General features: G+C 36.7%; 3 protein-coding genes across 3 annotated transcripts; all 3 read right to left on the bottom strand.

Annotated features, from left to right (window-relative positions):
* Positions 1-25,395: 25,395 nt before the first annotated feature.
* Positions 25,396-31,672, bottom strand: LOC306640239 (tripartite motif-containing protein 51-like; the record flags this gene model as incomplete). The annotated part of the gene is made up of 6 exons (XM_079104347.1): positions 25,396-25,892; positions 27,165-27,268; positions 28,149-28,171; positions 28,795-29,025; positions 30,891-30,986; positions 31,262-31,672. The coding sequence occupies 6 exons, from the start codon at positions 31,670-31,672 to the stop codon at positions 25,396-25,398; spliced, it is 1,362 nt and encodes a 453-aa protein (XP_078960473.1).
* A 14,269-nt stretch (positions 31,673-45,941) lies between these two features.
* Positions 45,942-47,209, bottom strand: LOC306640849 (zinc finger matrin-type protein 2). The gene has a single exon (XM_079105494.1). It carries the CDS (start codon positions 47,198-47,200, stop codon positions 46,601-46,603), a length of 600 nt encoding a protein of 199 aa, XP_078961620.1. The 5' UTR covers positions 47,201-47,209; the 3' UTR covers positions 45,942-46,600.
* Positions 47,210-59,894: 12,685 nt separating this feature from the next.
* On the bottom strand, positions 59,895-67,080 carry LOC306639890 (putative tripartite motif-containing protein 64B; the record flags this gene model as incomplete). Its single annotated transcript, XM_079103569.1, has 7 exons — positions 59,895-60,040; positions 62,014-62,388; positions 63,432-63,529; positions 64,464-64,486; positions 65,199-65,429; positions 66,106-66,201; positions 66,670-67,080. 7 exons carry the CDS (start codon positions 67,078-67,080, stop codon positions 59,895-59,897), a joined length of 1,380 nt encoding a protein of 459 aa, XP_078959695.1.
* Positions 67,081-72,089: the final 5,009 nt, after the last annotated feature.

Genomic DNA, 72,089 nt, shown 5'->3' with positions numbered 1-72,089 from the left:
TGGATTTTATCATGCATTACTTCATATATGTAAATTGGACACCAGTGATGAAAGAAGTGAAATAAAAGTTTATCTATATTCTATACTTCAGAGATAAAATTGAAAGACTAAAATGGAAACAAGAAAGCCAATTGGATAAACCAATAGGTATCCTTAAAGGAAAGACCGGGAATAAACCGATCATAAATAAATGGAGATGAAGAGGTTCAAGATAAATTTTTCTAACATAAAAAAATCAGATAATTGTGATTGGTTACATGTGGAATATTGAAAGGATAAAATCAAGAAAAACACGCACTGTTTGAAAACTGGAGCCTTACTGAGGCTATCAATGGAAGTGGTATTGCTAGTTAGGATAGAAACAATAACAAATTTGGTTTGCAACATGTCATTTCCTAAGTTCCTATAAGGCTCTAAGAAATATGCAGTAGGAAACTGGGTGAATGTGACTGGAGTTCAAGGAAAACACTTGACCTGGACAGGATATTTATCATTTGCCACTTATTCTAGGACTTTGAATAGATAACACAACAAGAGTTTTTAGGGAGAAGATTAAAGCTTTCAGATAAAAACAATACCATGTGTAATCCCTCTATTGATGCATCAGGTTGAGAAGAGTTATTGGTAAAAATTAAGTAAATAGAAGAGAAACAGGACAAGTTTTTAAAAAAAAAAACAGTATTATTTGAGTTTTATAGAAGGAAGAATTTGTAATAACAGAAATTAAAATGAGTATTCAGCAAAGAAAGTTCTTGGTGAGAGACGAACATACTTCAAAAGGTGTTCTTTGTGAAAAAGTGTGGTTCTGGTAAAATGCGGAATGGACGAGAATTGAATGGAATTTGTGAAAGACTGAGTTTTACAAATAAGTATATGAATACCAATGTGGTCAAGAAATATGCTGTATTGGGGATAAAAGTGGTAGCACAAAAACCAAGTGAAGATGTTGTGTTAATGGTGAATATTTAGTTTTGTTTCAAAATGGTAGGAGTACATAAGTCATACTTAAAAATTGAGAGGAATTAAGAGAAAGAGCAAAAGAGAGTGAACTAATGCTAGAAGGCAGTTGTTGAGCAATGTTTCTGAGGACAGTCTGGAAGTCAGAGAAAAAATGGAATGAGCAGCCTTGGACAACAAGAGGCTAGCTGCAATAGGGGCAAGGTTCTGGGGAGCATGTCATGGTTGGCCTTAAAGGAAAAGATTTAGAGAAGGTCTTATCTTATCCTATGAAGAAATATTTACTATTATTTTATGAGGATGAAAAGTGAGTCAGTAGGTAAGATATTTAAAGAGAATGTAGATTAGAGGGATTTAGTAATCAGGCAGTTCTTCTATAACATAAAATTATTAATTGTAAAATCATGCTATTAATTATTAAATCATAGATTAATAATATTAATAAAATGAGAATGTTTGATGGAAAGTAATGGAGGTAAGATTTTGCCTTCTGGTACAAGACAATAAATAAATAAATTGAAAAAAAGGGATAAAAGAATGGAAAAGGAGCCCACCCCCATTTATTTTTAAGCAAATGTGGACAGTGGGTGAATATCACAAGACAAAATGATAGATAACAAGACTTGGACAAAAACAGCCTGAATATATGGTCCAGTGATTCCTTTGTCCCTCAGAGTTATATGAATCTGTGGAGAAAGATGATCTGTGCCAACTACTGAAAGGTGTGCCAGTTGCTCTATGAGGAAAGCCATCATCATTTAGAGTGATTGGAAAAGGAAAGCAAAGAGATTTTTCAAAGACCCAAGCAAAGTGAACACGGAATGTCTCTAAAGGGGAGACTCCTATGAGAGATATATGAGGAACTAAAGGAAATGTTTCATAAAGAAGACATGGAGTTGCTCCAGGTAGCAACTGAGGCAGGGAATCAGTGTGCTGGGAAGTAAAGACCTTGTTCCCTGTGCCTTCCATAATGTGTTGGGAAAGCCTCTTTTTCATGATGTATGAGGGTATTACCTTTCCAGGTTATAACAGAGACAAAGTAAGTTTTTCCTTATTCTGAAGAAGGAAGCAACAACAAAAAATTTGTGGAGGAAGTAGAAGTAATCATCCAGAGAATCTTTTCTTCTAAAAATTCATTTGATTACTGAAAAACAGAAACAGAAATTTCTGAGGGTATTTGGATTTTTGTTGGAAGACGTTTGGATATTTACAAATTTAAAGATTTATGCAATATATTTCCCCTTTCTATTTTCATTTCCTTGATACCAGTTGCTATAGACTTTGGGCTCATCCATCCTTAGGAATTAAGAAATTAAGTCTCTACTCTGAATCTTGTGTTGGACACTAGGTGTTCTCTATTCTCTTTTTAGTATGTTGAAAACTTGTTGAAAAGGTAAGTTCACCCTTATATTCAAGGACTGAGGGCTATAACAGTAATAAATCTGTTGGTGTTGAAGTAGAAACATTATTTATTAAAGTAATATAAACTTTTGTAGTGTGTGTGTGTGTGTGTGTGTGTGTGTGTGTGTGTGTGTGTGTTTGATTTTGGTGTACTGGAATTGAATACAGGGGCACTCTACAACTGAGCTACAGCCCCCTATTCACTGCCCCACCTTTTTTGAGATAAGGTCTTGCTAAATTGCTCAGGTTTGCCTCAAACATTGGATTCTTCTACCTCATCTTCCTGAGTTGCTGGGATTTCAAGCATATGCCACCATATCTATTTCAGGGTATATTTAGTTTCTCCTTTTGAAAAGGTAAAATGTTTTTGTTTTGTAGGCTAACATGGGAATTGGAAAAGGCTGTTGTTTGCAATACCCTTTATGTGTCAGTTTCATGAAGAAAATTATCATTCCTGATGTAAAGTTTATATAAACAAGTTGACACAATGGCTCAAAGTTATACCAGGACTTACATGGGAAAAATAAATATTTTAGACAAGTAGAAGCAGGATGTATTTCATTTTTTATTTTTTATGATACTAGAGATTGCTCCCAGGGCCTTCCACATCCTAGGCAAATGTTCTACCACTGAGTCACATCCCTGGTCCTGTAAGCAGAGTATCAATAAGTAAAAGGGAAGATCCTCAAGTTCTGGCCTTCCACGTGTAGCACAGGACAGAATTCAACTTCACATGGAAAGGTTGTATGGGTCACTGTGGAAGCTGGGTACCAGAAAGCAGGATTCCTGCCCAAGTTAATTTCCTTAATCCCTGAGTGATGGTTACAGACAATGAGCATCTCATTGGGGATAATTTTGGGTCAAAACCCAGAGTGCCCTTCTTAAAAGTCCTTAATTTCAGGCCACTTTGCATATGCTGTGATTGGAAGAAAAGAAACAGATACAGTCATGATTATTGAAACTTTGTGGTAGGATTCAAGTGTTAAGACATGAGTTGGAGTGGGTATCACCTGATTTTTATAAAATGAATTGGCATATGCTGTATCATGGAATTAAATTTATATTTCTAAAACCAATTTTGAGGATATTGATGAACATTTTTAGAGGGACATAAATGTCATAATCTTGATGAAAACTTTGAGTGCAGAAAGAGTAATTTAGTCTTTTTTGCTGGAGTGAATCTGTGCAGATGCACATGTCCCAGACTTTGAACCCAGAGCTCAGGTCCTGGCTAATTACTGGACTGATGGACTTGATTAGCCAATTCTGAGGTAACAGGCAACCCCTTGGCATGATACCTAAAATTTTTTTTCCATTAGAGTTATACAGTGGAAATCTCCCCAATTTGCTCAAACTGTTGAACTATTGTTTCTTTTCTGAGAACATTTATAACCAAGTTTGCCATTGCAGGAAAAATATGTGAAAAAGTAACTAAATGTTTAGAATAACCAAGTTTCTCTTTCTCTCTCTCCCCTCCTTGCCTCCTTTTCCCAGACATACACTCAACAATAGATGAAGATTTTATGGATTGCAGCATGCTGAAATTTAGTTTTAAGCTCTGTAAGAAATATGTGAATATCTATCTACATTTAGTATATTCATCTTTAGTTCAATGTGGCAATTGTTGAATTTTCAGAAGCTTGTGTAATAGTTATCATTAATTTTCTGAGATGGCAAGCTGTTTTTATTGACATTGAATTATTAATAATCCCACAATTGAAATATTTATCAGACAGGAACAGAGTTTGGCAGTGTTCCTGTTTTATATATATTCCAAGACATTGGATATTGGATTTTATTTATTCCAAGTTATTCAGTTTCTTTCACTTAATCTGGCAAGATTTGGTTTTACAAATATGGACTAGTAGCTCTTGAACATCAGTCAATTTCTAGAATTCTTGGCTTCCCTGACTCATATTTCCAGCAACAATATAGTTTATCTACAAACTATGGAAAGCCATGTCCTTCAAAAATTTGTCAAACAATATAATGAATTTTTTTTCCTGCAGTACATATCTCCTGGGATAATAAAATAACTACTAGTCACCTCTCCCTGTTTGAAGACCTAAGATGTTTGCTTGTCAGTACAGATCATTTTGATGTCACCCAGAATCCAATAAGATCTACATGTTTTCTTACATGAGGAAACCAGCTATTCACCTTTTGCCTTTATTACTGGGAGTTAGATGTGGGGGATCATTGGAACTGAGTCATTGGAGTTTGTGACAATTTTTGTACAATGAGGAATGACGTTTGTTAACTCCGAGGGAGTTTTTATACTTCTCTGTGTCAAAGAGGACAATGGGTGCTGTCTCTTTACCTCCTCCTCATTAGTACCTCACTACTTAGAAAGAACTCTAGGTCTCGTGGGGTGTTCCTGGATTCAGAGTTTGGCACAGTAACTTTGTTAGTGTGGCCAATAGTTCCCCCATTTGTAGTCTCCTACCATTTTCCTTCTCTTTGCCCCTCAGACCTTTCCACTGCTTTGGATGCATATGATGGGGACCAGTCAGAAACCTGACCATGTGATTCAGGAATGCATTAAACTGAGGTCAGCTTAATGTCTACTTGGTTGGCTTTAATTTCATCTATTTCTATGCAACATATCATTTATACTATTTTTCTATATTTTTATTGGCATGTTATAATTACACCTAATTGTGGGATTCATTGTTACATATTCATTCATGTACACACCACAACAATATAATTTAGCCCAAATAATTTGCCAGCACCTCTTTTCCTTTTTTTAAATTATTAACATGAAAAGATTTATTAGATATATTTTCAAGCTACAAAAGCAGATAAAAATACCATGTGTAGAATGATTCATTTACATTAAAGTAAAATACTATTTGTATATAAGATTATAAGTACATAGAAAAAGGACTGGAAAGATGGATACTGTTGATACCAGTGAGGAAGCCAGTGGGAAAGAAAGACACAGGCTTTCACATTTTGTTACAGATAGTTATATTTTACTCAGATCTCTCATGATGAGACTATATGCTTATATCCCTTGGTAATAAAAAAGATAAAATAGATAAAAGAAGGAACAGCTTTATGCAAAAATTAAGATAGAGAAAGAAAAGAATCAAAGTGCATTATGTATTACGCATATAAAAATAGGGACCTAGATGAAAGCAAGCCCACTCTTCTAATAAACAGGCTCTGCTTAATCCTGGCTCATGCCTGTCTGCTGATTAGCTCAGCAGGGTAGTTAAAATCATATTCTTGCCTGATTTACCAGACATTGTGTTGTTCCCAAGCACCCTGGAGGGGCAGGGATGCTTGGAATTGGCCTCTAGAGGCAGGGTGGGAGGACCTTGCCTCTGTGGCCAGCACCTCTTTTCTCTCCTCCTCCCTTTCACTGGTCCCTATACTCTACTGCTCTCCCCTCAATTTTCACGAGATTCCCCCAACCACCATCTTTCTTTTCTTTTCTCATCTTCAGCTTCCACACATGAGAAGAAACATGGACCTTGACTTTCCGAGTTTGGATTATTTATCTTAACATAATGTTCTCAAGCTTTATGCATTTTCCTGCAAATTACATAATTTGACTTTTATGCAGGGTGAGAGAAAAGGATCGTCATCTTTTGCATATGGATAACCAGTTTTCCCAAGGCCATGTGTGAAAAAGGCTGGCTTTTGTTCAGTGTGTTTTTGGCACATTTGTTTTTTAAAAGTGTTGGTATTGTTAAGTTCATAAATTCTTTGAAGTTCTTAAAATATTAAAATACAAAATTCCTCTTAGAATATTTATTCTCTAATCTTTATGCTATTTTTTGTCTTTTTATTTGATTTATAAGTCAGCTGAAGTAAAATAATAACTTGTGGGTATATCCAATGAGTTCTCTATCTCTGAGATGTAAACTGTCTGCAGACAGAGAACTCAGTAGAATGACAATGATGCAGATAACAAGACTGAAAATCTGGAAAACTTTCAGAAATTTCAGTGATAATATTTCTACAGACATGACTATGTGTCACTAGAGACACATAGTATAAGAGAGAGCAAAACTCATGTATTGTTTTGAAAAACAGAATAATTGTGAGCCATTGTCTATTGGAGTAAGGTCCCAAATTTACTTAGATTGCAGAAGTTTTCAAAGGTTTTGGTACATTAAAATATCCTTATAACTAAAAATAGCTATACACTTATTATCATAATGACAATACATATGTAATATTGATATGATAATACATGTATTAAATACTGGAAATATTCAACATTATATGAATATTATTAAAATCTTACATATAATGTTGAATATTTCCAGTATTTAATTGAATTGCTAGTTATAGCAGACATTAAATACACTTGGATTAAATATACCTAGAGTTTTAGATGTATGGTTTTGAGTTTGTGATCCTACAACATGTACAATCAGACAAATGAGATATTATACTCCATTTACACATGATTTATCAAAATGCATGAATATATTCTACTTTCACATATAACTAATTTTCACAAATAAAAAATTTAAAAATAAAAAAATTCAGGCCCACACCTTTAATTCCAATGGCTCGGGAGCTTGAGGCTTGAGGAACACAAGTTCAAAGTAAGTCTCAGCAGCTCAGTGAGGCCCTAAGTACCTTAGCAAGATCATATCTCAAAAACCTAAAGAAGACTGTGGATGAGCCTTAGTGATTAGGAGCTCCAAAGAAACTGTGGTGTATATATACAATGGAATATTACTCCACCATAAAGAATGATAAAATTATGGCATTTGCAGGCAAATGGATGAAATTGGAGAATACCATGCTAAGTGAGATAAGCCAATCTCAAAAAACCAAAGGATGAATGATCTCACTGATAAGCAGATGATGACACGTAATGGGGGATGGGAGGGGTTAGTGTTAGTGTTAGGGTTAGGGTTAGGGTTAGGGAGGGGGGCAAGAATGGAGGAAGGAAGGACTGTATAGAGGGAAAAGAGGGGTGGGAAGAGTGAGGGGGAAGGGAAAAATAACAGAATGAATCAAACAACATTATCTTATGTAAATTTATGATTACACAAATGGTATGCCTTGACTCCATGTACAAACAGAGAAACATGTATCCCATTTGTTTACAATAAAAAAAAAAAAAAACTAAAGAAGACTGTGGATGAGTCTTAGTGATTAGGAGCTCCTAGGTTCAAACCATGGCACCAAAAATAAAAACAAAAATAATACAATTCAGTTTGGTCTCTGATTGGATTGCTGAGCGCATAGTACAAAAAGCAAAACAAAAATAACAGGGGTGGTAACCCTGTGAGATGTGGATCTGATCTAAAGGATTATCAGGACTGGGGATATAGCTCAGTTGGTAGAGTGCTTGCAATATATGCATAAGGCCCTTGGTTCAATCCCCAGCACCACAAAAAAAAATCACTTTAAATTATCTTTTGATTAAGTTTTTTTCATTGTTCTATTTAGTTCCATGTGATAATAGAATTCATTAATACATTTTGATAAATCAAACATAAATGTACTGTAATTTCTCATTTTTCTGATAGTATGTGTTGTAGGATCACATTGGTCTTGCAGTCATACATGTACATGAGGTAATAATGTCTGTTTCACTGTACTCTCCTTCCTATCCCTATGCCCCTTGCCCTTCCTTCACTCCCTTCTACCTAATATAACTCTATTCCTTTCTAGCATTCCCCCTTATTGTAAATAAGCATCCACATATCAGAGAAAACATTCAGCTGTTGTTTTTTTGGTTTTGACTTATTTCATTTAGCATGATATTCTTCAACTCCAATTACCAGCAAAGTGCCATAATTTCATTCTTCTTTAAAGTGGAATAATATTTCATTGTATATATATATATATATATATATATATATCACATTTTCTTTATCCACTCATCTGTTGAAGGGCACCTAGTTTGTATCCATATTTTAGCTATTGTGAGTTGAGCTTCTATAAACATTGATGTGGCTGCATCACTGTACTATGCTGATTTTAAGTTTGTTGAGTTTAAACTGAGAACTGGGATAACTGGGTCAAATGGTGGTTCCATTTCAAGTTTCCTAAGGAATCTCTAAACTGCTTTCCATAATGGTTGTACCATTTTGCATTACAACCAGCAATGTATGAGTGTACCTTTTTCCCCACATCCTTGCCAACTTTTACTGTTGCTTGTATTCTTGATAATTCCCATTCTGATTGGAGTGAGATGAATTCTTACAGTAATTTTGATTTGCATTTCTCTAATTGCTAGAGATGTTGAAATCTTTTTCACTTATTTTCTTACTTGATAATCATCCTCCTCCTAGTTCCCCTCCCTTCTACCCTCTTAGGCTCTGTTAACCATGATTCTACTTTCTACCTGTGGGAGGTTGGTGTTTCTAGATGCCACATGTGAGTGCAACGTGTGGTATTTCTATTCCTGTGTCTGGCTTATTTCACTTAACATCGTGTCTTCCAGGCTCATCCATGTTGCTTCAAATAACAGAATTTTACTCTTTTTAGGGTGCAATAATATCCCACTGTGTCTACATACCACTTTTTATTTTTCTGATAATCTATTAATTGATACCTAATTTGATTCATTTTCTTTGACTATTGTGAAGAGTCCTGAATAAATATGGGAGTGCAGGTAAGTCTTTTGACAGCTTTATTTTCTTTTCTTGGAAATTAGAAGAGGGGCATTTTGAGACATTCTGCAAATCCCTTTAATGTCTGACTAAAAAGGCATCTGGATTCACACCTTTGCTTTTCCAACTCAATCTTTTGTGATATTACATGTTACATAATCCTGGAAAACATTCTTGTCCACTCATTAGACAATAAAAGTAGAAATAAATAAAAGACAAATTATTTCTATATATTATAAAATAATTTTTCAACAAAAGTTATTATGAACCTCCAAGTTCTAAGAATGATACTTTGAGGACCCTTGTAAGGTTGGGCATAGTAGCAATGCCTGTAATATCAGCAATTCAGGAGGCTGAGGTAAGAGAATCCACAAGTTCAAAGCCAGCAGCAACTTAAAGAGAATCTCTCTCATAATAACAAATAAAAAGGGCTGTAGATATAGTTCAGCAGAAAGGAGCCCCTGGGTTCAATTCCCAATACCATAAAGAGAAAGAGTATCCTTGTAGTAAGGGTCCAACCCCGGATCACCTTCTAGTTTACTAGTGTGGTAGTTTACTAGTTGGGATATGAAATAGAATAGTCCAAAGGTGGGACTGCCTAGCCCCCTGGATGCAGGACTTGTATCTGGTTCCTTGGTCTCCTAGGCCCTGAAAATCAAGGATGCTGCACAGTACCCATTCAGCCTTCCCAAGATGCTGCAGCTATATGGGTAAAATGGATTGCTTTTTCATCACATTCTTTTCTCTATTAAAGGCAACAAGAAGCTATAGCAGCATGTCTATAGCCTGCACCTCTATCTTAGTGCTTTCTCATTTTATATATATATATATATATATATAACATATATATGTGTGTGTGTGTAAACACACATACTTACATATGCATATGCATATGAATGTATATATGAATATATTTTTAAAAAGTTTTTCCTTGCACATACAATCCAAAAGTACCATGTTTAATGAATATTTGGCTAAATCAAAGATTTTAAACTATGGTCCAGGAATCAGCACCAGCAGTAGCATCCTATAATTTGTTAGAAATTTAAACTCTTTGTTTCCATCACAGATCTACTGAATAAAGATTCCCTGTGGTCAAAGTCCAGAAATCTGTATTCTGCCAAGCTTTGAAGATGATTCTGATGCACCTACTAGTAAGTCATCAACCTTGAGATTCACCTGAGAATTATTCTGTCTCAGATGTCAAAGCATAGGACAGATCCTTTAGCCCCCTGCTGCCTTCTCACCTTCCTGGATCTGGATGTTTTGATCTGACAGAATATCAGCTCTGGTGGAGGGGACAGACAGGATCAGACAGCAGAGGTTTCTCAAGGAGAAGTACCAAATGGAAGGTGAGAACAGTGAGCTCTCTTCACCAGATTTCCTGGCTTATGATTACTGTTAGCTTTTATTTCCCAACAGCTTTTACGGAGTCTTTGGTAAAACATTTAACTTACTCTTATCTCTACTTCACATTTGAAAAGAAGAGGTACTAGAGTTCCTTACATGTGGTCATGAAAAAGTCTGACCTGTGGTCTTCTGGATGGTGGGAGTGGCTATTCACAGAATCCTTCAAAGAAGGAATAAGAACTGCATCTGCCCCCAGAGATTCACCTCCAGGGAACCTTGGCAGATTCTGGGCTTTACTTCTATAATGGAATTGTTTTATTGTCCATTCAAATCTCTATAGCTACTTTCGGATGGCCATCTATTCCAACTTTCCCAGTACAATGAGGCACAAGTGTTTTTGCTATTTGTAAAAAAGAAACCCACATAATGACATTAAATTATTTTAACTTATGATAAATTCTAAGAGAATTAAACAAAAAGTTGTCTAGGGTTGACTGGGATGTTTACTTCCATATGTATTAAGAGGAAGAGAGAGAAGATACAGTATGAAATCAGTTGCACTTGACTCCCATTTAGTTTTTAAATAATTTAAAACATTTTGGTACTGGGCATTAATCCCAAGGCTTCTTTACCACCACTCTAAATCACCAGTCATTTTTATTTATTTCTTTTCCTTTAAGTTAACTTCTTGCTAACTTCCTGAGAAGGCTGCTAAATTGCTGAAGTTAGCCTCTAACTTGCAATCTCCTTCCTAGTGCCTGAGATTATAAGGGGTGCAACACCACATCCTGCATCAGGTGTTTGCATTTCTAAAAGGTTCAGATGCTGCTGGAGCTGGAGCCAGACTTTGAGAACCACAAACCTGAATCATTGATTTGTTCCAATTGTTTAGCTCATCCTATCCAATTGGTTTACCCTGTGTTTTAGAAGCCAGTTTAACATTTCATCACATTTTTCTTTACTATTCTGTATTATTAGTTGGACATTTGAAGCATATTTTTAATAACTTTTTTCTTCTCCTTTCATAAATGTTATTCAGTTAAGACACTATGTCTTATGTGATGCTATAGCAGAGATTATGGAACAGTACACTGTAAACTACCATTATTAAAAACACAGCAGTTGTCCACTCTTTAATAATAACTCAAATAATTGTTAAGTTCCATTGTGTTCTAGACGTTGTGCAGCCTACAGGAAATGTAGCCAGGATATAAGGTATTTTATCTTTTGTACTTTATTCTATTATAAAAGAAAAGAACCAGCTGCCCTGAGTTATGGATAAAGATTTTTTCCTGATCTTGGTAGTTAGGAGGTTTCCCTGTAAAATCGATTTTTTTTCTCTTGAGGATGAATTGATGTGCACTATTTACTAAATGAGGAGGAAGATATTAGACTAACATTTGCATTGTGGAAAACCATGACTGTCCATGATATACAAACTGTAAACCCTGCATTACATCCTTAAACTAGAAATACATATCTCTATGTATTCAGACCTCTAGTAAGCTCACAAAGGAGGTAAGCAAGCACAGACTACACTTTAGATAATGGGCCAAAAGAGATACTCTTAATATAGAATAGTCCAAAATTTGCATTTCACATTCTCTTCATATTTAGTAATAAATGAAGTTACAGTAGAGTAGAAAAACAGTATTATTGATTTTCTTTAACTATTTAGACATGGAGTTCCCAGACATACAATCAAGCGTCTGACTTATCCATGATCATTTGTGGCCAGTGAAAAAGAAAGGCCTGACAGGGAAATTCAAGGAAATGGCAGGGTTTAAGTATACAAGGGGACTCATGGCAACATTCAGAAAATTCACACTTTTACTTACGAAATTAAGGAACACACCAACCTGGCACGAAGACTTCTCTATATATTGGCAAATCACTGGGGGAGAGGTCAAAATTCTATAATGATTACATTCTTTCATGCACAGGAGGAAGAATATTTCCTTAGAAGCAAGCATAGTACCAATAATATTTGTCCAGGAAAACTTACAGACTCCTAAAGCCCAGTCCCAAAAGTCATCCATATCCAGCTCCTAGTAATTTTTTCCAGAAATGAAGATCTGAGCTTCCCATTGAACAAAATAGTTGGATCTGTTAGAATTCAAAGATGCATCTTTTTCTGTTTTCATTCTTAAATTTATTATTTATTGTTTGATAATTTGGTATGATAGTTTGGAGAATGATAATTTAAAAGAAAATAATTTTCACTTTGATTAAAAGTAACTATAAGTAGCTTCTTTTAAATATTAATAGACACAATTTGAAATCATTTCTTTTTCAAGGTTGATTTATCATCCACATGTTATGTCTGCTTATAAATCCTCAATGACATAAGAAATATTACATAAGTGATACTGCTGAGTTGAAGATGTACTAAATATGATCATTTTCACTTTGATCTCAAGTGAGCAAAAGGAAATCTGTGTTGTTTCAAGGTGATCATTGTTGCGTATGTATAAATTTTCTTACAAAATATTTATGTACATTATAAAACAAGAGCTGTAAGAAAACTGTATAAGGATGTGTTTGATACTATTTAAACTGTAAAAACAAACAGCCCATCAAATGAACTAGAAAAAATTATTCTCTTATTTATAATGTTTTATAAAGCTACATTCATTTTTTTTATTTTTAAAGAAGTATGTTCACTTTCATACAAAGATGCATCTTCATGGTCATGTCTAAGTACAAATGTTTGCACATCATCAAAAACCATGATTTTGTGAGAGAAATTTTCACTGTGAAAATAAGAGAATTTTTCAGTCAAAATTCATTATAAAAATAAAGTTATTGGAGGGAAAGGAGGGGTGGGGAAAGACTGATCAATAAAGGTTAAATTATAATTAGGTAGTAGTAAATTCCTGTGTGGTATTGCACAGTAGAACTACTGGAAACCATTATGTACTGTGGATTACAAAAAACTATAAGAAAGTAGTTCACATGTTTTCACAAAAAAGAAATGATAAATATTTGAGGAGATATATATGTGTAATTTGATTTAAACATAACACAATATATGCATGCATTCAAATAACATACAGAGGCCCATAAGTATGTATGATTTCTATGTTTATGTTTCATTTAAAAACAAATTTAAGTTAAAAAGTAAAATTAAATTAAATTATACATATGATAAGAAGTCTAGCATTTCCCTGAGAAGTAGACCAAGACTGCAAAGGCAGTTCTAACTAGAAAGATACCAGATTCAAAAACTACTTGCAAATCTGCAGGGGAAAAAATTTCAAAAACCCATGCATAATGATAAAATTTGTGAAAAATCCATGAATTGTAAAGGGGAGGGAGGCTGTGCCTGTTTTTTCCTGACTATTTTTCATGGCATAGGAATAACTTGTTCCTTAAGACCTTGCATTACTATGAGGGCCTAGCATTAAAGCTTATCCTCATTGCCCTTTCTGCAATAGGGAGACAGAGCCATTTTTAAACCGAAGTAAATAGTGGTAACTTTGCCTGTGCTAGATGCCAGTTGATTTAAACTCAAGCAGAAAACTTAAACACATCTTTGTAAAAGTGGCTTCTACTAATATTTTTCTGCTGTTTACTCCTGATTCCATCTTAAATTATCTCCACCTGTTAGGCTGTCCTTCATGCTTAGATGTACTATGAAGCTCCATATCTTGCCTTATCAGTCACAGCCCTTATTTGGGGGTTCATAAGATATTACTTTTTGCCTTCTGTTATTTTTATGTTTATTTATATATCTTTCTGATTATATACAATTGTAATGCACAATATTGCAAATTCAATTACTAAGAAATTTAAAACACTTTTAAATCACAATCACCATCATTAATTGCCCTTAATCTGAAATTGGAACGGACTGAATAAATTCACTTGTTTTATGTGAATCATTGAAAAATTTACATGCTATATGTTATCTAAGACTGATTTTAAGCCCCAAGAAGGCGCCCCCCCCTTTTTTTTTATCCTGTATTTTTTTTTTTTTTTTGATACAAGGAATTGAACATTAGGGTTCATTAAGTAGCTTCAAACTGCAGTCTCCCTGCCTCAGCCTCCCAAGCTGTTGGGTTTATAGGCATATATCACTGTACCTGACTAAGGAGCCCTTTTTCTAAGTGTCTTTTCTCATAAGTAATTTATTAGAAATGTGAATGGAATTTATTCATTCACTAGCTTTGTTTTAATTTTGTCTATAGAATAGCAGCACAATTGTTTATAAATACCTATTCTATTATCATCTATTCTTTAAATACCTACCCTAGAGAGAACTCTTTTATCTCTTCAGTGAATGATTAATAAAGAGGGAAACAATGGCAATAGAAAACTGCCCTATAGTGCACATTCCCCACAGTCAGTTGGACCAGTGGGCTGACAATCAACATGGCAGAGGTTGAGCCTATGAGTCCTGTGATGGGTCTTATGCTGAGCACTGGTCCCACAGGCTGAGCCACATACCATTGCACTGACTCACCCCTGGAAGGAGGAGAATGCAGTTAATCATTTGGGTGCTAAAGAATTCACCACAGTGCTTGAGGAAAGACACAAGCATTCAACTGAAAATCCTCCCTCCTTGTAAATTACTTCCATGAACATCTTCTAGAACTGTACCATTGTTAGGGTATTTTTCTTTCTTTTCTCTTTGCTTATGTGCATCCAGTGCCCTGACTCTCAGAGGTACTTGCCTCACTCATCTACTACCTGGAAAAAATTAGTCTATGTAGCTAAAGATGTTTATGATTTTGAATCCTAAAAATGCAGGTAACTGCCTTCTAGAAAATTCTGCAAGGCAGAAATAATGTTCAGTAAAACGTAAACATAATTGTATTCACAATTTTTTTCGATCCACAATTTATTGTATGTTAAACTTATGTATATTCATTTATAATGCAGTAGAACTGATATACGTTTCTGATATAAATTTCAAATGCTCTCTAAATATGGAACCAGTGATACCACATGGATAGGTATGACTAAAAAAGCAAATTTTTTCCTCAATACATTTACTTCTGATGAATTGGTTTTATCCTCTCCTCTGCCATTCAATGTTCATTTTCCACATGAGTCTGTGACAAAATCTCTATTTCTTAATTAAGGTCATTTTCAGTATTTACAGATAATTCTTAGTCTTTGCCTTTGTGATCACAATTTAATCTAATCTAATGTATAATGGCTTCACTTTTTCAGAAAACATTTGATCTCTTTCATAACCGTCCTGTTATTCCAGTTAACTCTGAACGCCAAACTTATCTTGCCAATAGGTCTCCTAAATCCTGTAAGGAGAAAAAGAAAACAATTCTTCCGAAATACTAATCACAACCACTCCCATGCCATTTAAGTTGGTTTTTCTTTTGCTTTCTAAAGTATAATCCAAGTAAAACACATAAACATCATCTAAATTTTTCTCATTTTTTAAAATTTTGATTCATTGTACACAAATGGGGTACAACTCTTGTTTCTCTGGTTGTACATGGAGTCACACCATTTGTGTAATCATACATGTACATAGGGTAATGATGTTTGTCTCATTCTGTTATTTTTCCTTCCCCCCCACCCCACTTTTTTCTCTACACAATTCATCCTTCCTCCATTCTTGCCTCCCTCCTATCCCCCATTATGTATCATCATCCACTTATCAGAGAGATCATTTGGCCTTTGGTTTTTTGGGATTGGTTTATCTCATTTAGCATGATATTCTCCAACTGCATTCATTTACCTGTAAATGCCATAATTTTATTCTTTATGGCTGAGTAATATTGCATTGTGTATATATACCACAGTTTCTTTATTCATTCATCAACTGAGGGGCATCTAGTTTGGTTCCGCAATCTGGCTATTGTGAATTGAGTGACTATGAACATTGATGTGGCTGCATCACTATAGTATGCTGATTTTAAGTCCTTTGGGTATAGGCCAAGGAGTGGGATAGCTGGGTCAAATGGTGGTTCCATTCCAAGTTTTCTAAGAATCTTCACACTGCTTTCCAGAGTAACTGCACTAATTTGCAACACCACCAGCAATGTACGAGCCTACCTTTTCCCCCACATCCTCTCCAACACTTATTGTTGCTTTTATTCTTGATAGTAGTCATTCTAATTGGGGTGAGATGGAATCTTACAGCAGTTTTGATTTGCATTTCTCTTATTACTAGAAATGTTAAACAATTTTTCATTTATCTGTTGATTGCTTGTAGATCTTCTTCTTTGAAGTATCTGTTCATTTCCTTAGCCCATTTGTTGATTGGGTTATTTGTATTCTTGGTGTAAAGTTTTTTGAGTTCCTTTTATATTCTGTAGATTAGTGTTCTATCTGAAGTATGTCTGGTAAAGATTTTTCCCCAGCAGAAAATTTCAACCAGAAAACTTCTAGAACTCATAAACGAATTCAGTAAAGTAACAGGATATAAACTCAATGCTCATAAATCTAATACATTTTTATTCATAAGTGATGAATCCTCTGAAAGAGAAATTAGGAAAACTACCCCATCACAATACCTTCAAAAAATAATAAAATACTTGGGAATCAATATAACAAAAGAGGTGAAAGACCTCTACAATGAGAACTAAAGAACAGTAAAGAAAGAAATTAAAGAAACTGTAGAAGATGGAAAAATCTCCCATGTTCTTGGATAGGCAGAATTAATATTGTCAAAATGGCCATACTACCTAAAGTGCTATACAGATTCAATGCAATTCTAATTAAAATCCCAATGACCTACCTCATAGAAATAGAGCAAGAAACCATGAAGTTCATTTGGAAGAATAAGAGACCCAGAGTAGCTAAAGCAAACTTAGCAGGAAGAGTGAAGCAGGGGGTATCATAATACCAGAACTTCAACTACACTACAGAGCAATAGTAACAAAAATGGCATGGTATTGGCACCAAAACAGACAGGTAGATCAATGGTACAGAATAGAGGACACAGACACAAACCCAAATAAATACAATTTTCTCATACTAGACAAAGGTGCCAAAAATATGCAATGGAGAAAAGATAGCCTCTTCAACAAATGGTGCTGGGAAAACTGGAAACCCATATGCAACAGAATGAAACTAAACCCCTATCTCTCACCCTGCACAAAACTCAACTCAGAATGGATCAAGGACCTTGGAATCAGACCAGAGACCCTGCACCTTATGGAAGAAAAAGTAGGTCCAAATCTTCATCATGTTGACTTAGGACCAGAGTTTCTTATCATGACTCCCAAACACAAGAAATCAAAGCAGGAATTAAAAATTGGGATAGATTCAAACTAAAAAGCTTTTTCTCAGCAAAGGAAACTATCAACAATGTGAAGAGAGAGTCTACAGAGTGGGAGAAAATCTTTGCACTAGTCTAAATTTTTGATGCATTTGAAATCCTAAGTGAAAAAAGAAAGACACAGTTTCCACATTACATGTGCACTGCTGTAACCATCAGCTGTTTGCCAAGTGTTCTTTCCAGGGGTTCTCCCTAACAGCTGACATATTCCAAAACAAAGTCAACTCAAGTCCAGGGCAAAGAAAATGACCAATAAATGTTACCTTTCCCCAAATATTCCCATAATGCTCCCCGGAGACAAAAGTAAAATTTCCATGAAAATGTGGCTGTTAGAAACAAGATAAATATGATTCTTAGAAAAGATTATTCTCTGGGGATAATACTCTTACAATTCTGTACAACTTCTTGTTCATGGTTAGAAGTTAGTTGACTACACCTATTTGGGAAATGACCTCCACCACAGGTATAGGAGATGACAAAATACATTTAGTACTGAAGAAACAATGAAAACTGAAGATGTGTTAAAGATGGAGGTTAAAACTAACAAAGTTTTTACCGGGAGCAACTTTTGCCCTGATTTATGGTACATTCCCATCAGTTTCTCATACATGTCTTTTAGCCGTTTCTCATTTTGAATCACTATGGCTTCACTTCTCTTGAGTTGCTCTACAATATTTCCATCTTCCTTTTGCAATCTCTCCAAATGCTGTTGTTACTCCATCCAGAGCACTGGGTGCAGCTTCCTGAACTCAGACCTGATCACGTTTTCCTGAAGACATACTTAGCCCTGCAGGGATGTGAATTTCTTGGGTCACACACTTAGGACAACTTCATCCTCCTCCCTTAACTCTCACCTGTTTCTCTTTGACTCATTTCTCTACCAATCATCTACATCCTAAATTCACATATTCCCACTTCTCAGAATCCACAAATTCTTTTCTCTTTCATTAATTTTCCTCGATTTACAAAAAGAGTAATCTGCTTTTCCTCAAAATGTGTCCATCCAAAAATTTTTAAAAAGTGCTTAGCCATCACAAGTTTCTGAGATTCCTGGATAATTGACTTTAATGAGTAATTTAGTTATATACTCTTTCAAATGTGAAAGAGTACTTTTAAACTATTGAAATTGGTTCTTTGATATCATTATGTGATATTTTTATTTAATATATTGATTTATAATCTCAGATATCCCTATATCTACAACCTGATCACTTAGAACTTGCAGAAATAGTGCATATTACATTCAGGATTAGAAGTCATGAGATAACATTTTCATAAAGTATCTAAGCCTAAGATTTCAAAAGAATTTTTGTCTTCCTGAACTTTACCCTCTTATCTGAGGTCACAGGCTTCACATTGCCCTGCTATATTAAGTGCATTAATCCTGATTTCATTGCATATATCCTTTCAATATCCACTCCCACCCACCAGTCTTTTGTTTTTTGTTTTGTCTCCCCACTCCTGAGCTTTTCAATATGTCCTATTTTCTCCATGAACCCATACTGTCTGACTCCTGTGCTATGTTTTCAGCAGCACAGGTACATTTCCTTTTTTACTGTTCACACCTGCTTTCTAATCACCAGAGCTCATTGTACTGATCAGCAAGAAGTACACTGATGCACAATTATATGCTGTTGAATTTCTACAGTTCATCTCATAAATCAGCTTCTGCATGAAATACCCATGACAGGTCTTTAATACTCTTTCAACTGTCAAAACTCGAAAGGATCTCAGATATAGAAAATTTTGTCTGAGTTCCTCAAAATTATTTCTCCTATTGTCCTACATAGAATTCTCAAGTCACATGATGACTTGGACTCATTTTGCCTTACTTGGGGATAGAACTCTGGACGCAGTGTATGTTAGGCAAATATTCTTTCACTGAGCTACAGCCCCAGCCCTCAGCCCATGTTCTTAAAGGGGAAGTTTGTAGCACAACTGTCTCAAGCTGTTTCCTCAGGAAATAACTCATACTTATACCTTGCATCAGAAATTTTCTGATCTCCTCATTCAGATTTCCCTTATTTTCTTGGATATTTTTCCCATAAAGATTTCATTTGCATCAATAGCTTCTTCAATAAAGGGAAATTATTACATTTTTACATTATAAATGTAAAGCAAATATACATATTTCAGACCCTAACTGATGGAGAGAGGCAAGAGATGTGTGACTGTTTACCCTCCCTAAGTTTCTATTATATAACAGAGTATAGGAATTTTATATAGTTGACTACTTTTCAGATAGGCATCTTGCCTCATCATTTACATCTTTCTTGCTAATTCCATTATATTTTATGCTGCTTATTTGTCTAGTATTACTAAATGTGTTTCCAATATAAAAGCCTCTTTCAGCTAGGCAATATGGTACTTGCCTGTAAATCCCAGTGACTAGGAAGGCTACTACAGGAGGATCAGAAGTTCAAGGCCAGCCTCAGCAATTCAGTGAAGCCATAAGCAACTTAGTGAGACCCTGTCTCAAAAAAAAATACCCAAAACAAAAACATCTTTAATATGTCTTTGGTCACTACTGACCTGAAATGGAGAACTTATGATGTCTTAGCATAATTCTGCTAAATATTATACTAAAATGATATTGACTTTATTAGTCTCCCATTGGTATGCGAACTTCACATACACAGGTATACTTAAATATTTCATTCTTTCTCTATTTCTATGCCTATATAGTTTCTGGTTCCTATTAGGCCCTCAATATACAATGAATTACCATTATCAGGACCCTCATCTTCCCTAAAATCTCTGCCCTCAGAAGCATCATATGCTAGGTACTCCTCAGCAAGCCTCTTCATTGAAACAATGTCTGTGAGCCCTAGGCTCCTCAGAGTTGGAGCAGAGCAAACAGAGCAGGTTCTTGTCCTCTTCACAGATATTTCTCTCCTTGTGGGTCACACACGTGTTCCCAAGACTGACATTTCTGGCACAGGATATCAGATTCTTCAAAAAAACATTGGTCTTGAAGTCTCTCTGCTGTGATGGCTCCCTGCACACAGGTCGACAGACAGGGCTTTGGGCTCGTTCCCAAGAAAGGCAGAGATGGGGCCAACAAAAGCTGTCCCCACAGCCTGTGAGGTTACTGGGTCTATAAGACATTTCAGGTGGATGGAACAGGTGAGTTCTTTCTGAAAGGCTTGTGGAATTTCAGAGTCCATTTTTCTAAGGGAAGAAAATCAGGAGAACTTTTTCATCTTTGAAGAGATGAAGGACTGAACAAATTTTATTCAAGAACTCATGTAATAACAAACATCTGCATAGAGCAGAATAAACTTTTTTTTGTACATGACCAAATAGAAAACTGAATGTAGGGTCATGTTTCTTCCCTTCCTTTTTCTCTTGTCCTGAGAGAGACACAGAATGCCTTGACTGTTTTGTGTCCTAGCCAGCTACATCTCTCCTGGAAACCTTAGCCAAAACTGGGGCCTTGATTCTTTCCACGCACTGATTCAGATGTTTAGGTAGTTGCCTGAAACACTGAAAAGAGAAATGTCCTCATCCCTGAGTCAAGAGTCCTTTAATTCTCCCATAAATCCCATAATCTGGTGCTCTCACCATGGACATACCTCGGTAGAACATGCTCATCTGAGGAAATGCTGGAGCATATCCCTAATAAAGGCTTTGGAATGATCACTCTGACATTTAGTGCTTCATACTTTAGGATCCTAACAGACCCATATCTGGATGATTTGAATCACTGTCTTGTGGGGACTTCCCTGTAGTCCAAAGGGGGCAACTCCAGTCCTGGGTTTGGTGGGAGGAAATGCTGAGGTGCAAACAAGCTCTTAGTGCAAACTTCCCTGGTCACCTAATCAGCATGTACCCATTTTTAATCCCTCTTGTGCAGCATAAAAAAGAACCTCAGTTGTGTTGGTGTGACTTTCATCCAAATAACTTGAACTTCAGGAGTTTGACCCAGTTTATGGCATTAGAGGGTGGTTCCTGAATTCTATGAAAATCAATCATAATGTTCATCACCAGTGATTAGTTTAGCAAAGGTCATGTGACCAAACTTTTATTTCAATACTTTTTTTTCTTTGATCTGCTTTTTGCTTCCAATGAGAATCTGCCACCCCCCCAAAATTTCTGAGTACATAAGAATTAACAAAAATTAAACTAAACTTTGTAAAACGGAATCAAATTTTAACCAAAAACCAGAATATATTGACTTGAATATGCAAATCTGTTGAATTATGCCATTCTCTTTTTTATTTATAACTCTCTAGTCAAATAAATCTAACTAACTCTCTCTACCAAGTCTAAAAGTATTGTCAAGGCATCTTTCACACTGCAAAGATGTAATTACCATAATCTGCTCCAGAAAACAAAGCATCCTTTAAATTTTTTATTTTGCTAAAAATGTGGGTTCATTTCTACACTAGTACTAGGAATAGGAGGGATGAACTATTCCTAAAAATATTTTTATATACAGTAAATACAAAATAACAAGTTATCTGGGAACTACTCTATGAATCCTTATAAAACATATAGGAGCAACTAGGGATGCACAACTAAAAAAATTAAATCCATCATCAGTTTAATTCTAAACTATATTCCAAGTCAAAACAAAATAAGAATAAAATTATTTTTACTAAGTTAAAAAAATCATTTCATAGACATAACCTAAGTTGTTGATAATTTAAAATATGAAATTTTATTTGATCTGGCTTGAGAAAGTAGCAAGAGCTCATCTGTAAATTGTATCTCCAGTGCTTGCTGCAGAAGTGAAAATTTGAACTCAGCTCCAGGATCAGTTGCTCAAGTTGTGGAAGTGGTAGGTTTAGACGTCTCTACAGTTATGTGAGTTCCAAACTCTGTTCTGGAGCAGAATGAGCTCATCTCCTGGAGTGCCTTTTTACTGAGTCTCTGAAGAGCACATGCAATTCTTCCTTGATTGCATTTCAGGATGCTTCCAATTAGTGTCAGTGTATGTAATTAGGGTGATTGGATTAGTGTGGGTGATTAGTTTTCAGTTGGAGAATATTGATGTTATGCCTTGTCTACCCTTCATAAACAAACCTCCACCATCTTACCAACCGTCACTGATTTTAAAAAAAATCCCAAAATTCAGAATACATCTAAATATTTTTGTGTTCTTTTATTTTTTGCTTTTAAAAATATGGAAAGAGGGTGTCATCTTTATATGATTTTTAGTAAATGTCTTTGAACACTTATAAATATTTTGCTTGAGGTTAACTTTAGTTTTATTCTTTCATGTGAAGAGGGATTTAGTTTAGAAATTTTGTTTTCCTTCCCAAGTGGGGTAGTACCTGCCTATAATCCCAGTGGCTTGGGAGGATGAGGTGGGAGGATTGCAAGTTCAAACCCAGCCTCAGCAATTTAGCAAGATTTGTGCAAAATTTTTATCTATCACATTCTGTAGAAATTGATGATCATAAGTATTTATTCCCACTGGAATAACTAAGCCCTAGGAAATGTTTTTGAGTGTGCCATAAAAAAATTCTTTCAAAATATGCTTTCTCTCACCTTGAGTAATGTTCATTTATTCTACATCTTTGTCAATACACATTATTCATATTTAAATTTTGTTTATTCTTGTGGAGGTCTAGTGGTTCGATTTGTGAATTGAATTCATATTAATCTAATGGCTCATAATGGTGAGTACCTTTTCATATTTGACTGATCACATATGTTGTTCTGTTTTGTGATGCTCCCGTTCAAAAATATTATCTAATATTGTAGCAGGTTGATTTTCTTTATTTATCAAGTATTATTCATCTGTATAAGTCAGGGTTTTCTAGAGGAACTGAACCAATAGGATGTATACAATTATAAAAAGGGGATTTTATTAGATTGGCTTACAGAACCAAACACGGTAGAGACCCATAATGGCTGTCTGCAGGCTGGAGAGCTGGGGGAACTAGTAGCTGCTCAGTCCAAGATGCTGGAACCTTACAACAAGAAGGATCAATGATGTAGCCCCAGTAGGACTAAAGGTCTGGAAACTCTCTGATAGTCACTGCTCAGAGTCCACTTTGGAAGAGTGAAGGAGGGGGAGTCTGATGTCCTCAGGAGTTTGCAGCAGAAATCCAGAAGCCCTCTAGAAGAATCAAGCTTGCATGTGCTTCTGCCTCCTTGTTTTTCCAACTTCTGTATCATCCAGATCCTCAACCTATGGCTACCCACACTTAAGGTGGATGTCCACAGTTTGCTGTCGCTCATGCCAATCATTTCTACTACCATTGACACACACAAAATCCTCTTAGATTTAGGCATCCCTTAATCCAAATTGACAACTCAGATTAACCATCATAGTATCTACTGTACGTATACATTATATCTTTGATACATGTTTGTTGAATATACTCTTTTTGGGGGAGGGGTTACTGGAAATTGACCCCAGGGGTGCTTTATCACTGAGTCACATCCCCAGTCCTTTCTGTTTTTTGAGACATGGTCTCACTAAGTTCTTTAGAGCCTTGTTATGTTGTTGATGTTGACCTCAAATTGTAATTCTTTTGCCTTAGATTCTGAGTTACTGGGATTACAGGCATGCACCATCATGCCCAGGTCTAACTTTTATTTTTTGAGTCAGGGTCTTGCTATGTTGCTTTGAACTTCTGGACTCAAACCAACCACCTTATATAGGTTTCCAAGTAGCTGAAAGTATAGGCATTTTCTATAGTGCATGGCAATTTTCCAAGTCCCATTTTGCAGTTTTACTATTGTGAAATAGTATCTTTAAGTAAATTAGTCATTAATTTTAATGCAGACAAATTAACTTTTTTCTCACTGATTATTGTTTTTATATCTTATTTGGCAAACTTTCTCTGAGACTATTATTTTCTCTTAAGTCAACTGTAAATGACTACATGTGGTGTGAAGTAGGGGTCATGTTCCTTTTGTCCTTGTATATCCATCTGATTCAGCACTTGATGGATTGTCCTGTGATTTCCAATGCAGAAGGGAATATTAATAATTGTGAATATTCACATGTATGATAATTAGAAAGAAAGGCATACGCAGTCAAGCATGACTGCCCAGAATTATGAACAGAGTGGATTTATAGTACTATGGTTTGAGTGGAGGTTGTCCCCAACAAAACTCAAGTTGAAGTGTAATTCCTTAGAGCAGTGGTGTTTAGAGATTGGACCTTTAAGTCATTAAAGAGGATCAATGCCTTTCTCCTGGGACTGAGCCTGAATGAAAGAGTGATTTCTGGGCCCTTGGAGAATGAGTTATTTTTGAGAAAGTGGGTGATATGAAGGCTGCCACCCATATGTTCAGACCTTCTGCACTGTACCATTTCTTTCAGCTTCTCTGCCATGAGCAGATTCAGATTGAAACTCTCACCAGAAACTATTCTTTACAGTTTACCCAGATTCAGGTATTGTGTTAAAACAACAGAAAAGGACCAATACACGTAGATTATAGTTAGATAAAAAGAAAGGAGAAAATTCTGTTATTACGATTGAGTCTTTATGGTCATGCTTGTTTGGGAAGAGAAAGAGACATGTTTTCTTATATTGAATTTTAACTTTATTCAGTCAACCTTTTATTCTTTCATTTTGTGACAGTTCAGAAATAATGTAAAACCAGAGTATATGTTCTCCTTCATGTATCAAGGGTGATTATATTCTGAAAATGAGTAAACTTAGAAAAAGAAATTTTGAGAACATATGGACTTTTAATATTATCACCATAATTAATAACACAGAAAATAGATTTTCACCACATTAGAAGGAACCTAAAGTTAATAAAATATAACCTGTTTGTCATGTTTGATAAGACACAAGGAAGAGGACTTCCTTAGACTTTGGAATTCCCATAGCATAGGGGCAGAGTCCTTATTATGTCTCAATAATAATGTGGTCAGAAGTGACTACAGCAAAAGACAGACTTTAGACGGGGAGAGAAGGAACAGTGAGGAATACTGTGTATCAGGGAACTTTGAGCAACATTAATAAAGCTCACGGTTCTACCGTTGCAATCCAGGAATACTCCTATTTGGCCAATGGGCCTTGGTATATAATGAAGTACAAGTGGGGAGGTGGTAAATAGAGTATAACGGGTACCCTCCTTAACACATCCAAGAAGAAAAAGTCCCTCCACATCATGCATCTTGTCTTCCCTATTCTCTTTCCAATCATCATTACAGATTCCCAAAGCCCAATTCCAACAGTCTCCCACATCCAGCTCCCAGTAATATCTGCCATCGGTAAAAGTCTGAGTACCCCAGGCAAGAAAACATTCTGAGGTTGGAGTGTTCCAGGAGGCACCTTGAGGATCACATCCAACAAGCACACTTCTCAATTCTCCATGTAGGAAGACATGACTGTGGGCTCTTTCAGGATACAGAGTAATATCCACTGTAAAACAAAAATAGACATATATGTAAACATAACGAGAAGTTAGAGTTCTCAGAAAAAGTCGTCCTGTGAAGAAATGTCTTCACTTGGAAATGTGAAGTTATAGCAGAAATGATGATTTTGGTCATATCATCTAATAAATTATGGGCATGAATAGTAAATCTACAGAACAAACAAATTTCTTACCACAGATATGGAAATTGGTTGAAAATTTGAAAATTCAAATATTGAATCAAATATGAGACCAATATTTGTGTATTTAATTTTTATTTCACAAACGTTACAGAGAGTATGCCCCAAACCCTCTTAAGGCATCAAATATCAGTGTCAGAAAAATATTACCATTTCTGAAAAATGGTATCATTATTTTGAATGAGATGTGAAGATTTCCCCCTTTTTAAGCTTCTCTAGACAACTGGATGAAAATCTATTTACATTCTAGAAAGGGTCATTTTAAATTAATTTATGCAAAATCCTCACTATCCTTCTGATACTTTGTGCATGCTCTGCCATTCCCTGCATTTTTGGGATTTAACATGTAGCTTTTTATATTGAACAATCCAAAATTTATCCTTTTTATTTTCCTTCTTGTTGATAAAGATGATTTCTTCTCTTAATTTTTACCTATCAGTTCAAAATTTTATGTTATAGGAATCATATATACCCATGAAAAACCATACAAAGTTCTACTAAACTATCTATCCCCAAAAAGCTTCTCCTAATAATTCAAAATTAAGCAGGGTGTGGTAATTCATGGATATAATCCCAGTTTTTTTGGGAGACCAAGGTAAGCAGAACAAAAGTTCAAGTGCACTTTGGGCAAAATAGTGAGATCCTGTTTCAAAATAAAAGGGGGAATTTTACAGATCTGGCTCAGTGGTGGGGTGCTTGCCTAATATGTGAGAGGCTCCAGGTTAAAGTGCCAGTACCATTTTTTTTTTCAAAATTAAGCATACTGAATAACTGCATAATTTTATATGTAAAATTCAATAATAAAGCTTAAATCTGAATATAGCTCCTGTTATTAAAATTTCTAATTTCTAAATCACTTGTGTTATATAGACCAAAGTAAATATGAACCTGGATTATATTTAAGTGTTTTATCTTTCACTGTTTATGTTGTAAATCTGACTATAGAGACATAATCAAAAATTTGCAGTCATATTATTTACTTATTTCTGAAAATAAGTAAAATATTTAATAAAAAGGAAATACTACCCATGTGTTCCTAACAACAAATAATAGATTATGAGAATACTGTCAATGACTTACCCTTGCTTCGGAAACAGTTAAGCCTGTCGATTAGTCCAGTGATGGGCCCCACACTGAGTTCTGGATTCAGAGGCTGGGCTACGTACAGCTGCATGGATTCAATCCTGCAAGAAGGAAGACATAGTTAACATATGCACAGTCATAAAAATCATAATTCTTCTTGATAAGACACTTTATAAGAATTCTTGCAACACACAGCTTTTTAAATACTGAAATGATCGCTGTGCAATTAATTCTTATTCATAATTCCTAAATATTCAAATATACCTTAAGTGCTATTGTAATCCACTTTAATCCCTCCTAGTATTGCTCTAATTCTGCAAACATGCTTAGTTTTCTGTGTTTTTGAGAATATTCAAGAGTGCAAATCTGGTGTCCATTTACCAGCCTGCACTGAAATCTCCCTATCTACAGATAAAAACTTCTCTAAAACCTATAACTGTCTGTTGCCACCTTCACAGGGAGAGTTTGTGAAGCATCTTAGGCAAGGATATTTGCTTCCTAGAGCTGAGCTACCCTGGAAGACCCACATGATTCTTACAGTTTGAGTTTCTTTCAGCTATCATTTAAAACTGTCACCTGATACATACAAAATTAACAAATCTCGAGGGTTTTCTCACACTGGAGCACTCTATCAACCCTGTTAGCCCCCATTTCCACTGGTAGCTCTGTGAGGTGTTTAACTTTCTCACCCTTGAGAAAACTTAGAATTTCTCTTTCTTCTGCATAGGTTTTTCTGAACTGAAAAGGAACCAGGAATGGAAGGATTTTTAAATAGTCTGTCTTTTGCCACATTTTTATGAAACCTGCCCCCAAAATCACTGAGTATGAGAACCAAAAGAGATATCAACAGTAGGGCGAAAGGGAAAAAGTAGATCAATGACAATAGTGACTCAATATCCCAGTGAATCATGCTCTGTAGTAGTCCTGCCTAATACTGTAGCAACTGCAAAAGCATCTGCTGGAATGCAGGTAAGCACTCACCTGTGCACCGTGTCTCCATAGGCCTGTGAAAAGACAAAAGGAGAGTGTGAGTGATTTTCACAAGATCCCTCTACCATTGGGTCCAGTGTTAGATTTTTTATATAGCTCCAGAAATTGTGTCTTCCTTATTGGGAAGCATTTCCCACTTCCTCTCTAATAAAAAGAGAATAGTCCATTACACAGTTCAGGTAAATTCTGATTCTTCAACATTCTGTGTGAGTGGAAGGGGAGAGGCCATGGAGACTGGGCTGTGTTGCAACCATAAATAAGATCCCAGTCATTGCTCCCTAGGCCCTACGTCCAAGGGATAGCAGTACAGGAATCTCCCCATCTTGACATGTGCATGAATTAACCTGAATACCCATGTTCAGCTCACTATTTTGTGAATTTCTAAAAGGCCAAAATATATTGTTGACTTTTAGATGGAGAATATCGCTTAGTCATTCCATATATTGTTGTCCCTTACAGATAACATAGGAGGGATCCTTGGTTTTTAGAATTCCTTGGAAGCTGTGGCCTCCTAGCAAATAACTGCAGTTGTGAGGAAATATAGAACCAAACTGGAAGCAAAAGGGGGAGTGGATTTCAGTGTTGAAACACAACAGCTATACATTCATGTCCCACACCCCCGTGTATTAGTAGTTACCTGGAGTAACTCCACATCTGGTCTATGGCATATTTCCTTCAGCTCCTCATATATTCCTCTTAACATCTTTTTTACAAGAGCCATTCTGGTTTTACTTTCTTGGAGTTGCTGAAAAATTTCATTGCCCTCCTTTTTCAGTCTTTCTAAATGATGACATTTTTCCTCATGGAAAAAGTCAGGCAGTTTCCCATATTCAGCTCTGATCACTTCTCCTCTTAAATTGATGTAATCCTGCAGTGAAATTAAATTCATCAAAATATGAATGTGATTATCCTACTCCTATTGAAACTGTCTGATTCTTGGACATAACTTTGCAATGTTCATATATGAACAGTGAAACTCCATGTCATGTACATCCACAAGAAAGGGATTCTAATTAGAATAAGTTATACTCCATGCATGCATAATATGTCAGAACATACTCTACTATCATGTATATTTAAAAAGGACAAATTCAAAATAAAATTAACTCCCTGATTCTTGTTTATCTCATTAACAATTGTATCTAAGACTTAGTCTTGTCAATTTTCAGAATCCACAAACTTTTATTCATTTCCTTTTTAAAAATATCTCTGGCCCATTTCTACTTATTTTGAAACAGAATCTCATTAAGTTGCTGAGGCTCAACTCAAAATCATAATCCTCCTGGCTTATATCCTCCCAAATAACTGGGATTACAGGACTGCACCACCATGTCTCTGTATCAGGGTCAACAGTTTTATCCAACAAGTTATATTCACTAAATTCATGATAAAGAGTTTTCTAAAACAATTGCAAAAACAAAAAATAAATTGTATTCATCCCTTCCAACCCATATGTAGAGAAATATAACCCAGTTCATACTTAAGGACTTTAGACTACAGTGACTGGATTGAAATCTATTACTTGGCCCTTTTCTGAGTTGGAGGCAAGTTACTTAAATCCTACATACTGTGACTGCAGACTAGAATACTTATTTCCACACACCTTACCCAACTAAACATATCCTATTGCAGTGTGATTTAACATCTGTCCCTTTAGGATTTATCTCTCTGATATCATTTTCTTCAATTCTTCTCCAAAGTCATTCCTATCTGTGACATTGACATTAATGTGACTCTTCAGCAACCCCTTTCCCAAATACCCAAGTGTGATTCTTTGGTATGTGCTGCTTTCTATATAGACCTTCTTGGTTGCCTTCCTCTTCAGGACTTAATCTCTTAATTTTTCAGTGAGGCATTTTCTTTGTAAGCTATTAAAAACTTAAACCTCATCCACAGTCTCTACTCTATTGTACTTCTTTTCAATATTCCTGCTTAAGTATTCTTAAAAAAATCTATTTTATTATGTATTTCACTTATTTATGTGCTGGCCATTTTCCTTTCTGATTTGGATCCTGACCTTTCCAAGACGAGATATTTTCAGCCTTGTTTACTGCAACATTTTCTAGGTTATTATTTGTCATAGACTAAGTGTTCATGAAACAATTTTTAAACAAATTTTTATTCAAATTATCACACCCCAAGATAAACATCCACAAAGAGAAAGTGAATTATTTAAAAATTATTCTCAAGTATATGTCTAAGTATTCCTCAAGACATAAAACTATCACTCATATTTCCCCTTCATACTTTAGAGTATGTTATTCAATATCGTTTGTGCTGATTTTAGGCTGTCCTTAGATTTGAACTGTTTATCCCTCTCTCTGAAAATTTCCACCCATTTCTGATCACTAATTGTCTAGCATTCAGCTTACTCTCCTTTGGAAGCCTTTGAACTTTTAGTGACTACTAAATGCCACTTATGCCTGTCATTTACAAGATCCCAGCACATATGACACTGCAAGATGGCCCAGTTTCTTGTTGTTGTGTAAGTACTAAGTGTTGCTTTACCTGGATTAAAACAGAATGATTTGAATGATATCTGTATCTCAGCTAGAAATTCTAGGTAAGGACCATACTACTCTACAAGGGAACACAGGAAACATTTTTTCTACTGACTCCTCCTTTCTCTTGTTCAATCCTAGAGGACACTAGAATTTCAGATCAATTTCCTACTTTGAGCATTGCATATATGTCCCCCTAAATTCATGTTGAAGGCAGAAGCATAGCACTAACCTCCCAGGAATCCATAGTCATCATTTCCATAATCAGATTTCTGTGACTTTCACAATATTTTTCCCATACAGAGTGCATTTTCTTCAGCAGATTCTCCTGTAAAAGAAACAGTGAAAAAATAGTTTACCATTCAGACTTTCACATAGGGAAGGGCCAGGATGAGACATAAATTTACCCCATTGAAAATAACAGGGTCATTAAGTTTCATTTTTTTCCCTTCGGAGGTTTTTCAAATCTGGGAAGCCTGAGACTTGGAACCCAAAAAAGATTCTGAATGGAAAACAGAGGGAGTCATCCATTCCCTAAGGAAACAGAGCCATGTTGATTTTCTTTGCTTTTTACAGCCATGGATCTTCAGAGGCATAACTTACCCTGTGCTGTTCAGCAGCACATTCAATTTGCCAGTGTCTGTGAGCTTCATGCTCCTGGGAGTTAGAACAGAGGACACAGAGCAGGCTCTTGTCTTCTTCACAGAAGATTTTTTTCATCTCCTTATGAGCCCCACACATGTGTTCCTCAGAGCTCAAGAACTGCCAAAGGGTGGCTTTTCTGGCAAGGGATGCCAGTTTCTTCATACGGACATTGGTTTTAAAGTCTCTCTTCTCTACCATTTCCTTGCACACATAGCAGGGAGCAAGAACTAGGATGTCATGCCAGCCAAGGTAGAGACAGGGCCTACAAAAGCTGTGCCCACAGTCTAAGGTGACTGGGTCTATGAAGTACTTCATGCAGATAGGGCAGGTGATTTCCTTCTGGAAGGTTTGCATGATTCTGGAATCCATGTTTCTGAGGAAGAACAAACAGGTCATTTCTGGGCTTACTTTGGCAAAAGGCTTGTGAAGACCCATGCATGGGGAGTAATAAGTACATTTTATTTTCTTAAAAGTTCTTATTAAAGCAGGACAAACTTCATTCTATGATATAAAAGAATAAGTGATGCACAAGGAGAGCCTTGAGCTTTATATCAGATATTATTCTGACTAGATGACTCACATCCATTCCACACTGAGTTCCTGCTCCCACCTGAATAGAAATTTGCTTGAGTATCGACCTTCTGGATGTGGGTATGGGACTTGGGTCAAAAATGCTCTACAGAGAATCATAATTGCCCCCATTCCTCTTTCCAATAACTAGCAAGTGGATGCAGGAGTAGGGGAAAAACTCTGCTTAGGCCAATGAAGTATGAGAAGGTCACAAGAAAGTTCGATATAGGACCCTTAGAGAGCAGGACACAGAAGCTCAACTCTTTAAAAGTAAAATGAAACAAACCAATCAACAAAAACACTCAAAGGAACCAACTAAACCAAACAAAAATCCACACAAATTAAACTGATCTAGGTTTTGTGCAAGGCAAAGAAATGAGAGAAACTAGGGTTTGGGTTTTTTTTTTTTTTTAAATCTTCTTGAGGATTAAATTAATTTCTGCCTGGTTACGAACTCTGAACAACGTAATATTTTTAAAGTTACAATGTTATTTTCCTCACAACCCTACTTGGTGGCTACCCTAATAATTATAATCACAATAAATTTAAAGTCACTAAAGTTTTAATTTTAAAAATAAAAAAGTATAATTTTTTAATGTCCTTAGAAAAGGAAAAACAAGCTTATTAAAGCAATAGAGTAAATAATAAAGAGAAGTTTTTCTCATATGAAAAAACAAAAATGGCTGGGCACAGTGGCACAGGTCTGTAATTCCAGCAGCTCCGGAAGCTGAGGCAGGAGGATCATGAATTCAAAGCCAGCCTCAGCAAAAGTGAGACACTAAGCAACTCAGTTAGACCCTGTCTCTAAATTAAATACAAAATAAGGCTGGGGAAGTGACTTTCAATCCCTGGTACCCAAAAAACAAAACAAAACAAAGAGTGACAATATTCATAAATAAATCTATTTGTTTATTGTGGGGGATGGCCTTAACTCAAAAGTCATAGGAAAAGAGATCACAATCTTAAACCTCCAACATTTTTGAAATTTTTTATGACTAAAAATAAATAACAGACATAATCTAAGAAAAATTATAAATTAAATATAATTTACTGTCACTATATGATGTGAAATATTTGGACTATGATTTCAATGAGGAAGGACTGTTCTCCTTCCAGGTTTCCAGTGTTACAACTCACAGGGAGCCACTAAATGTGGTGGTGTTCCCATGTGGCACTTTGATGATCCCGACACCCTAACAGTGTTTTACTCTCATTTTGTCATGTTCATCTTTATGTCTCTGCCAGGTGTATTTGCTATCGTTTCCTCACAGCCCAGATGTGGAAATCGAGGAAACTGAAAGAGCCTATAAAATGTGCCAAATTGATGGAGATGGCAAAATTTATGTGTATTAAAAATTGGAAGAAATTCCTAAAAGGAACATTCAGAGAGTAAAAGGGATCTTAGATTTTTAAAAGAAGCAAAAATGAAAACTTCAGAAGACTGAAGAATGATAAAGTATAGTAAATTTAAAAGATGAAAAATACCCATTATTAACCTAGAAAATAAGAAACAAATCTAACACATGTGGTACAAGATACTTAATAGAGGGGACCCTAACAATATCATTAGCAAGGTGACATTAACTAACTCCTGATTTGCAGATCAGAGAGAATTCAGAAATCCTCACTTCAATACTTTATTGTGTTACTCATCCTCACCTTTCCTTAGCCACCCCAATGTTTAGATGGTTACAGATTACAATTAAAGACCAAGAATACAAACTGAAGTTTCTGAAGCTACTTTCTGCCTTCTACAAAATGTTTTTTCAAGAGCAACCCCTGCAGAAATTCAGGCTATTTCTACACATAACACCATAAACTTCAAAAATCCTATGAAACCTATAAAATTCAAAGCAATAATAGAAATTAATATTCTATATTTTAGGAGAAAACTGAAAATAATTAATTAATTTTTTTGTTACTTACACATATTGTCATTGACCTGGAAAAGATGTTTAAAATAACATTCTTTTTTTTTCTTTTGAAAATTTTAGTTAAAGAAGTAGAAGTTCATATCCGCAAAATTCTGTACTCACCTGAAGACACTAAAATCAATCTCGACAAACTTAAAGGAAAAGACAACAAATCCAGTAAGTGATTTTGTGTTTTCTGGGCTCTCTGGGTTCTCTGGCAGCAGTTGAAACTTTCAGATCTCCAAAGTCCAGCCAACTCGGAATGCCTCTGAAAAGAAACCCTCTTATTTTTAAGGACCCTTTTATATCCAGATGCTGGCAGCCCCGCCCTGATCAGATCACAAAACAGAGTGTCAGGGAGGGGCATGCCTCTCGGCATTGATTGGATTATTTCTTTCCTAATTTCCATAAGTAGCTCACTACAAATTGCCTCTAGTGATGACTTAATCTTGTAATTGACCTTTACATAAGCCACACCCAAATAGCTATTCCTGTGTGTTTCAGGGGTCCCATATTCAACTCCCATGCCATGCCCCACCTCTGACCATATTTGAACATTATTCTTGAGTATGTGTCCTTTTTTTCCTTGGAAATTTCTGCCTTATCTTCACTAGGGTCTAGGATTTGATGTCATCTTTACCCTGTGGGTGCTTTTTAAATTCCATCAGCTCTGATCAATTACTACAAACTCTAGAGATTAAGGTGGCATTTGAGATCAAAATATGATTAATTTGGCGGCTTTAGGAGAAGGAGCCATAGACGGTCAAATGCCTATCATTCTGGATCAATTAAATCTGAGCTTGGGAAAGAGAAATAAGTAATAGATTTTTTTAAAATTCCAGATGATTTGGTTAAAAGCACAATTTGATCAAACTCAAATGACTCAGAAGGATTTCTTGATGGAAACCAATGATAATTTGAAAAATAATGTTGAAGTATATCTGAATTCAAAGGAGTAATTCATGGAACAGTCCAACAACAGGATATAAATGATAAAAGACTAAATTAATGGACTGTTTAAATCAATAATAAATCTGACTTAAATTGTGGATTTAATATAATCATGGATAGGAATGGATATAGCAACACCTATGTACAGAAACCCTGGAAGACTGAAAGCCCTAGAGTAAACCACAGTAATAAATTGCTGTGTTCTTTTTATTCTTTTTTTTTAAATGTATTATGATTTTTTCTGGTAATAAGATTAAATGCGAAAAAAAGAACAAGCTACTTATAAAAGAAGAAAAACTACTTTAATAAGATGCATGTCTCCCATAAAACTCTAAAAGTTTTTAGGTGAATGTCATTATAATTAATTTTAAATGAGGCAATATTTTGTCTATGCTATTTGTTCAACTATACAATTATTAAAATAATGTGATAAATATTACATATTTATGTATTTAATATAATATTTGAGTAATTTCAGCATGTTCACTTATTAAAAATTAGGGGATTTTAGTACATTATTGAAAAGGCATTAAATTTCTCTGGAAAGCAAATTACCATTATTGAACTATGAAATTAGAAATTATTAAGACATGATAGCATCCAATATTGTAACAATATGGAGTGTGTACCTTCATATACTATTAGATATGTTTATATGATTTTAATCAAGGATTTTTTAAAATGTGGCTTAAAATCCTTAAGATCTGCTTGGTCCTAAGTCCCACAATTCCAGTTCTAAGAAATAAAGAGAATTCATTAGACAGCATTTAGCAAGTATAAAATCTTGCTTCATTAATTTCTCTCCTTGTGTCATATAAAACATAACATACTCAGGAGAATGTAAATATTTTTTGTTTTCATAATAAAATTAATCTTAAAGATGTAAATATATTGTTTTTCACATTCCTTTGGAAGGAGACCTGCATGGCAGTTGACCAACCTCACTTTACTCCATATTACTTTCTGTTTCCCCAGTTGCTGCACTCAGCAAAAGGAACATGCAGTCAGGCATGTGACCCCCTTCTTCTAAAGACATTAATCAGAAAAATAACAGTCTTGACATTTATGAATTTAGTACAAGGTGAACTACTTCCTATTTATGTGTTGTTTTTTTCAGTTAGCTGTCCGTAGGTTAATATGTTTGATTGAATAATGACTCCAGTACAAGTCTATAGCTTACTCTTTGAATAGATAATAGGGAAAATATCACTGAAATCAGGCCCATTTCCTTTTAATGATTGTGAAAAATGCTCCCTGTTGAAGCATCATTCAAAATAACCTGAGAATTAGAGGAAATGCACATATATTTATTTTCTTACCTGTGAGACTTTCTGTTTGGGTGGTGTGGGGACATGATCCCCTTTTTCCCTGTCCAAAATATAGAACGATATATTTACAGAATAAATGTATATATTTACAGAATAAGTGCATTTCCAGAATAAAAGCACAATATTTATTTTGTTTTTATGTTGTTAGTAAGCCAGTAATTTTCCCAGGTTGAGGAATGTTTTGCAAATGAAATTAGGTGGGATGCCCAGTAGCTTCAGGTGAGATGCTACTTGAGGTACTGGCCAGTATTCCTTGATGGCACAACTACAGAGGTAGCCAAGACCACAGGCTATTTGCTGGGCACAGGAGTTCTTCAGTTATCAGTGACCTCTAGATAGTGCAGCAGGCCAGTAACTGTCAATGAAGTAGCTTCTGAGGTTGGAGTTAAGACTTTGAAGTTCATACCCATGAGTACTATCACCAGCCAGTTTTGCTATTCTCACAGAACTCAGTATTTTTCCTTAACACTCAACTAAAAGAAGTGAAATGATTATTTCTTATTTAACATGTTTTTCAATTTCTGGCTGCCCAATTGGACTGTAGCTTTTATGAGAATAGAAACTTTCTGTACCATGCTTGGCTGCTTCTTGATAACTAGCAAATGCTGTTAATAAGCATGAAATACCATATTTTGATTTATTATTCACAATATTGAGAAAATTGCAGATTAAAAGGAAAATGGTCTCTCATTACAATGAAAAGCATCCCAAATTAAAAATATTCTCTCTGGGTGCTGTGGTTCATGCCTGTAATCCCAGTGATTTGTGGCAGCTGAGTTAGGAGGATCCCAAGTTTGAGGCCAGCCTCAGAAAGTTAGTGAAGCCCTAAGCCACTTTACAAGAACTTGTCTCAAAATAAAATATTAAAAGGGCCAGGTATGTAGCTTAGTACTTAAATGACCCTGAGTTTAATTCCCAGTACCAACAAAAGAAACAAACAAAACGAAACAAAAAATAACATCCCCCCCCCAAAAACCCCAAAACAACCAAAAAAAAAAAAAAAACAAAACCAAATTTAAAAAGGTGAAAGAAAAAACGAATGTTGTTTTCTCCACTTTCTAAACCTAACCATTTGCTTATCACCTCACAGCCATTTCCACTTCTTTCTGAAGAGAATAGTCAATTTCTACAAGTGGGTGTGTTCTTAGGAAAATCTAATCATTGAAAAATTCCCTTGTTCAGAGAAGACATCCTCTCATAGAAGGCTGGGAGAATCTTGGTTTGGGGAGCAGAGAGATTCTGCTGATCTTCCTGAGTTTCCCGACACGGGACAACTCATTGTAGGCACTTGTGAGTATGTTAGAGCAAAGATACTCATGTTTACTTTCCCTTAAAAATATTTTTCACACAGTCAGCTACAAGTAGTTCTAAGGTATGCAAGTGACAATATTGAAAAGTACCTATAACTAGAGCATTTATAATATGTGAATTTGTTATGTCATGTGATTATTTTTATTACTTCATGTATTGCAATATTTTATGTCCTAAAATATTCTTGTTTCTGCATATTTATTTACTTATGCATTCATTGTTTTGTACTGAGGATTAAACACAGGGGTGCTTTACCACTAAGCTACGTCCCCAATTCTTATTATTTTTTATTTTGAAAGAGGGTTTCATTAAGTTGCTGAGGGCCTCACTGTTTGCTGAGGCTAGCCTCAAACTTGTGACCTTCTTGTCACAGCCTCCCAAGTCGCAAGGATTACAGCTGTGCACTACTGTGCCCAGCTAAAATCAGATAATCTTTATCCAGAGGTGTGAGTTTACTTTGAGCTACAACCAGAAATGAATATTCAAGAGCCTTGAACTTGCAATCCTCCTGCTTCAATTTCCAGATTTAGTAAGATTAAAGGCAAGTCCAACACACCTGGCTTCCATGGTCTCATACAACCACAGAACCTATAATGTACCTAAAATGTTCAATACAATATGCATGAAATAGTTTTTTGCAAAGCAAAATGAAATTGAATTATTTGAAGACACTTGTTGTTAAGGTTCTTTTTTGCTGTCCCTTTACAACCTTCAATTTTCAGACTATATTTGAAAAGTGTTCAAAATAAATACAAATGCCAGGCATGGTGGTACACGTCCATAATCCCTGGGGTAACTGAGGCAGGAAGATTGCGAGTTCAAAGCCATCCTCAGGAATTCAGTGAGACCCCATCTCTAGATTTAAAGAAAAAAAAAATACAAAAAAAAGGCTCAAAAATATAGCTCAGTGGTTAAGTGCCCCTGAGTTCAATCCCAGGTACACCCCTCAAAAAAAAAAAAAAAAAACAGTAAATAGAAATTAATGCAAACAACTAATAAGTGTTCCTAAGAAGAGGCACTGGAGACTATGGAAATATAAGAAATAAAGATGTATTATGGTTATGTTTCCATTAAATGCATCTCTGGATTCTCTAGTGTAGAGTAGAAAACATAGGGCTTCATTTTTTGTTGCTTGTTTTACATGATCATTGAATGACTGCTGCTCATCCCTATTGATTGAATATTCACTCTTTCAGAATGGGAAACTGTCTCTTGGATGATCTCTGTACTCTAGGTAAATGCTTTTTGCAAATAAGACATAATTTTTGCATTTTACCTCTTGAGAAGTTTTGGTATTAAAGAGGGAAATAAGCACAACTGTTTAAAGTTTTAAGAATTGAAAGTCAATATTAATAGCAATTAACTTAATTAAATCAGCTTAAATGAAACATAATCAATGTTTAATTGTCTCCACAATGCCTGGAGTAGAGGTGAGGGATATAGACTGTTCACACAGAGCCAGGTACTGTCCTGGATTGTGCAGTTATGGAATCATTAAGAGAATCATGAAGTCATTTGTGTATATCTAGGACTGATCAGCTAATATAAGTATCTCTGGAATCATCTCAACTTTTCCTTTCTGCCACAAGCTTTAACTTGTCCAAGTAATAAAGATATGATTAAGAACAATGCTTATTCTAAACAAAAATCATGTTTGTCTTATTTTCTCATATTATAAACATAACTTGGCTTTATTTACCATGTCTAGAAGTGTATTGGGGCTAAGTTAGTGGAGAGATTAGATAGAACCCAAGCAAATTAGCATGGTTATGCCCCTCATGAGGACTAATGAATGATTTTCTACTCTCTTTTTACATTTTGTTTCAGAAACCTGCATTCACATGCCTTGTAAGAATTCCAGAGTGAACTCACATGCCCCATTTGCATGAACTATTTCTTAAATCCTGTCACTATTGACTGTGGGCACAGCTTTTGTCGTCTCTGCCTCTGGCTCTACTGGGACGAAGCCCAAACGCCAAGGTGCTGCCCCAAGTGCAGGGAAATAACAGACAAGGCAGTCTTCAGCACCAACATCGTCCTCAAGAAGCTGGCTTCCCTCGCCAGACAGGCCACACCTCGCCCTGACAGCAGTTCTGGGGAGCAGCTCTGCACCGCACACAGGGAGGCACAGGGGACCTTCTGTGATGTCGACAAGAGCCTGCTGTGCGCACCCTGCTCTGAATCACCAGAGCAAGCGGTTCACAGCCAAAGCCCAGGGTCATGGGCGGCAGAGGAGTACAGGGTGAGTGATGGCAGTGAAGTAACTTAGAAGCTGCAGGGTCCAGATCAGAAAGAGGAGGACCCATGACAATAAGGCAGGCGAGTTGATGATATTCCAGTGTAAACTTCAAGATGTAAATGTGTCCTTTTAATGTTGACTAGTTTGACACTATAATCATAGCTAGGTTGAAAGCTCCCCTAAGAAAACTGAGGCAGGAGGATCCCAAGTTGGAGACTAATCCATTCTATTTTTATTTTTTTAAGGGACTGGGGATATAACTCAGTGGTAGATGCTTGCCTACTATGTGTGAAGCCTTGGGCTCAATCTCCAGTATTGAAAGAAAGAAGTTAAAAATATATATATATTGTCCAAATATGTGGAATTGGGAAAGCAGTAGAGCTGGTGGCTAGCACTAGATATATGGGCTGCTTCTATTGCAAGTTGGACCTTTTCATAATGAGGATACTAAGAAATGTATTCTGAAGAAATGGACTGTATTATTTATAGACTCCCTTCAAACTCTTACGTTTTTGGTTTCTGATATCATAAATATAAGAATTAAATTAGAATGCTAGATACAAATTCAATGCAATTCCAATTAAAATCCCAATGACATACCTTACAGAAATAGAGCAAGCAATTATGAAATTCATCTGGAAGAATAAGAAACCCAGAATAGCTAAAGCAATCCTTAGCAGGAAGAGTGAAACAGGGGGTATTGCAATACCAGATCTTCAACTCTACTACAAAGCAATAGTAACAAAAATGGCATGGTATTGGTACCAAAATAGAAAGGTAGATCAATGGTACAGAATAGAGGACACGGACACAAACCCAAATAAATACAATTTTCTCATACTAGACAAAGGGGCCAAAAATATGCAATGGAGAAAAGATAGCCTCTTCAACAAATGGTGCTGGGAGAATTGGAAATCCATATGCAACAGAATGAAACTAAACCCATATCTCTCACCATGCACAAAACTAAACTCAAAATGGATTAAGGACCTCGGAATCAGATCAGAGACCCTGCAGATTATAGAAGAAAAAGTAGGTCCAAATCTTCACCTTGTTGGTCTAGGATCAGACTTCCTTAACAGGACTCCCATAGCACAAGAAATAAAAGCTAGAATCAACCACTGGGATAGATTCAAACTAAAAAGCTTTCTCTCAGCAAAGGAAACTATCAGCAATGCGAAGAAAGAGCCTACAGAGTGGGAGAATATCTTTGCCAATCATACTTCAGATAGAGCACTAATCTCCAGAATGTATAAAGAACTCAAAAAACTCTACTCCAAGAATTCAAATAATCCAGTCGACAAATGGGCTAAGGAAATGAATAGACACTTCACAGAAGAAGATCTACAAGCAATCAACAAACATATGGAAAAATGTTCAATATCTCTAGTAATAAGAGAAATGCAAATCAAAACCACCCTAAGATTCCATCTCACCCCAATTAGAATGGCGATTATCAAGAATACAAGCACCAACAGGTGTTGGCGAGGATGTGGGGAGAAAGGTACACTCATACACTGCTGGTGGGGCTGCAAATTAGTGCAGCCACTCTGGAAAGCAGTGTGGAGATTCCTTAGAAAACTTGGAATGGACCCTCCATTTGACCCAGCTATCCCACTCCTTGGCCTATACCCAAAGGACTTAAAATCAGCATACTACAGAGATACAGCCACATCAATGTTCATAGCTGCTCAATTCACAATAGCCAGACTGTGGAACCAACCTAGATGCCCTTCAATTGATGAGTGGATAAAGAAACTGTGGTATATATATATATAATGGAATATTACTCAGCCATAAAGAATGATAAAATTATGGCATTTGCAGGCAAATGGATGAAATTGGAGAATATCATGCTAAGTGAGATAAGCCAATCTCAAAAAGCCAAAGGACGAATGATATCGCTAATAAGTGGAGGATGACACATAATGGGGGGGAGGGAAGGGTTAGTATTAGGGTTAGAGTTAGGGTTAGGGAGGGGGGCAAGTATGGAGGAAGGAACTACTGTATAGAGGGTAAAGAGGGGTGGGAGGGGTGGGGGGAAGGGAAAAATAACAGAATGAATCAAACAACATTACTCTATGTAAATTTATGATTACACAAATGGAATGCCTCTACGCCATGTACAAACAGAGAAACAACATGTATCCCATTTGTTTACAATAAAAAAATAAATAAATAAATAAATTAGAATGCTAGGTAAAAATCAAACTCTCCTTAGCTCAAGATTAATGTTTTCTTCCACCACTGCTTGTTTTCCAACATACAAAGGATGAAACCTACAAGACTGTCTTCCCTTTCGCTAAACCCTATGGTTATTTTGCAGGAGAAACTCCTAAACAAAACAGATCCTTTAAGGAAAATGACTCAGGAGATGCAAAATAATCTAAATGAAGAAGTTAGCAAATAGCACTCGTTTGAGGTAAGTATGAAAAGGTTTTCTTTTTTTATGCAGATTAATAGGATACCGTCAGCTAAATTTGAATCATCATTGAAGGACAGCGTTTTCCTCTCAGAAAAAGTAGTAATTTCTGGTAATATTACAAATGTACTGGCCAACATATGCTGATGTAAACAATATTATTATATGGGGTGAATGAGGCATGACTGGTATCCCTTGTCCACCACTGAAGGTTGGATAAATCTTCCCAGACACTGACTATAACCCAGTACTGAATTAACCTAGTTCTGGGGAAGAGGAGGAAAATAACTCTGAAGAGACATCATAGGGAGATTTCCTGGGACCCCTCGGAGGTGTTTAAAGAGGAGAGATGCAAGAAACAGAGAAAGGACCGGAGACAAGATTAGTACATATTTAAGACTCTTTGCAGGCATGAGACAGAAAGTGTATGAAGCACTTGCTTGATGCTAAGACAATAATATTTGAAGTTTTACATTTTCTTTTGAGAGTAAGGACATGTAATCCTTTTAAATGAATATCTCTGCAGGAATATGTGACTTTAAGGAAGAACATGATCCCAGCTCAATAACAGACGATGATATTTCTCCTTGAGGAAGAGTGATTTCAACTGGCAACACTGAACAGAAAGGCACAGGAGATTTTCCAAGAACTCAGGGACAGTGAAATCAGAATAGTCCAACATAGAGAAAAGTTGAAGGAAATGTATAGGGAGCTGACTGAGATGTGCCACAACCCCCACATGAAGCTGCTCCAGGTGAGCAGGGAAGGTCCATCCTCAGACACAGGGATCCTTGTCTGGGCAATGTTGCCTGTAGAGACCACTATGCTCAGCTGAGCGACATGAACTCCTTCACTCCTAGCATTGTCCAGTCACTTGTTTCTGTATATTCTGGTAATCTGGGGAGGTTTTAAGCCTTTTAATGAATAAAAAATAACTAAATTTGCCATACATAGCACAATTTTAATGCCATCAAATGGATTTCAAAACAACTGGAAGGTGAGTGATCTGCGAACATGACCCATGCATGTTGATGTCCCACTTGAAACGAAGTCTAGAGAGCAGAAAACTGAAATCCAAGTACGTTGATTGTGTGTTCTGAACTGAAGTGTGCAGATGTTGCTTTCCATCAGATTATTTGATGTTTGATACAGCAGCAGGCATAATCATAGCAAAGTGATGTCTTCTTATCAATGGTATGAAAAACAAACAACTCAAGAAGAGTTTTCTACTAAAGAAAAAAGACTTTTGAGTATGTCCTGAAACGAACTATCGAAAAGTATGTATTAAATCACCCCTTGTTGGGACTAATGACATGTTAACTAACTCAGCCGGACTCCTTACTTCCTGGTGGGTGAGCAGGATCAGGGCCTCAAAGGCAGTTTCAATAGTTAATGACGATAAATCGGACCACCATCAGGAATTGGTTAACAACAGTTTCGCAAACGTGATCAGTTCATGCTTGCCATATAGTGCTATGGGACTCTCCCCTGCGTGAACCTCCCATGCCTTGCTGACCTTTAAGCCGACTGGTTCCCGCCTAGCCCCCACCCTACATAAAAGCTGTGTGATTTCCTCAATAAACGAGTTCCTGCTGTGACTGGTCTCCCTGATGTGTCTGATTGTCCTCCACCTGGAGGGCTGGGAGCGGGTGGTCAGTTGGCCCTACCTATCCCGGTCTGGCCTTGTTGGGGACTTAGTTAACAAGGAAGAACACAACACACTCAAAAAGTGAGCAGGGTTTAGAAGTAGGATGAATTCTGAGTTTTTGACACATTGAGATAACAATTTTGGACTCAGTATGAAAATAATAGATTAAAACACCAGTTATAGTGAGTTCAGGACTAAGAAAATACACACGTGCCCAAGAATAAGAAAGCAGCAAGGGAGACCTAGAAGGCCAAGTCAGGAAACTAGAGTTTATGCTATTTAAAGCAGAGCAAAGCCTTAGGAGTGAAAGACAATCAATATTTAAATTTACTGTAAAGAAAATACTTTAAATTAAAAATTCTACTCTCTCTGAACTTGGTCAACTGCTGCTCTTCCCATAGGGCAATGGCACTCCCTGCACCTGGGGAAGAGATGAGCCCAAGCCACACCCTGGCCACCTGGGTATGTGGGGCTCATCATCAGCTACAGTATTTACTTCAATTTCAAGAGGTGGAGCAACCCCAACTTCAAGAGCACACTTTGAAAAAAAAAGAAAGGAGCAGAAGTTTTCCAGGAGAGAGTGAGTTTTCTAAGGTACAGGATCTTGAAGACGCTAAGCTGTTCAGAAATTCTTCCTTTAAGAAATACCACTTGCTGAAGAGGTCCTACTCAAGGCAATGGTGAGCAAGGTGTGGATAATCTGACAAATGCAGTTGCTGTGTGTGGAGGGCTGCCTTTGGTAGCAGCAAACTCTTCCACCACAGGTGTTCCAGATTTGGGGGACTAAGCTCCCAAAGACTAGTCACAGAATTTTAAGTGCTAGAACTTTGTTGAAGACGATGTGGAATGAAAAACAAATGTTGACATAATAAAATCTAAAAAAAGATTTTTAAAACTCTTTACATTTGAATTTCTTAATTTGAAATTAAGTAACTCTGGAGAATAAAGGCAAAATATGTTTGTGATAGACTGTCCTACACTGAAATCTACCAAAGTTAAGGTTTTCTTTGCATAGATCCATTTATTTATTTTTTCCAGTGAAAATGTATTTTGATAGATGAAGAATATGAAAAATAACAATCCCCAAGGAAAAAAGATAACAATTGGTTTTGAAGTGAGGAGGCAAATACTGAGCACTGTGCTCTGGACTTTCACCCCTTCCCAGTGACTATGTGTCCTGGAGCAGGAAAGCAAACTGTGAGCTCTGGGTAACAATGAGTCCCCAAGGGAATAAGTAAATGTGAGCTTAGGGCTCTGGATTTTCATCCCTTCCCAGTAACATTGGGTTTAGAACTTTTACAAAGGTTTTCCTGACTGCCCAAAGCAACACGTACTGCTTAAGTCTCCAATGATGAAGTCACCTTCATTGTAACCTATAAAACACAGACCCCTCTTGTACCTGGTCACCATTCTCCACCCAGAAAATCCTCCCCCTCCAATAGCCTGACTTCTAGACTTCATGGCTTAAGAGATGGCATCACTGGTCCTGTGCTCTGCTCTTATTTTGATTATTTTTGCTTACAATAGTGATTTTTTTTCATTTTATAAACACACTGAGTTTCTAAAATATGTGTTTAATTTATTACTAAGTCATACAGTTAAAATGTACATAGAACATAACATCTCTTAGATTACAAACACCCAGTTCTCAGTTTGAATATGGGAAAAAAAAAAAAAAAAAAAAAAAAAAACAACTGTAGGACATAGCCGAAGAATGCACAGTTTTGTTATACACTTTACTATAAATCAGAAAATTGGGTAAAATTTCATCATTTGTGAAAAACAAACATTAAAATCTTTGAGAGATCATTTATTTTTATTTAATCTCTTAAAAATGGCAGTTCTGTTAACCCCTGTTAATACAGATCCCTTTTTAACCTCTGTGTTAAGGAAAAAAACAGTACTGTGGTATTGCATAAATGACTGGAGATAGTACTGATGTGTATGAAATTCAGTCTTTTTTTTTTTTTTTTTTTTTGAAACAGGCCCAAGTCAATGCCATTTATTATACACGTTGAATAACCTCTGAGACTCAAGGGCTCCCACAGTGAGTTTGTTTGCTTGGTTGTATTTTTTGGTTTTTGGTTGTTTTTTTGTTTTCCATTTTCTTTTTTGCATCAAACAGGTTCTTCCAAGAGCCTGCTCACAAGGAAGACAAAAACAAAGAAATCTTTAGTAAAATGAAACAAACTGGAGAAGGTAGAACAGTCCACATCTGAAGAACAATGTTAAAAAACTCACCAGACACAAACCACACCAAACACTCATCCCATTTAATTTCCTGTTACATGCGCTAAGGAAACCAAGAACATCAGGCCCCAGGGCAGCAATGCTCTGAGATTCTAGCTCAGGCTCCCCTCTTTGTGACAGATTCATGCACACAATCCACACATACCATTGACCCAGGCAGAAGTACACATGCATGCACAGGAGGTGGCTAGAGAACCACGGGGCAGGATGGGAGGCAGGGCTGGTCAAGACTATGCCATCGGCTGGAAAATGGGGACCCAGAGAACCCTTCTGTTGCAGGTTGAACAAGTCAAAATTAAACAAAGGCAGAACACAGAATAAAAGTAGGATGCTCAGACAAGAGGTCAGATAGATGAAGAGGGAAAGATGCAGAGCGAGTTTGGGGAAAGCAGTCTCAGAAGGAGGGGCCTTTCTTTATTGGGAACTCAGATGGGCAAAGATCTTGTGACTCCAGTGATATACTGAAGCTAAAGGAATATGCCACAGCATTACCTCTGCATCCTGTGCCCTCTCCCATGGTAGAGGGAAGCCACAAACACCCACCCCTTAGTCCTGCCCATTGACACTCTTAAGGACTTTCCCTAGTACCCAAAAAGAAATGATCCCCCTAACACACACACAGTTAGGTCCAGCATAGGCCAAAGTTAGGCCAAGCACAGAAAGCCTCAGTAACTCTTCTTGGTGGAACCAAAGCCAGAGAAGCCCATCACAGCTGCCATCTCATCATCCTCTTCAAATGTCAAGTCTTCCTCGGCCCTCCTCTTCTTCTCCTTCTGTTTCTCTTTCTTATATGCTTTAGCCTTTTCCTCCTCTTCTCTGAGCTCCTTCATCCTTTCCTCGAAATCATAATCTTTCTGCTTCTCTTCCATCTTCTTCTTGTTGACTTCAAAACGTTTCTTCACCTGATCCAGGGTGGAACGTTCCACACGCATAGACATACCCAGGTTTCGCTGATGTTTCTTTCCATTAATGTGATCCAGGAAGTTGATAGAGTCTTTTACCACACAGTCGCAGACATTGCAGTAATATCCTCCCATCTCAGACTGTGGGGTGGTCTTGGTAATGACAATTGTCTTCCCAAGCTTAGATTCCAAGTCCACTTTGTAGTCCCTGTGCCGCAGAAGTTCCCGCTTGACTGGCTGCACTGGTTTTCCATCCTTCTTTTCTCTCTCTTCCGTGAGCCTCTTCTCGGCGAGTTTCTCGTATTCATCTTTGTCCCACTTTCGGCGAAAGTCCAAGTTTTTTGTCCCGCTGCCCGACGCCATCTTCACAGCGAAGTCGAAATTCAGTCTTAATCTTGAAAAGTTCTGTTTAAATTAGTTGGTTTAATGGGTTCTGGGCATTTATCTCCTTGAATTTTAAGTATACATGGTCGCAAATAGCACAAGGAGCTAGATATATGTGCACCCTGATATCTCAATACGAGCTTCAACAGTTCTTGTCTGCTCACTTTCCTCATTTATAAAAGAAGGGAGTGGGTCTGCTCATCTCTGAAGTGTTCATTTCAGGTTCTAATTTATTTGTTTTATTCAGCATCTTCAAATACAACTTCCCTTGAGAGTATTTGACCAATCAAGGTTTGCATTCTTTTATATTCTGAATTCTGCATTCTTGCCTCAGTATTTCCAAATTGATCCTTTTAAAAATGATACAATACCGACACTGAATAGTTATTACTATTGTGTAAATTAATCTGAAATGTCATATTTAGTTAGCTGAAAAGATTTACTTGTAAAAGTGTTTGTTCGGGTTTTGTTTTCAACATTCTGTATCTGTACCTCCTTAATCCTCTTTCAGCTTTATTAATTTATCTCATGGAATGAGTGAGGTCTTATCTTGTGGCTAACTTCTTGGGAAGAAAGGGGGCATGATGGTGCCCCCTTCTAATCCTAATGCCTTGGAAGACCAAGGCAGGAGGATTGCAAGTTCAATGTCTTTCTCGGTAACTTAGAGAGGTGCTGAGCAACTCAGTGAGAACCTGTCTAAGAACAAACAGCATAAAGGGCCAGGGATGTGGCTCAGTGGACTCCGGCATTTAGGTAACCTGGGTTCAATCCCTGGTACCAAAAATAAATAATAAATAAATAAATAAAAGAATGGAGCGGAGCTGGTGGGACCATTTGTTTTCAAATAGTATCATATTATCTGAAGCTACAGACTTAGATGCAGAACTGAGAATAAAGATTCGTAGAACATAATGACCTCTTGAATCAAGCAGCATTTCTTATCATACAGGTTGCCTGTATTCTGTTTAAAAAACTGTGGAGAGATACCAAATGGTCTGCTAGGTACCAGACTTCATTGTGATCTACTTTTAATGTTTTCTTAGCTTTAACCTTGGTTTTGTTGTGGGTATGTTTGGAATATGGCTCCAGTTTCTCCCTCTGGTTAACTGTATAACTTTGAGCAATTACCGTCATATCTCTGTAGTCACATGTGGTATTCTCAGGAGATACACATTTTAGTCCCCTTTCTTGGGTACTTTCTGGGTTTGTGGTTCTGAACCCTTAAACAGTGCTTCCTGATGGTGACACAGTATGCTTTTGAGGGGTGATAACTTGTACAAACAGGCTTGTTAGTGCATTTTACTGATAGGATCCCAAATCCAAACCAGTGTATTGTGACTGGCCAGAGTTTGACCACATAGCCAAGAAACAATTCTCTGGTCAAGCCCGTAGTATATAGAGGTATGAAAATTGAGAGATAACCCAGCAAGGAAAGAATGAGCTCAGAGAAATAAGGGCTGCTAGGAGGGGTAAGGGACATAGTAGATTGACTACCTGAGAGTGTACTGAGAACTGGGTATCACGGGGCACAATGAAGAAAATCGACTTCACTCCAGCAGTAAAAATGTAGTGAGTGATCAAGGACATTTTCTTATTTAAATGATAGGTTTAGGGCTTTAAAATAACTGCTACTTTTATTTTATTTTATTTTATAATACCAGGGCTTGAACCTCGGGGCACTTAAAGACTAAACCACGTTCCTAGTCCTTTTGATTTGGAATCTAAGTTACATATGACCTCCTTAAGTTGCTAAGGCTGGCTTTGAACTTGTGATCCTCATCCTCTTGCCTCAGTCTCATGAGGTGCTGCGATTATAGGTATGGACCATCATGCTAACTACCACTTTTGAAAGTTAGTTGTTTAAAAACAAAAATCAGCTCTTTTCCTTAGAAACGTGATTGCTGAGCACTATCTATTCCTATCTTCAGTTTTACTAAGTGATGGAACCAGAAGTCCTGATAGTGGACAAATGACACTCAAGAAATCAGAACAAAGGAACCCCACATTTAAATGGAGAAATAGCAACTTGAATGCCATAAGTTGACAGTGCAGACTTGTATAAAATCTTTGAAATGAAATATGTATGAGGGCATATAATATAGTTATTTGGGAAAAAATCTATTGTTTGATTCCATTTTGAACTGAAAGCAAATGAGCATTTAAATTAAATTAAACCATCCTGGAGTAGGAGTACTTCTATGAAAAAATAATCAGAACTATGTTTATATTTTAGGTGAAGTATATAAAACCTCCTACAGTGTACTTGAGAGGCAATCAGTAAATGGTTGTTTCCTCATAAATCTGAGTAAGTATGATGTTTTGCCATCTTCCACCTGTCTTTACGACCTTTTAAAAGTTGATGTAGGCACCAGAGTGTTAATGAAATGCAGAAAAGAATGCAAAAATTGGTGTATCATGCAGACAGCATACAAAATCCTCTTTTCTTTCAATATGAAAAAAATGAAGTTTGCTATTGCTCATGCCTCAACTATTTAAGTAAATATTAAAGGGCTTTGCAAAAAAGGAAAAATTCTACTAGAGCTTAGCATCTCTATGATTCTCTTCCTGGGGTCCACATTATGATTGTGTATTGAGAGAACTGGGTACATTCACTGTGCTGATGGAGAAGAGGGGAGGAGATAACACTGAATGTAGAAAGGAAAATATGTGGATGATTGGGTATTTTGTGGTATCATTGCCAAGGAAGAATTACATGAACCAAATAACTCTTTACCATTAATATTACCAACATAAGAGTGACTGAAAAAATTGCATAAACTCTAGTCATAATTTTAAAACTGCCTAATCAAGGGAGTTCATTTCTGGTATGTGACAGGGAATAATATTAGGCATGTCATTAACTCAATTCCCTTTACTAATAATACTAAGTTTCCTTTATGTGTCAACTTGAATCAGTGGAATCAGTAAGGTAGATTTCCCTTTCCACAATGAATGAGCATCATCCACCCCACTGAGAGACTGCATAGAGCAAAAAGCAAATAATAAAATGTTTTACCTTTTCTTGCCTAATTGCATGAGCTGAGTGAGATATCTCTTTCTATTTCTTTTAACCTTGGACTGTGATTTACACTACTGACTCCTCTGGTTCTCAGCTTTCAAACTCAGACTGAATCATAGCACCAATTTTCCAGAGTGTCCAGCTTGAATATAGGAGATCATGTGACTTCTCAACCTCCATAACTATGTAGGTTCCTCAAAATAATGTGCTCTGTCTGCCTGTATTCAAGTTCTATTTCTGTGGAGAAACCTGCCAAATACACTAAAATCACTCTTATATAAGAGAAAAGGTATTTAATGAATTAGTATACATTATATATTAAAACTGATTAATAATAAAAATAGACATTTTCTTAACATGTCATATCATGTTAATGTTAATAACTTGTTGGGAATCCTTTTAGAAAATTATCATTGCTACATTTATTTTTTTCTTTTTGTTTTTAGTACTGGAGATTGAACCCAGGGGCACTTTACCACTAATCTATGTCCACAGCCCTTTTTAATTTTTTATTTTGAAATATTGCTTACTAAATTGCTGAGCCTCACCTCAAACTTATGATCCTGCTGCTACAGTCTTGGAGTACCTGGGATTACAGGTGTGCACCACCACGCGTAGCTCCAGCCCATACTTACTTTCAAGTTCAGACATTCCCTCCTCCATATCTGTGAAAGAATACATTAGTTACCTGGGTGTGAGCTGGGCTGTGTATGTGGTTCAGCAAGATACTTGAGATTCCCATGTGCCTATACCAGCATTTTAATATGTCAATTGCAAATGGAAAACTACAGTAAGTTAAGAAGGAGTGCAGGTTTCTATTGATTCATATAAATGGAAGATTCTTGGAGAAGGCAGGAGTCAAAATGCTAGTGCTTACGTGAATGACTGGGCTGTAGTGATTGCCTAGAATAAATGAGACCCTGGATTTAATCCCTACAGCTGTCAAAAAAAAAAAAAAAAAAAAGGAAAAGAATACTTGGTTTTGTCTTTCTGTGTTTAAAAGGTTATTATTTTGTTTTAAATATTTGACTAACCTGAATTGTTAAATGTGCTTTGGTACAGAAAGAAATCCCATGAATTATAAATAGCATTACCATCAAAACTGTCCCCCACCCAAGATTATTAAAGTGTACAAAAGCTTAGATTTGGGAGAACCCTTGAAAACATGCATTATGTACTTTCCAATAGTAATGGTTCTTGAATCTTTCATAATCCAGAAAGGTTCTGAAAATCCAGAGATTTCATTGTCCTTAGATATTAATTGTATTTTAAGGTATATAATCTTAGAGATAAAAAAAAATGTAAAATGCTACATTATTACTTGAGGAATTTGTGAAAAATATATAGTTAAATCAGAATAAAACATTTACAAACATTTACAATAAATCAATTTTAGAAAATTTTTCTTAATTCATAATATTTCTGATTTCTAGTAAGTTCTCAGCAAAAAAAAATGTACTTTTCTTAATCACTCAATATCGTAGCATTACTTTGACTTCTTGTCTGCCTTAAAAGGTTGTCAAATTTGTGGCCATTTTCTACCATTTATGAGTTGAGCATTTATTTATTTATTTATTTTAGCAAGACTCTTTTTAAAATTAGAAACTGTTGGTGATGTGGTTCAGTGGATAAGCCTTCCCAGTGCCAATCCCTGATATCGAAAAAAAAATAAGTTAAAATACTGTGGTATAATATATGAATATCAAAGGCAGGCAAGAACTATACAGAAACTTCCAGAGGGAAAAAAAGAGATTATTTTTAATGAATGAGAATTAGATTAGCATGAATCTTTGATATAGTAGCAGTGCCTGACAATAGAAAAAGAAGTAGTGTTTAAATTATTAAAAGTAAGCAGGGAACCTGGAATCATGAATTCACCAAATCCATTCAAATGTGAGGGCATAATTAATACATTCTCAAGTATGCTAGGTTCAGAAATTTGCTTCAAAACGATATTTTAATACTTCTGTAGGAAGCAGTCAAATAATAACATAAATTCAAAGGATGCACAAAATGTGTGAAACAAAAATGATCAAATGTCTTAAAATTTAGGAAAAAATATAAATGAAGATCAAAGCAAAGAAAACTAATAGATATATTAATTTATTATAATGTACATTTTAAAAAATAAGAAAATAATGGTTTATTAAAAAGGGAAATAGACAAGAATGTGTTCTTTTCTTGATTGATGTTACCACTTAAAAAAAATAAAAGGCCAGGCATCTTGGCACACCTCTGAAATCCTAAGTGAATTCAGGAGGCTGAAGAAGACATTCTGGAAGACAGGGACCAACCTCAGCAACTTAGCAATATCTGTCTCAACTTAAAAAAAAATAAATAAAACAATGACCTGAGATGTATGTTAGAGATAGAGCATCCCTAAATCCAACCACCAGGACCAAAAAAAAAAAAATTTATACAGAACCAATTGACTTTAAAAATTAAGTTTATAACAATTAGAATTAATATAGGTTAAATTTATCAGTTAAGAAATATGATTTTCATATCAGACCAGAAAAGAATAATTGGCAATTTATTGCATAGAAGAAGCACCAGAGCATTTTGATAAGGAAAATTTGAAAATAAAAGACTAGAAAATGCAATGAAAACAAAAATTTTTACTTTCTCCCAGCTAAAATATTATGTGATGCAGTCTACCTGGTCTTAGAATCCAGGTGCTAGGGATGCTGAGGCAGAGGATGTAATGTTTGAAAAAGCCCAGGTAATTGATTGAGACCCTGTCTCAAAATAAAATAAAAAGAGTTAAGGGTACAGATGAGTAGTATAGTGATCTCTAGCATGCATAAACTTCTGGTTTCAATCTCTAGTACCATAAAAAAAGTTGGTTTTAAAAAGATAGGATATAAGTAAAAATGATCAATGCAGTAAGGTATTCTAATTCTTAATATATAGACACTTGAAAAATTATCTCAAAATTAAAAGCAGAAAATGGATAGAAATGCAGATATCTGACAAGCCACCATTGAATTAGGAAATGAATGTTTACTTATGGGTAAGTCAAGCACACACACACACAGAGTTCAGTAGAGGTACAAAAGACTAGGAGTGGAATCACAGTATGATTCATCTCTCCCACTCTTTTATACCCAAAAGACAAAATCAGCATACTACAGGGACACAGGCACATCGATGTTTACAGCAGCACAATTCACAATAGCCAAGCTCTGGAGTCAATTTAGGTGTCCACCAAAGGATGAATGGATAAAAGAAATGTATATATACACAATGGAGTTGTATTAGTTGCTAAAGAAAAATAAAAATATGTCGTTTGTAGAAAAATGGAAGGAAGTAGAGACCATTATGTGAGGTGAAATAAGAAACACAGAAGGTCAAGGGACCTGTTTTCTCTCATGGTTGTGGTGCCACCTCAGCAGTTTCCACGCTGATGCTCCAAATCCTGGGTCTGCCAGTGTTGTGAGCTCTGCCTGCACTCCGCCCGCCCCTCGACCACTAAGCCCATCGGTCTCAGCCTTTTCCCCACTCTGGCCCATTCAGAGTGTTTCAAAATTGCGATTCCATCAGATGGAGTATCTTTGCATGTATGTAGAAATTTTTTCATTTCCACTGACCATTTTAATTAAGTTGTTGCTTTCTATGAACTCTTTAAATCATAACTACCCTGACACACTATACACCCTTTTTAATGTAGCTGAATGTTCTGTCCTCCATAGGTATTGACAAAATAAATGTCAGTGGGTTTAGGTTAAGCCTCAGTAGAGTATTTGGGAATAAGTGCCCTAAGCAAGTGCCAATAAAGGCTACTGATTCTCCAACAAGGTCAACTCTACCAATCCTGAGACCAAACTCACTCTGAGCCGGAGCACCCCACCTTCTTTTGATATCAGGTCATCATCCTTTGCCCGCAGGTCCTTTGATACTCATTTTCCCTTCTGAAGAAGATGGAAATGAGCAGCCCACCCACACCAATGACTTCTCAGTATGAGAAGATTCAGATTCATAACCATAAAAGGATAACTACATTCAATAAATAGCCTCACAACACCATCTCTAGAGGTCTTTGTTACCAGGATAGACTAAGGACTGTTGCTCTAATTCTTTGTCACAAATTGATTATACAAAGTATAACCAATGTTGTGCCTCTAAATAAATGACTTTTAAAATCTTGGAGGATTTTGCTATCTTAAAGACAGCTAAATATTTATAGGGTGCTTATTATATACCAGGTAATACATTATTCCTGGCTCATTTAATACTCAGGACATTTCTGAGGTGCTAATTTTGAATAAAGGAATTAGGCTTTAAAAAGAAAAGAAATTAAGTTTAAGAAAGAAAACTAAAATAAAAAATAAATTAAGCTTGCAGAGAATAAATTATTTAGTAATGTGACTACTTCTTGGGATTATTTCTGAAAATCAAGTATATAAGCACTTCACTATGCTTCCCATTAATCCTTTCCAACTCTGATAAGCTATAATCAGGGTGTTACTTAAGACTGAGGACCAGAGGTGGACCTGGTGCTACACACCTGTTATTACAGTGACCCAAGAGGCTGAGCGGGGAGGATTGCAAGATTGAAGCCAGACTCAGTAATTTGGTGAGGCCCTAAGTAACCTAATGAGACCCTGTCTCAAAATAAATAAAGTTAACAGGCTGGGGAAATTTCTCAGTGGTAAAGCACCCCTGGGTTCAGTTCCCAGTACTCAAAACAGAAACAAACATAAAACACCAAAAGAATTGAGAACAAGAAAAACACTGAAGAGTAGTTGTGACTGCTCTATTTGAGGTAGAATATTTCATTAGGCTTCTAACACCCTGATTTATATGGCTTCCTCATTCTTAGAGCTATATGACTATAGACATATGTGTATGAATACTTATACAATTATATGTATATACATATATATGATAATAGTTCTTATTATTTCCCTGTCTGCAATTTTAAAAAATCTGTTCATCTGATTAAGGGCTAATTTTTCTCTTTGAAATTTCCTATGTCACATTGGTTTTACAGAAACAGATTTTTGGAAGATGCCAAAGAAACATAAGGTGTGTGAGTTTTAAAGTTTACATCTATTTCACTGCCAATCTCCATACCAGTTTATAATGACAGAAGTTTATTAACTAAATACTGCCACATGTCTGCCTTTTTAAAATGAAACATTTATTAAAAGTTGAGTAGAAAAAATTTACCTAAACCATTCTGTAAGTTTGAGGAGGCTCTATTCTCTAAAACTCTTGGTGGTGTTAGGAAAAAAATCCCAAGGTATTCAGCAAGCTAAGCAGGTGCTTAACCACTGAGTGCATTCCCATGACTGAGGTCAAATGCATACCACCACCATGCCAAACTATTTTTTTTCCAGTGCTGAGGACTAAAACCAGGACCTGGCACAATAAAGGCATGTGTTCTACCTCTAAGTTACACTCCAAGGACCTCATTTTATTACTATTTTGAGAGAAGTTCTCACCAAGTTACCCAGGCTGACCTCAAACTTGGGATCCTCCTTCCTCAGCCTCTCATGTAACTGGGAATCACTTCTGGGTGTGAATGTGACCAAATCCAAGTTGTTTTTTCTTGTTAAAATCCAATTCTTATTGAAGGTATTCAAATTACTCCTGATACTTTTTCTGAAATTTCATTTTTTATTTTTATTTTTTTTTTTTGATGGGGTCCAGCTTTTATTGGCACCTCCCCATTTTCTTTACTTTGTGTATAACATAAATTCCCTTCCTCTCTCTGTGTAAGTTACAATATGTTTGGCTGTGGATAACAGGCATCCTGATGGGCTGTGATTTTATTTATTTTATTTATTTTTTATTTTTTATTAAAATATTTTTTATTTGTACACACGTTTTGATTCCTTGTACACAACTGGGTTACAACTTTTCCTTTCTATGGTTGCGCACAATGTATACTCACACCATTCATGCAATCATACATATATATAGGGTAATACTGTCTGTTTCATTCTACTGTTTTTCCATCCGCACCCCCTCCCACCCCTTTTTCCTCTACACCACCCAAATTTCCTTCATTCTTCTCTTCACCCCGTCACCCCCCATTGTTATATATTGTCATGCACTTATCAGAGAAAACATTCAGCCTTTGGTTTTTTGGGCTTGCCCAATTTCACTTAGCATGATATTTTCCAACTTCATCCATTTACCAGCAAATGCCATAATTTTATTCTTCTTATGGCTGAGTAATAGTGCATTGTGTATATACATCACAGTTTCTTTATCCATTCATCAATTAAAGGGCATCTCAGTTGGTTCCACAATCTAGCTATTGTGAATTGATCTGCTATGAACATTGATGTGGCTCCTTCACTGTAGTATGCTGATTTCAAGTATACTTTGGGTATAAACTGAGGAGTGGGATAGCAGGGTCAAATGGTGGGTCCATTCCAAGTTTTCTGAGAAATCTCCGTACTGCTTTCCAGAGTGTCTGCACCAATATGCAACTTCACCAGCAATGTATGAGTGTGCCTTTTTCCCCACATCCACGTCAACCCCTATTATTGCTTGTGTTCTTGATCATAGTCATTCTAAATGGAGTTAGATGAAATCTTAGGGAAGTTTTAATTTGCATTATTCTAATTACTAGAGATGAGAATACTTCTTCATATATTTGTTGATTTGTATATCTTCTTCTGTGAAGTGTCTTCCCATTTCCTTAGCCCATGTATTGATAGGGTTCTTTGTATCTTGGGTCTAAAATTTTTTTAAGTTCTTTATAAATTTTGGAGATGAGTGCTCTGCCTGAATGTGTGTGGAAAAGATTTTCTCCCACTCTGTAGGCAATCTTTTCACATTATTAATTGTTTCCTGTGCTGAGAGAAAAACTTTTTAGTTTGAATCTATCTCATTTATTGATTCTTGCTTTTATTTCTTGTGCTATGGGTGTCTTGCTAAGGAAGTCTGGTCCTTAACCAATGTGATGGAGATTTGGGCCTTCATTTTTTCTATTTAGTGAAGGGTCTCAGGTCTAATTCCTAGATCCTTGATCCATTTTGAGTTGAGTTTTGTATAGGGTGAGAAATGGGGGATTAATTTTCTTGATAGTACCTAGTGACACCCAGTTCATAGTATACTCTCAGGTAGTCAATCTAAGATTCCACTTACTCTTCCAGTCAGCCTTTATTTCTCTGATCACATTCTTTCCTTGCTGGGCTATCTGTCTCTCCCATTCATACCTCTATTTTCCTTCTGACCCTCTATCAACCTTGGGCTTGAGCAGAGAATTGTTTCTTGGCTGTGTGGTCAAACTCTGGCCAGTCACCAACCCACTGCTTTGGATTTGGGATCCTATCTGGAAAATTCACTAACAAGCCTGTTTGTACTGGTCATCACCCCTCAATAACACACTGTGTCTCCAACAGAAAGCACTGTTCAAAGAGTTCAAGACCACAAACCCAGAAGATACCTGACAAAGAGACCTAAAATGTGTATCTCCTAAGAATACCAGATGTGATTTAAGAGATATGAGTGTAATTGCTCAGAGCTATGTTGCTCACCAGAGGCTGAAACTGGATCCATATTCCAACTATAACCACAAAAAAAACAAAGCTTAAAAAAACATTATAGGTAAATAAAAATAAAGTCTGCTATGCAACAGATAATTTGGGATCCACCCACAGAATTCTAGACAAAATACAAGCAACTTGTGTGATGAGATATGTTGCTCTATGCAAGAGAGGTCATTTTGTACCAAGAGTTTTTATTCTTATTTCTAAAACTAAATGTGTAGCTTCAGATAATATTCTACTATTTGAAAATAAAAGACCCCACCACCTCCAGCTACATTCTTATTTATTTATGTGTGTATATTTATTTATTTATTTATTTTTGGTATCAGGGATTGAATCCAGGGGCACTTAAATGCCAGAGTCCATTCTGCGCATTATAAGTCCTTCATACTTTTGTTCTCAGACATGTTCTCACTGAGTTGCTTACAAGGTATCTAAGTTGCTGAGTATGGCATTGAAATTGCAATCCTCCATCCTCGATCTTTCAATAGGTTAGAATTACAAGGGGGCACCACCAAGCCACGTTTCTTTCCAAATATTAGTCAAAAGATTAGACCTCACTCATCACATGAGATAAATTAATGAAGCTGAGGAAGGATTAAGGAGGTACTTGAAGATGAAAACAAAAGTGGAACAAACATTTTTACAAGCAAACCATCTCAATTAACTAAATATTAAGTTTAAGATTAATTTATAGAATAGTGACAGAACTATTTAGTGTCAGTATTGTACCATTTTTAAAAGACCAATTTGGAAATACTGAGGTAAGCATGCAGAATTCTGAATATAAAACATTGCAAGACTTGATTGACCAAATACACTCATGTGAAGGTGGATTTGAAGATGCTGATTAAGACAAATGAATTATAACCTAAAACGGATACTTCAAAGTTGAGTAGACTTACTCCCTTCTTATATAAATGAGGAAACTGAGCACACAGGAACTGTTGAAGCTCACATGGAGATATCAGGGTGTATATAGAACTAACTCCTGGTGCTATTTGCAAGCACATATACTTAAAATACAAGGAGATTAATACTCAAATCACATTAAACCAGTCAACTAATTTAAACAAAAATTTCAAGACTAAGATTGTGCAGCAGACCTCACATGTTTAAGAGATTAAATAAAAATAAATGATCTCTCACAGATTTTCATGTTTGGTTTTCATAAATGATGAAGTTTTTATCCAATTTTATGATTTATGGTAAAATGACTAATTCAAAATGTGCATTCTTCAGCTATCCCCTACGTGCTTTTTTTTTTTTTTTTTTTTTTTTTTTTGCCAGTCTTCAAACTGAGAACTGGGTGTTTTAACCTAAGGGATGTCATGTTGTGGTACATGTTAACTGTATGTCTTAGTAAAAAAGTAAAACATATATTGGAACTCATAGTGTAGTTATAAAATGAAAAAAATCTCCACTGTAAGCAAAAATAAGAGAAATGGGAGCAGACCTCATTGACCACTGATGCTGTTTATTAAGCCATGGAGTCTAGGAGTCAGGCTGTGGGAAGGGCGCATTTTCTGGGTAGAGAATGGTGACCAGGTACAAGAGGGGTCTGTGTTTAATAGCTTACAGTGAGGGTGACTTCATCATTGGAGATTTAAGCAGAACCTGTTGTTATGGCAGTCAGGAAAACAGTTACAAAAGTTCTAAACGCATTGATACCACAGAGGGATGAAAATCTGGACCTGGAGCTCCCATTCACTTATTCCCTCCTGACTCATTTTTACCCAGAGCTCACTGTTTGCTTTCTCCCAACAGAACCCATGGTCACTGGGAAGCAGTGAATGTCCAGAGCACACCACTCAGTATTTGCCTCCTCCCTTCAGGACCATTGTCCTCCTTTTATCTTGGGGGTTGTTATTTTCATATCCTTCAAAATACATTTCCACTGGGAAAAATAAAGAAATGGATCTATGCAAAGAAAACATTAACTTTGGTGGATTTCAGTGTAGGACAGTCTATTACGGCCATATTTGGCCTTATTCTACAGAGCTGCTTCCCTTTCAAATTAAGAAATACAAATGTCAAGAATTTTAGAACTCCTTTCTTAGATTTCATTGTTGATATTTGTTTTTCGTATCACATGATCTTCAACCAAGCTCTAGCACTTAAAATTCTCTGACTATTCCCTGGGAGCTTAGTCTGCAACATCTGAAACACCTGTGGTGGAAGAGATCGCTGCTAACACAGGGAGCTGTCCACACACAGCTATGGCATTTGTCAGATGGTCCACACCTTGTGCACCACCGCCTTGAGCTAGGAACTTTTCACTACGAGGTATTTCTTAGTGGAAGAATTTCTGAACAGCTTCAGCATCTTTAAGATTCTGTGACTTAGAAAACCCACTCTACTTGGAAAACCGCTTCATTCTTCATCCCAAATTGTGCCCTTGAGTTGGGGTTGCTCCACTTCTTCAAATGGAAGTAAATGCACTAGAGGATGATGAGGCCGGCATACCCAGGTGGGCAGGGTGTGGCTTGGCTCACCTCTTCCCTAGGGGCAGGGTGTGCCATTGCCCTGGGCAAGTTTTTAATACCATAAAATCTACTTTCCTGACTTGTCCTTTTAATCACCCTTGCTGTTTTCTCCTTTGGGGGAATGTAGTTTCTTAGTCCTGAACTCACTGTAACTGGTACTTTAATCCATTATTATTATATTGAGTCCAAAATTGTTATGTTGATTTCTTAAAAACTCAGAATTCATCCTACTTCTAAACCCTGCTCATTATTTCAGTGTATTGTGTACTTCCTTCTTAACTAAGTCCCCGACAGCCCACATCCTTCCCCTTCTTATTCAGTATGTCTCCCTTGCTTCTTATCCACCAGTACACAATCATAAATGTGGGACCCATGAAGAGTGTTATGGGGCTGCCAAGCTCAACTAGAATTTTAATGTATTTTCTTTACACTTAAACATTTTCTTTAGACTTTGTCCATTGTTAAACACAGAATTAATAGGGTTGATAAACTAGTCTGGGAGGAGAAAACGGAATTTGCCAATACTAGTATTTGTTCATACTAACTTTTGTTTACCAATCCAGTCTTTCACTACATTTGCATCATGTACTACCTTCTAAGCATTGTATTTTTGGATAAATGGAATATAGTAGTAAATATGACAAATACTGCCCTTCTTATCTTGGAATTTATAGTAGTAACAAGGAACCATGATTCTGAAAAGAACTGTTGGATATTATGAGTCAGTATAATATTCTTGGAGTATATAATAAGAGGAACTACCCTGGTCTATGTAGGCAGGGATGGCTTCCCTGAAAAAACCTTGAGCTCAGATGTGATGAACGACTAGGACTTGGAGAAATGATATCAGATACCTGCATCTACCCAATTTGAGAGAAATCTAATCACCCTTAGATGCGTTTTTTCCTTTAAAGCTAAGATATAAATCACTTCATCCTTCTGCCACAACTCTGCTCAAATATGTAGATCAAACACTTAGTTTGCAATGTGTGTGAGCCTTGGAAAACTTAGATTAAATGATAGAAATAAGACACAAAAGCCAAAGATAAAATCCCATTTTTATGAAATTCCTAGAATACACAAATCCATAAGGAACTAAATAGCAAGGAGGTTTCCAAGTGGTGGAGAGGGGGAAACTGGGGAGTTTATTTTAATAGGTATTGAATTTCTTTGAAGGGACAGAAAAATAACCTCTGTTCACATAGTGGTGGTTTCACAAGTTTTATTAAAACAAAATTTGATAAAAAATTTATAAATCCAATGTGATTATCACATTTTATGACCATAATTGATTACACTTCCTTAAGTTAAAACAGGCCTGTTTCTGAGACGAAATCATGTGGACACATGTAACCTGATATGAGAAGGTCCCAAGAACAGTTTTTCAGACATGGGCATTAACCCATGAGTTCTCATTTTCGTCCTTTTTTTTTTCTCTTGTTTTTTTTTTCTATTTTTTAACGTTTTGTCTTTTTTTTTTTTCTTCTCATTACTGCAGAAAGAACCCAGGACTTCACACAAGGCTAGGCAAGAGCCCTACTACTGAACTACACCCCTCCCACTCCCCACTTTTTAAAGTGCACATTCTGGCCTCAAAATTTGGCCTTCCTCTCTCAGCTTTCTTTGTAGCTAGGATAGTAGGCATGTGACCCCATACCCAGGAAAACCTCACTTCTTATGGAGAACCAAAGAAAAGAAAGGGATTCAGAGGGGAGGTGAAGGAGGAAGAAAAGAAAGTATGTATGAGGGAACCTCGGTAAACATCATAGAAGCTCATACTTGCATTGTCATAGTCCAGTAACACCCCGACCCGACCCTGAGGCCTTTGCACATAATGAGTTAAGGGTGGGGAGTTGGTATAGAGACTACAGTGGTTGTTCCTCTTCAAGGAATATAGGAAAATTGCTTTCTCACAATCAAAACTGTCACTTGTTGTGAAATCTTTACAGACACCCAAAATCCAGTTGCAGGAGTTTTCCACATCCACTTCCCAGTAGTTCTTGCCAGAGGTAAAGGCCTCAACACCCCATGCAGCATAACTCTCCACTCTCTGGGGCTCTTCTGTTGCTCCACCATCTCCAAATACCCTATTTCGAACTTCCTCAGAAAGGCTCATATAGCGATTGGCCCATCCTTGAATCATTCCATTATTCACTGCACAAAAAAACAAACATCAGGTCAGCAAATGACATTTGCTCGTCTTGGGGCAAAGGCTGTCTACCCAGTGAATCTCTTTATTTACCCCTCCTCAAAGGAACAGTAGAGAGCATAGAGAGTTCAGATTCCCTCAAGTATGGAGAAGGGTCACTATCACCTCTATAGCACCCAGAAATCTTCACACTAGAGAGCCAAACAAAAGAAAACTGAAGGGAGATATTCTGTGCTATGTGAAGAGCTGACTTAATATCTACTTTTGGGTGGTTTGTTTCAGGACATACCCATGTCTTTTTTCTTTAGTGGAAAATTCTTCTCGAATTGTTTGTTTTTGATACCATTGATAAATAGACATCACTTTGCCATGATTGTGCCTACTGCATTATCAGACTTCAAACAAACTGATGGAAAGCAATCCACACACTTGACTAAAACAAAAATCACTGACTTACAGTATCTATTAGGACCATGGATTCAATCTAACTTGGGTTTCAGCCTTCTGCTATCTAAACCTCTTCTCTACGGGGCAATAACACGACTGGGCCTTTTTCACAAATCACTCGCCTTTCCTATTTTTTGAAACACATCTGATGGTATTAAAATTGTTCTATTTATAGGACCTTTATTCATTTTTGTTCAATAAAACTTGGATTTTATAAATAATAATAACTGTGTCCATTGCATATAAAAATGCACGTGGAATACAGAACAGAAAAAAAACAACCAATGTCTTATTTAAAACTTCAAAATTAGAATAAAGTGAAATAACACAAAATATTGACTGCTGCTCTGAGAAGTAAGCACAAGACTTGACGACTCATTCTTCTCTTGTACAGTCTATATCAGAACTAAAATATGTATCTGAGCTATAAGTTAAGGAGAGCAGTCTTGATCACTGTATTACGAGTAGACAGGGAAAGAAGTTACACATGTTTTTGAAGGTCACATACTATCTTCATGGCAGAAAATTTGAAATGGGAAGCAGCTGATTTCCAGGAACCCCCTAACAAATTGAACCTGTCTTCCAGGGAGCTCGCTCTTACCCCTAAAGTGGTTCAGCATGTCCAGGATTCCAGTGATGCGCAATGAAGAGAGCTCTGGGTTCACTGGCTGGGGCTTCTGTCCCTGCACCAACTCAATCCTGTAAGAATGACGCAGTTATATTTTCAAACCAAAAGTTCACCATGAAATCAATACAAAGATACCACATTTTAATCCCAGATATATCATCAAAATTCTCCCATTTTGATGAATTAGTTGAACACCTATGCAACACTCTTGGAGATATAAGACATGTTACTGTTTCTGAATTTAATATATTAAAATCACATCTTCTCATTATTCCCAAACATTTTCTAACTTAAAAAAAAAAAATCAAGTGCCATTCCCTCTCTCTATTCCTCAATATATCTTGGGATATGCAAAGATCTTGGGCATTTTACAGAAAGAAGAAAGTTCAAGGTTTGGGAGTTCAGTTCACAGAAATAACCAATGACATAGACATTGGTTTTTAAAGGGGAAAGGTCCTTGAGCAAGAGGCTTTGATCAGCTCTGCCCATAAAGAGGATCTAATACAGCCTGGCAGCCCTGATCCTGAGGGTTCCCAGGCAGTCCTTCCTTCTGAATTTTCCCCACACCTGGGTTATTCTCTGATGGAACAAGGTCTGGAATCTGGTCATTATTGCTCATGGGAATTATGCCCCCTCCCCTTCATATCCTTAGGAAATATTACTCTTTCCTGTCTTCTTCACATTCTACTTCACTAGAATAAGGTCCTTCTCTGGAATACCTTAGGAAAATCTCCATAGTAAGGTTTACTGGGACTGGGCTGAAGAGGATAGAAGGAATGGGTGAAACAAAGCCTAGAACACCAAACCTTCCCTAAGTATAATTGAATTCATTCACATCAGAAGAAAATTTTTGAGCTCAAGGAACATACTGCCTTAGAGCCTCTTTCCAAACAAAATATTAAATAATCACAGAGAAAGTTGTTCATAATCAAGAGCATAAAAAATCACTTCTTCGAGAAGAAAGCAAGTTTCTCATAAACCAAAGATGATAATTACAAAACTCACCTTTCAAATGTGTCTGATAAGTCCTAAAAGGAAAAAAGAAAAAGTTAATGTTAATAATGAGAACACTGTCCTTCTCTACCCCCTCTGGTATTCTGGCTTTTTGTTCTTGTTGCTGTTAAACATTTTTTTTTCTTATACCCCTGTAAGAAATCACCTGAGGCTTGTCAAAAACAAAGCCCAAACTCAACCTGAAAGACAGTCTCGAGGGCACTGAGAAGGACGGCGCTTAGAAAGGCTGTGTGCAGTGATGCAACAGGACCTAGGTTCCCATGTCCCTCATCTCCCAGTCTTACCTCCAAGGAGAGTTCTGACCACGTCTGACAATTAAAACAGTGAACTGTCTGAAAATTAGGGAAATGAAACTGATTTGCAAATGTGGTACATCTGGCCTAGGAGATGAGTGAAGCCTCAATTCCTTTTGTGCAGGAAAACAGAGTGTGATGATGGATTGGGAAAACATAAATTGACTATTTCCTCCATAAAATTAACCTTCCTATGACCACTGAGTCATGGGATAATTTCTCCGCATAATCAGCATAAGAACACAAAATTTTTCTCCCATTTATCTTCTAAGAGGCCTATAATCTCCCAAGATTACCAGAATGTACAGAAAGAAGTGATTGGACAATGATAGCAGTGAAGGAGCTCGTGTCGCTCAGCTGAGCATAGTGCTTTCTGCAGGCAATACTGCCCAACAAGGACTCCTGTCTCTGAGGATGGACCCTCCCTGCTCACCTGGAGCAATGCCATGTCTGGCTTGTGGCACATCTCAGTCAGCTCCCTGTACATTTCCTTCAGCTCTTCTCTGTGCTGGGCCATTCTGATTCCACTGTCCCTGAGTTCTTGTAAAATTTCTTCTGCTTCTCTGTTGAGCGCTGCCAGTTGAAATCGCTCTTCCTCAATGAGAAATTGATGCATCATCTGATATTGAGCTTGGATCATGTTCTTCCTTAACATCACGTACTCCTGCACAGATATTCATTTAAAAGGATTATATGTCCTCAATCTCAAAAGAAAATGTGAAACTTCCAATATTATTGTCTTTGCATCTAGCAAGTACTTCATATACTTCCTGTCTCATGCCTGCAAAGGGTCTTCAATATGTACTCAACCTGTCTACTGCCCTTTCTCTGTTTCTTGCCTCTCTCATGTTTAAATCATCACCTCTCAGGGGTCCCAGGCTATCTCCCTATGATGACTCTTCAGAGTTTTTATGCAGTATTTCCTCTTTGACGTGAAACTTCCCCCTTTGCTTTTGTACTTTATCTGACATTTCTAAATATGTTTAAATATTTGTACACACACGGTAGTACACATTTAAAATCTACTTCAATTTGCTACTGTGTAAAAATCAATTTCTCTCCCCTCCTCCAATACTACGTTAATTCATTACTGTGTTATTCTAAGTGTCTGGGAAAGTTTATCCAACCTTCAGTGTTGGACAAGGAATACCAGTCATGCCTCTTTCACCCCATATACTAGTGCTCTTCACATTAGCTTGTGTTGGCAGGTACCTTTGAAATATTACCAGAAATCATAGGTTCTTCTGAGAGGAAAGCACTGTCCTTCAGTCATAATTCAAATTTAGCTGACAATATCCTATTAATCTGCATAAAAACAAAGAAAACTTTTTCATACTTACCCCAAATGATTGTGATTTGCTAACTTCTTCATTTAGATTATTTTGCATCTCCTGAGTCATTTCCCATAAAGGATCCATTTTCTTTAGAAGTTTCTCCTGCAAAATAATCATAGGCTTTACTGATAGGGAAGACAGATTTGTAGTGGAGATTGCACCCAAGATTTCATACATGGTAGGCAATTATCTACCATTCAGCTCTATCCTCAGCCCCTTAAACAAACAAAATAGGACAGGGTCTTGCAAAGTTGCTCATCCAGGCCTCAAACTTGGGATCCTCCTGCCTCATCTTGCTGAATAGCTAGGATTATTGGCATGGCCACCATGCCCTGTTATTTGGATGATGTTTCTAGGGAAACATTGTAGGGGAACATTCAAGATCATTCAACTTATTAATGATCATTGTGTTGAACTAATCACCTTTTAAAGGGTATATTTCCATCTTTAGGTTTACACTGACACATGACCACCCTTCCGTCCGCATGCTCATCTGCCTTATTATCATGGGGCCGCCTCTTTCTGATCTGGACCCTGCAGCTTCTAAGTTACTTCTCTGCCATCACTCACCCTGTACTCCTCCGCCGCCCATGACACGGGACTGTGGCTGTGAACCGCGTGTTCGGGTGAGTCAGAGCAGGACGCGCAGAGCAGGCTCTTGTCGACATCGCAGAAGGTCCCCTGTGCCTCCCTGTGTGCCGTGCAGAGCTGCTCCCCAGAGCTGCTGTCCGGGCGAGGTGTGGCCTGTCTGGCGAGGGAAGCCAGCTTCTTGAGGATGATGTTGGTGTTGAAGTCTGCCTTGTCTGTTATTTCCCTGCACTCGGGGCAGCACCTTGGCGTTTGGGCTTCGTCCCAGCAGAGCCAGAGGCAGGGTCGACAAAAGCTGTGCCCACAATCAATAGTGACAGGATTTAAGAAATAGTTCATGCAAATGGAGCATGTGAGTTCACTCTGGAATTCTTGGAAGGTATGTAAATCCATGTTTCTGAAAACAAAAACAAAGACAATAAATAGAGAAAGAGCGTGAGAAGAGAGAGGGAGACAAGAGAGAATTATTCTTCTGTCTTATTGAGGGAATAAAAAATATGAAGGCGTTTTGGACAGTCCTGCTCGTTCACTTAACTTTTGCCTAATCTTTCTATTTTCTTCCTGAAATACAAACCTAGATATGGAAAATATAGACAGACTGAGTTTGTTCTATGACACAAGTGACAAAATGAGATGAGTATGATCTTTATTTTAAAACAGCAGCTTTCTCAATCATTTGGGCAAGTTTAATATAGGGACCTAGAAGAACGTTTAGGATGATTCCAGACTTACTTACATTAGCTGATCACTCTGGGTGCCCGTATTAAACTTTTTCTTGTTCTCTCTCTCTCTCTCTCTCTCTCTCTCTCTCTCTCTCTCTCTCTCTGTGTGTGTGTGTGTATGTGTGTGTATCTCTCTCTCTCTCTGACTCAATGACTGTAACAAACATAGCAAAAGTTAGTTTCATGCAAAATGTCTATGCTCTCTGCATCTCAACCCCTAGGTGTACTTTTCTAAGGATGATTAAAATTGATTAAAACATTTTAAGATGAATCGAGTTTATCAGTGTTGTGTTCAACTTCCAACTCCTGAAACTACAAACAGTTGAAATTTTGGCATCTAACCGTAACTGAACAATTTCTCTCAACAAAGAAAATGTAAGTTGTGTGTTTTAATGCACACCTCTTATCCCAGCTGCGTGGGAGGCTGAGGCAGGAGGATTGAAAATGTGAGGCCAAACTCAGCAATGTTTTGAGATCCTGTTTCAAAAGAGAAAATAAAAATGGGTTGAGGATCTAACTCGGTTGTAGAGCAACCCTGTGTTCAACCCCCAGTACAAATAAATAAATAAATGAAGTTTTTAAATTTTCAAAAGTAAAATAAAATTCAGGACTGTGGATGTAATCAGAGGCAGAGCACTTGCCCAGCATGTGCAAGGTCCTGAATTTTAGCCCCAGTACTGAAGAGGAAATAAAAAAGATAACATTTTCCATTACTGCACATTACATAAAAATATTTTTCCTAGAATCAGTTCTGACTATCAGTATGCCTTCATATTTTGAGATGATGGTTACTCATGCTGCAGAAATAATAAGCAACAATTAATCCATTGCTATTTAAAACCAAATCAACAAGAGAGCCCAGAGCATGGTGCAAGTCTAGTATCCTAGTATCCCACCTACTGGGGCAACTGAGGCAGGAGGAAACTAAGTTTCTGAGCAGATTGGGCATCTTAGTGATGCCATTTCAAAATAAAAAGATCTGGAGTCATAGTTTAGTGGTAGATCACCACTGGATTCAATACCCAGTACAAAAAAAAATAAATCAATAAAAAACAATGTGAAGAGAGAGATATTGATAAATGTGCAGAAAAATTTAAGACCTGCAAAATAAAATACAAGGTAATAGAATCAAAATTACTCAAATCATGTTAAAGAAACCAATATTTTACAAATGCAATATATATATATATTTATATTTATACAAATGCAATATAAATATATACATATATTTATATTTACCACAAATATATATATATTTACCACAAAAAAAAAGAAGTAGGGTTTTTGCTTGGACAAAACTCTTGTCAGTTGAAATGTAAATTTTAAAATGTTTTTATGAGAAAATAGTATGCATGAAGCCTTTACTCTAATTTCTCTACTTACCTTTCAACAATGGGAGACTTCAGGTCTGGAAGTTCTAGTAGATTCCTCAGTATCACTGTGAGCAGTAACTGTCACTTCTCCAAAGCTCAGCAGCTGAAAATTCAGTCTGCTCCTTAGAGGTAGAGGAATGCCCAGACAAGTGTCCTCCTTAAATGCCTGGGGCTCACCTAAGACCACACCCACTGCGGTCCTACCTCATTGGAAAGTGGTGGGAAAGATTTATTAGATCTCACTGATTCTCTTCATGAAGTAGAGGAAACAACTTTGATGAGGTTTGGGGTCAGAAGCAAGAAGAGTCACATGACCTAGGTTTTGCAAAGACATTTTACCTGAAGCAATCATTTCATTAAATAATACTTTGTTTTACAACCAACAACCTCACCATTTAAAAAATTTGCTTTCTTCCTCTATTATTTTAAAATGCGGTAATGTGTTTATTTTTATTTCTCGCTTTTCATTTTTCTCTCTCTTTTTCTTTTTTTTTTCTGTTTTTTTTTTTTTTTTTTTTTGGTGGGGGGGCGGCTGGGGAATGAAGCCGTGGGTTCTTTATCACTGAGTTACATTTCCTACCCTTTTATTTATTTATTTATTTTTATTTTTCATTTTATTTTGTTGCTATGTTGCTTGGGGCCTTGCTAAATTGCTGAGATTGGCCACAAATTTGTAATCCTCCTGCCTCAGCCTCCCAAGTCACTAGTGGTACAAGCATGTGCCAGCACACCTGGCTATTTTTCCACTTGGAATATTTCATTCCTCCCTCAAGAAATATTTGCTGAAACCTTTTTTTCTTCTGTTTGAACTGAGGGCAATGTTCTTCGAAATAAGAATAAAATAATAGTGAACAAAAATAGATAGTACCAGTTCTGCCAGAAAATAAAGACTAGTGAATGAACTGGAGTGGTGGTTCCTGCTACTTGAGAGGCTGATGGAGGAAGGCTGCAAGTTTGAGATCAGGCTGAGTAAAGGCTGCAGTTGTAGCTCAGTGTAAAAATTTATTGCTTAGCATGAATTTAAAGCACAGTATTCAATCCCCAGTCCTGAAATTAAAGGAAAACACCAGGAAACAAAAAGAACCTCCCCATTCAAGGCATTTTAAAATATCTCTTGCAACTAGAGTTCTCAGGTTGAAACTACAATATTCTTTCTTTCATGATTTTCTACCTACTACGCTTGAAATGGAACCACCTATTTCAGAAAAAGAAATTTCAGGGGGGAGAGATCCAAGATGGTGTACAAGAGGGAAGCTATGTTCCTTGTCGCTCCATATCTTGGGTTTCAAGCAGAGGATAGTTTCTTGCTGAGGCAGTTTTTGCACCTTATCAATCCTCTGCTGTTTATTTCATTTGTCTACTGAGATCACCTGCAGTTTGCCAACATATCCACTACTTTTTGAGTGCAGATTGCTCACTGTCTGTCACCTATCATCCGCCATTTGCCTGCCTCTTGCCTGTCCATCGCCTGCCTTTAACTTACCTATCACCAGCGCTGCAGGTTCACCTCCCAGTCGTCCAACAGCAGTCAGCAGCCTGATCACAGACCGCCAGTGGAGCACAAGCTGCCTAGTGTTGACTGGAATTTCATTGTCACGGTACCTGCGGGTTTGGTTACACATGGCTGCCGCCATTTTGAGACAACAGCCAGGACTGTAGGACCCCTGGCCGGACTGACTGAGCCCCGTCTCTAGGATGCCTCAATCTGACTGATCACTCCCTGTCTTCGGGGCCCTCACATCAACTGACTGCTTGCTGCCACCAGGACCCCCACACTGACTGACTGCACCCTACCAGCAGGACCCCTAGACCAACTAATTGCACCCTGCCTCCAGAATCCCATAACCAGACCGACAACAGCCCACCTTTCAGGACCCCTGCCTGACCAACCACACCCCGCCTCCAGGACTTCCAGCTCACCACAACAATACCCTGAGCTGCGGCTCCCCATTTGCCAACACATTTGGAAGCCAGAGCGGCCAACTTAGATAATCCTGGAAACTGTATCTCCCATTTTTAGGTGGGGAAAATCCCATCCTGAGACACCTGCTGGAGAATGGAAGCTCATTATCAGATACCTCTCATATGTCAAGCTACTGAAGACTGGGAGGTTTGAATACTTTATGACTGTTATAGTGTAGATTTTCTTTTTTCTCCTTATTGAAAAATTTTAAGTTTTTATTTCTTTACTTGCTCTCTTTTCCTTTTGTTTGTCTGTTCCCTCAGAGTCTCTTTCTCCCTTTTCCCATGCTAACAACTGAATTCTTTTCATTACACTCTCACTCTTTCTATGATCTAGAACTTCTATATATTCTTTTCTTATGTCATTAACAGCTACATCCTACACCCCTCTGCATCCACTTTGTCCTCCATTAGAAACTGCAGGCCTTAATGCAAATCTGTTTGTTATAATGAAGATAATTATTGAACTCATTCTGTTTATTATGGCAATATTGTTAATGTCCTCATGGGGGTATTTGGTTTTGGGTTGCATACTGTCTGAACTGGGCACTGCTGATATTCATCTCCCCCTTAAGAAAAGGCTTTGGAAGTCTATAGGGTCACGATGAGTCTATATGGGGGAAAGAGCAATACCCCAGGTCTGCATTGCTAGAGAGGAAGATACATGAACAACATGAAAAACAAGTGAAGAAAATGATCGAAACAAATCTAGATTCTATATTAAGAGAATCCAGTGACGGTATGATAGAAGAAATCTCAGAACAGTAGTTCAGATTATACATGATTAAAATGACTTGTGAAGCAAAGGATGAGATAAGAGAGTAAATGAAGGCAATGAATGATCACACTAATAAGCAGTTGAAAGAGCAACTGCAGGAAGCAAAAGATCATTTCAATGAAGAGACAGAGATTCTCACAAAAAAGCAAATGGAAATCCTTGAAATGAAGGAAACAACAAGCCAAATAAAAAACTCAATGGAAAACATCACCAAAATACTAGACCACTTGGAAGACAGAACCACAGACAATGAAGACAAAATATTAATATTGAAAATAAAGTTGCCCAAACAGAGAAAAAATCATGAAAAAAATCTCCAAGAACTTTGGGATGTCACGAAAAGACCAAATTGAAGAATTATCAGGATTGAGGAAGGCACAGAGATACAAACCAAAGGAATGAATAACCTATTCAATGAAATAATATCAGAAAAATTTCCAAACCTGAAGAATTAAGTGGATAATCTAATACAAGAAGTTTACAGAACACCAAATGCACAAAATCAAAACAGATCCACACCAAGCCACATTATAATGAAAATACATAACATACAAAATAAAGGTAGGA

Source organism: Sciurus vulgaris (genome assembly GCF_902686455.1).
Source record: "Sciurus vulgaris genome assembly, chromosome: 11".
Taxonomy (NCBI): Eukaryota; Metazoa; Chordata; class Mammalia; order Rodentia; family Sciuridae; genus Sciurus; species Sciurus vulgaris.
This window is presented reverse-complemented; position numbering and strand designations above follow the sequence as displayed.

Coding starts and splice junctions, on each gene's coding strand:
- LOC306640849 (XM_079105494.1), bottom strand. CDS start 47,200: ATGGCGTCGGGCAGCGGGACAAAAAACTTGGACTTTCGCCGAAAGTGG.